Genomic DNA, 72,089 nt, shown 5'->3' with positions numbered 1-72,089 from the left:
GAGAAACAAATTGAGGGTTCTAGAGGGGAGGGGGGTGGGGGGATGGGTTAGCCTGGTGATGGGTATTAAAGAGGGCATGTACTGAATGGAGCACTGGGTGTTCTACACAAACAATGAATCATGGAACACTACATCAAAAACTAATGATGTAATGTATGGTGATTAACATAACATAATAAAATAAAATTTAAAAAAAGATATGAGTCACAATTTTTAAATAAATAAATGAAAGTACTTACACAGCATTTGCTCACATATAGCTCTATGTTCAGCCATGTGCAGAATTCTTCATTCATTCAAAGACAGAGGCTAGTGACAAAGAAGAATGGCAGGGGACTGACTCACAGACATCTAACAGAAATAGAGTTAGATGAAGATCAACATTTCTCACTGCATAATATTGTCACGAAGTATATCTCACTGTCTAAGAACAGCATTAAGTGTATCTGTAAGAACCAAGGACTCACTGGAGGAGTAAGTTCAGTAATAAATAAGCACATGCTTATCAAAGAAATACCTATTTAAATATGCGTATTTTTGAAAATTATGACATCAAAATCTGGAGGTTGTGGTAAAACTGACATACACTGCTGGCATCCTATTAGTTGATTTTTACAACTCTTTGGCTATATATAAGAAGGAAGCATAAGAACGTTCCAACATTATGCCCTTGTAATCACAACCCTAGGAATTTATCCTAAAGAAGTAATTTTTAAAAAGGGAAAAAAATGGAAGGGCAGGAAAAAGATCCCAACTTTTACTGAATGTCCACTATGTACTGATCGCTCTGCCAGCACTTTACTACATCATCTCATTTAATCTTCATGGTAATAGTGCAAGACAAGCATGGCTTTTCTTCTTTTAAGGGGGGAGCAAAATACTTGCGTGATCACCACAGGGTTAAACAAAGCCATCAAAATTCTTCCAGAGAATTTTCATGGAGGTGATCAGAAACAGCTAGGATGTTGGCCTAGTGTGCTTGGAAGAGAAATAAATTCCAGAATAGGAAGTTCGTGGTATGTCCTGGGGAAAAAATGGCCATAGGGAGAAATGGAGACTGGAGCAGTGGCTTTCAGCCCTACAAAAGCCAAAGCTCCCTTTTATAATCACTATGTTATATGGTCCCTTTACCATCCCAAAGTGAAATGTATAGATAATATAGCTTACTTGCATTTGTATTTTTTAAACCAATGTAATGGCCCGGTTGCTATATAAGAGAGAAATAAAAGGAAAGCAATTTATGATAAAATACTATGTATTGCTTGACACAAACCACATGAAAAGACAGAAGTTTTTTCTAAAATGCACTGTAGGAACAACACTAGCTCCACGGAGAATGGGTGAACTAGAAATAAAGGTAGGTGGGTTAAAAAAAGGAAGGATACGAACTGGAAGAGAAGAGTTTGATTTGGGAGGTGAAGACTTTGGAGTTCACCTTGACATTGTCAGAGCGGAGTGGGGGTGGGGCAGATGAGGCCCCTAGAGCCCTTGGGCAGACTTGAGACAATGACAGCTGCCACCCAGGGGGGAGATGACAGTCCCAGGCCTCCTGTAGCTCCATACTTGGAACAAATCTGACATATTTGAGCTGGATGAAAACTTCTCAGTCAATCTGGGTCATTCTTCTTGTTTTCCCAGTGAAACAAGAGTAATGATTTTTCTGAGGTCTTAAACATATCCTGAAGGAAAATATTGCAGACCCACCCAACCACTTAGCTTCAAACCAGGTGTGTAGGATAAATGGTCAAGATGGAGTTGAAAGGCAACTCTGAAAGTTAGTTTTCAGAGACAGTCAGGAACTTGAGGTGATTGTTCCCTGAATAGAAGAAAGACATGGAAGGGAAGGTCATAAAGAAATGATCTGTGTGTTTAATCAAGGTTGGTGATTGGCAGCACTATACAGAGTAAAAGATGCCGGCCTTGGAGTCAGGACACCTGCATTCGAGTTGGGGGTCTGTTGTTTATCACCTGTGTGGTTTCAGGCAAGTAATTTAACTTGTCCAATCTTTATTTTTCAGATAACAAGTTAGAAATTCTAGGGGTGCCTAGGTGGCTCAGTCAGTTAGGTGTCCGACTCTTGGTTTCAGCTCAGGTCATGATCTCAGGGTTATGGGATCAAGCCCGTCTTCGGCTCCAGGCTTGGTGTGGAGTCTGCTTGGGGATTCTCTCCCTCTGCCCCTCCGCCCACTCTCTCTCTCTCTCTCAAATAAATACATCTTAAAAAAAAAGAAAAGAAATTCTAATAACGTACCTCAATAGAGCTGTCATGAAACACCAAGAAAATGTGTGTTTGGAGGAGCCTCATAGTACTGGGAAATACTGGAGAAACATCAGCAGTGTTTCCTACTATTACCTATTAAAATAATGTCAATGAATGTGCATTTGTAAAAGAGAATAGCCTCATAACTTCAGAATAATGAATGATAATCAGGTTTCTTTGCCAAGTATTCCAAAGTACCCTTTAAAAGCCAAGATGTCTTATATAGAGTGGAGGTCAAGTGACATCTCCTAGAGTGAGGAAGCTGGCTCAGCTGTCCCTAGAACTCAAGAGTTTTCCCTCGGACACTGAGCAGAAACCTTTCAATATTTTCCTTCCAAGCCAAAGGTTCAGGGTATTGACAAGACACGAAGTCAAGGATACATCTCAAATGCACTAACTCCCACTTCTAGTCACAGGTGCTCCTGTGATTAATGTCTTTTCAACAACATCCTCCAATGAGCAACTCTGGGAGAGGCTTTATGTAGGAAGCTCATCACATGAGCTTTCGGTCTTAATACAGTTGAAACCCAAACAGTTTACAGCTGGAGAAAAACTCTGCTGATTTGCCAAGAATCACTAGGACAGTGTGCTCCAAACAGTATAATTTAAGTAATAAACTCACAGCAGTGAGATTAGCCTTTGCTAGTTTCTTCCCTGAGGAACAGATATCGATTGTGATTTTAAAATTTCAGGAATAAAAGCCTTTGGCTGGGCAGCAAGTCCTCCCTCTGGGGAAACCAAAGGCAATGGCCAATGGCCAATTTGGCTCTGAGATTGGATTTGAACCACCTCTGAGATGCATAAATACTGAACAAAATATGCAGAAGCCTATGATCACCTTGGCCTCAGGCAGACATCACATTAACACTTGAGTCTGCTTTCAGGTGAAGAAGACAGAATGGGAAGGAGAGGCAACTTGACTGAAAGGCTGAGCTATTTTCCTGGGTTTTTGGAGACATGGAGGGTGTTGTGAGCTGCAGACCAACAGAATAATCATTCTCAAATTCATGCCATCTCAAAAATGGGGACACTAAGCTTGGAATACCACCCTAACTCCACAGAGAAATCCTCCAAAGAATATTAAGTAAGAGACATCTATGAAGTGGACCAATTTTCCTGCAGTCAGAATTAAAAGCCTTAGAAGCATAGTCTGAGTGTCCTCAGCCTACTTGACATGGGAAATTCACTGGGGCTCCTCCGGCGTGACGTTGGACTCCAGCTATATTCCTTCAAGAAAACAGTTGGTATTTCTGTCACTTCAGACCCAATACGTTCATTGTTTCTCATATCTGTGCCCTGTTGTAAAGGACTCATCCAAGCCAACGGCATCCCCCTTCGGCTAATCCTGCAGTGCAAGGCGTCTGCTTCTTTCCTCCTAATGTCCTAATGGTGCTTCTCCATCTTCCAACAGCTATTTCCTTTCCGATCACACACACACAGATAGATAGATGATAGATAGATAGATAGATAGATAGATAGATAGATAGATAGATGATAGATAATAGATAGATAGAAATAAATTCCAGAGGAGAGTCATATTGTCTTGGTGGAGTGGTGGTAGAATTTGTTGTGACTACATTCCCAAATTATAAATCTTTGCAAGAGAACAAAGTTAAATCAGAATGTCTCTGTAATAAATTACCAAGTTGGGAAAAAAAGGTCTGCTTTTAATCTAGTGGGAAAAAAAATAGAAGCAATATGCATAGATCACTAGCCTTCTTTTAAGTGTGGTGTCTTGGGGAATTCTAGAGCCAGACTGCCTGGGTTTAAACCCTGGTTATGTGATGTATCAGTTGTGTAACATTGGGCAGTTATTTAACCTCTCTGTGTCTCAGTTTCCATCTATAAATAATGTTAAGTACAAATATTAATCCATAGAGTTATTTTGAGGGTTAAATAAAATAATATACGTAATGCACTTAGAATAGTGCCTGGGACATACTAAGCACTGTATGTATTAGCTATTATTCAGTTGAACTTGGCTTAGGAGGTTGGTCTGTTTCAACATGGATAATTAAAAGGTACTTGAAGGTAGAATAAGAGATATATGCATGCGAGATATACTAAGGGCTTAGCAGTGTCTGGTACATAGAAATAGAACAAAGAAATCATTACTGTCACAGCATAGCCACAAGCTCAGCTGGCTGCAAGACAATGCTAAAAAGCTCTGTGTCTTATGGATACAGCTGCTGGACTTCAAGGAGGCCAATTGAGAGGGAGGGAGAGGTGCCACATTATGTCACCAACCACAGAAAAACCACCTTCACCAATGGTAAGACAACCACAGTGTCCTAGTTTGTGAAGGTCAGCATATTCTCTGGACATAAGGCTCTTAAAATGACAATGGCATAATGCCTCTCTCTCCAACACACATTCAACCCTTCCCTCCAAAACTCCCTCCAATGTATTCAAGTTCTTTCATTGGAAAGAATGTGATGAAAATGCCAGGGAATCATCAAATTGTGAGTCATATAATCTCCAAAGGTACTTAAAGGCGACCTCATTCAACCCCACTTATTTGAATAAAGGTGAGGAGGAGGACAAGGACCCGTGGGGTGGTATTGTTGACAGAAGAGCTGCCCCAGGTCCACGGCCAGCCAGTGGCAGAGCCAGACTTAGATGCAGACTTCCTGAGTCTAAGCCCTCCCTACGCTACATTGCCTCCCATTCCCACACTCTTCATCACCCAACTCAGAATCTTAAACCCTATAGCAAATCCAGTGTCTCTTTGTGTCTCTGGAAGGTACCCTTCCCCAAGATGCCACACCCTCTCAGACTTCTAAATCTCTGTTGGCTGCTGCCACCTAGGGAATTACAGCGGGTTCTCTTCCTTGGGCTGTTGCCTTGGGACAGCCACCATTGCACAGGCAGCCTGTTCAGTGTCCATCTCCTTAACGAATCATCTTTCATGCTTGGCTCACCAACTAGCAGAACTAGTCATATCCTACATATTCAGATAAATACCCATCTGACTCTTTTTGGTGAACACATCCTTTTGTTTGTTCTTTGAAATATTGTTAGGGAGACATTTAAACTCTGGGGTTTAAAAATATTACTCCAGCAGTGTTGACTGGTTGCTGAGATCCAGCTTGATGTCTGATCTTTTTCAAGGTGCTGGGAAGAAGGGACTCCTCTACTTCATCCCCAACACTGCAGATAGGAGAATACCAGACCAATTGACTCAGATTCAATGTGTCAAGACAGATTAACTCAAGTTCAATGTCAGTCATACTTCCATGTTCCCTTGATTATTCCTCACATCACTGTTTTATAGCCAAATGCTAGTAGTTGACAACAAAATAGCCATTCACTCCCTCAATCTCAATTACTTGAAAGCATTCATTGACCCAGAAACACCCATGAACTGGATCCCTAGGGATGAGCCCACTGACTGGTTATAGAAATGATGAAAGGGGCTTTGGACAATAGTAACAGTACAGGTTGGCTTCCCATGCAGTTAAAACCAGACTCCAGGAATTTCCAATACAGGACCAGGATAAATGAAAATAATGATAGTTGATTATTTTTCTAAGCAGGGAGAGTTAGAAAGCCTCCTGTTTTAGCATGTAAGCATTTTTGCCAGCTGAATCATTATACCATGCCACATAAAGATGTAATTGTTCCCCTTTTTGCAGTTATTTTAGGTTTTTAAAAGATCTTTTGAATAATCCTATAGCCCTGAGTTTTTCTCCATACACTTAATACTCTCGTGATGCAAAGGATAGCCTGGTGGTTTAAATACTTGGGCCTGTAGACAGTTACCCTTCAGTTCAAATCCCAGCTCAATCACTTGCATGTTGTATGGCCTTGTGTAAGTTTCCTAACACCCCTCCGCATCAGGTACCTCAGCTCTGCAATGGGGACAGTGGTACCAATATCCGTGAGAGCTGCTCTGAGGATTGAGGGTAAGGTAGGCTTGGAGCTCAGCACATTGTTTGATCTGCAGTAAGTGATCAGTAAAAGTCAACTGTTATCACCATTTGCATAGTCATTGCCAATACGTATAAGTTAGAGAATAAGGAAGGTATTGGAGACTAGCAAATGGAGAAGCTAGAGAGTAAGGAAGAAGATTTTAGGTAGTTCTGGAAAAGTAGATGAAAGCATTGAAGCCAGGGCATCTGAGTGGCTCAGTCAGTTAAGCGTCTGCCTTTGGTTCAGGTCATGATCCCAGGGTCCTGGGACCGAGCCCCGCATTGGGCTCCTTGCTCAGCGGGGAGCCTACTTCTCCCTCTGCCTGCCGCTCCCCCTGCTTTTGTGTGCTCTCTCTCTCAGTCAAATAAATAAATACAATCTTAAAAAAAAAGCAAGAATTGAAGCCAGGACTGAAAAAATATGCTAGTTTTTAACTCAGAATATCTAAGTTCAAATGCCAGATCTGTATGACCGTTAGAAGGTAGGTTGCTTCTCTGGTCTTTGGTTTCCTCCTATATAAAATGGAAATAGAACTAGAAAGCTGCAAATCGGGGTGAAGATTAAGTGATGTAATGACACTGACAGGATCAAGCCTGATACTTGGCCCACAGGAGAGCAAGGTTTCCTTCCCTTGCCCTACAACTCTCAGGGCCATTGCCCTTCGACCTACCCCTTCGTGTAACTATCACCTCCTGCAGATGAGGTGAAGGGGGCAAGCCCTCATCGAGAATGCTTCAGGGAAATCTGGCTTCATGCTTTCAATCTTTTTATCCCATAATCCCAGATATAAAGAAGGAGGCCCTCAGAGGTTTTCTCTTAAGTATTTGAGAGAAGAAAGCAGGCTACCGTGTCTGGGAGACTCGAGGAGGTAAGCCCAAGGACATGAGGAGTACCAGCAAATTCTGGTACTGATCATGAGCCACAGATTTGTGTAGGGGGCCAGGAAAGGATAGGGGATGGTGGGGGGGTGAGTAGGACGTGGGGTTACCTGTGATCAGTGTCTCTGGCTTGGTGACTCATCTCCTCCTAGCATTTGGCAGCCTAAGCTGATATACCACTATTTATTTAAAGGCTCTCTGAAATATAGGCAGTATTTTCACTGCAGATGTATTTTGAAAAGATGACTTGACTTGAATACAATATTTTTTTCAAACAGAGGCAATATTTAGACAGTGTGTTGTGTTAATGTATTTAAGTTAGTGAGCATGGCTAATAATGTTTGTGCGTGTGTGTGTGTGTGTATGCATAGGTGCATAGTGTTCTCCTGCATGATGCACAACATGCTCACACAAATAAGTTAGTTATCTTAAAATGAACAGTTATTTCGGACGTCACACCCCAGAACTCTTCAGGAGCTAGTGTATAGGGACTTCTAAGTTTATAAAGGTCAAGGCCAGGTCAATATACATTATATTATTCCTTAAGTAATTTGGTATTTGACATCCCTCCCCAAAAACCACAACAGCTTCTAACCCCTACCCCCAATACCACCCTGAATGCTCCACCCTAAAGCCATATCCCCGGTACTGTGGGTCCTTCCCTTACTCTTCAGAGGAGAGGGAGGCCGTGCTCGCCCCCTAGTGGCTGAAGGCTAGTCATTGCACTCCCAGGCCTTTCCTTCTTTGTTGATTGACAGTTTTACCAGACAGGCTGTGGCCAAACTCAAGTGTCGAATTCAAGGACATTTTTGGGCTGCAGGGTGGGGAGCTAGTCATATCTAGTGAAGAAATTAAAAGTCTTTGGGTCTATGTAGCATCCATTTTTCTCTGTTTGATGTATCTTTAGAATTTCCCTTTTATACACAGCTGGTTATGTGAGAAGGGCTAGTAGCCTCCCTATCTTGTGACAATCCCCATCCCAGATTTTCCCACTCCGAAGACCTGTCCCCTCTGCCAAGGTCCCTCTCCACTCTAACCTGTAGCTACAATCAAGGGAATGGTGCAGCACAAATGAGAGAATTTGAACTCCAGGAAAATCCCGTGTTTAAGTTTTATTTATTTTTTAATTTTTTTTTTTTTTTAGATTTTATTTATTTATTTGAGAGAGAGAGAGAGAGACAGAGATAGTGAGAGAGAGCACAAGTGGGGAGGAGAGGGAGATGCAGGCTCCCCGCAGAGCAGGGAGCCCGATGTGGGACTCGATCCCAGGACCCCAGGATCATGACCTGAGCCGAAGGCAGACGCTTAACTGACTGAGCCACCCAGGCGCCCATGTGTTTAAGTTTTAGTCCAGTTGCCAAAGTTCATTCCCATCTTTTAATTCAGATTTCCCAGAAATTCACCTTATCGATACTTTTATGGGTCTTAATGTACAACTTCACCACCCCAAGAAAAGAGCTCCACCACCACTCAACCAGAATATTTGTGGAATTGGCTTGCTCAAGATCTAGCCATGAGAAAGGCCACACAGGAATTACCATGGGATGCAGACATCAGTTTCCAGTGGCCTCACAGTTCGTTGTACCTTGTATGACTCTAATGGCTATGGAGTCAATCCCTAGAGTAGGAGCTCCTGAGCCCAGAGACTAAAATGTCTTCATAAATCACTATTCTCACCTCCTAGCACAGGCCCAGTAAAAGTTATGGACTGAATTGTGTCCCCTCACCAAATCCTATGTTGAAGCCCTAACACCCAATGTGACTGTATTTGAGATAGAGCCTTTGAGCAGATCATTAAGATCAAATGAGGCAATGAGGATGGGACCCTAATCCCATAGGACTAGTGTCCTTATAAGAAGAGATACCAGAAATCGTTCTCTCACTTCATGAATGTAGAGGAAGGGTCATGTGAGGACACAGAGTGAAGGCAGCTTCCTACAAGTCAGGCAGGGAGGCCTCACTAGAACACAACCCTGCTGGCACCTTGATCTTGGACTTCTAACCTCCAGAACAATGAGAAAATAAATTTCTGTTGTTTAAGCTGCCCAGTCTGTGGTATTTTGTTATGGCAGCCTGTGCAGAAAGGAGTACAGAAAGGAAAGCTCTTGGGAGTGCCTGGGTGGCTCAGTTGGTTAAGCGTCTGACTCCTGGTTTCGGCTCCAGTCTTGATCTCATGGTCTTGAGATCGAACCCTGTGTCAGGCTCTGCACTGAGTGTGGAGCTTGCCTAAGACTCTCTCTCTCCCTCTTCCTCTGCCCTCCCCCAATAAATTAATTAATTAAAACAGAAAGCTCTTTAACAAAACTCCTACAACTAGACTACAGTGCAGTTCTAATTTCCAAAGAAGGAGCTAGGACGGAAAGCAATCTGTGTTGAGAATGGATGTAAGTGGTGGGTCTGTACCAGCTGCTTCTCAAAGAAATTCACCAATTGTCTTCCTGTCCCATAAGCCCTCCAGGGAAACTTGTGCATCCATCCAAACACCCATGGGTGAAGCATTTCCCCTGCATTGTTTTGCCCCCACTAGAACTCTCCCAGCTGTTGGCCGTCAGTGATCACATGGGTAGGTGAGCTTGAAATCAACTTTTCACTAGGTGAAATGAAATGAGGTAGCACAAAGCTCCCCCTACCCCCTCCAAACCATGTTGCTTCTTGACATCCCCATGAATGTCTGCAAGCACCCAGGAGGGAAGGCCACATTTCTCACACTGCATTGGGTTTTATGGCCTTTGTTCCATTTTGATCAACAAAATTGAGTGAGAAGACCAGGCTTCCCATGAGGAATGAGCCAAAACCAGTGTCAGGTTCTCACCATGAACCTTATCTTTCCTTTAATAACAGACATCAGGCCACCTGCAAAAACATATCCACAGTTACTGAGGACTTTTTAGAAAATAAATATTCACTATGGCTTTGTGAGGGAGCAAAGGCTGTTGCCTCTGAACTTCAGGTGGCCTTCAAGAACCTTCTCACCTTTGATCATGGAAACCATACACATGGGTAAGAGCAGAGAGCCTTGCAGCCTCGCGTCTCAGGCAGGGCTCTTCCGGAGCTGCTGGCCTTGGATCCTGAGTGTTGGTCCCCAGTTGCGAGATGTGAGGCCTGGAGCAAGTTCCGTCACCCCTGCATGTCTCAGTTCTCTCCTCTCAAACTTGGTGATGATAATATTATATCATAAAGAGGATTCAATGAGCTGACACATACAGAGCACTCTCGAGAGTGCCCAGCAAAGAGTAAGTGTTCAGTAGTAGCTGTCCTTCCATCAGGAAAAGAATACAAGAGAATTGTGTAAACTTCTCTATAAAATAGTTCTTTTTTTTAAAGATTTTATTTATTTATTTGACAGAGAGACACAGTGAGAGAAGGAACACAAGCAGGGGGAGTGGGAGAGGGAGAAGCAGGCTTCCCGTGGAGCAGGGAGCCCAATGCGGGGCTCGATCCCAGGACCCCGGGATCGTGACCTGAGCCAAAGGCAGATGCTTAACGACTGAGCCACCCAGGTGCCCCTCTATAAAATAATTCTTGCAAGATTTTTCCTGCAGCTCATTTTGTTGGCTTCTTGTTGAGACCTACATACATATATATGGAAAGTACATGTAAAGGATAGTACTTTAAGATGTTAACATTTTTCCCCCATGTTTCCTTAGAAGAATCCCTCCCTCCCCCATTCAGTTGGAGGCTTTTATCAAGCCAGGTAAGAGTGAAACTGGAGAAAAGGGGAAGGTATGCTTTTGGTGACTAAAGTCAAAGTTTGGTTTGTAAATCCTAGACCAGGAAGGAAGCCCGTGAATAAACAATAGATTTGGAACACTGCAGGTGATGCAAGAGGCAGTCTGCTTACTTCAGGGGAGCAAAAGCTTCTCTGGGTAGAAACACAAAGAATTGCACTGAGAAGGGGCTCTGTGTTCTGCCCACTCCTGCTCCAGCCCCCAGCCAGTCCTGGGGGAGGGGAGACAAAACCCACAGGCGGGTTTGGGATGTGCGAGTGGAGCTGAGGAGGGCAGCAGGTGTGACAAAGCAACCCCAAATGCAACACGGGGGATGGCCTCAGGGGTCTCAGGCAGCTGGGGCTGACATGGCCTCGCAGACTTCCCTGTTTCCCATGAGACTCGTGGAGCAGCCAGATAGTTCCAGAAGCTTTGGACCAGGAAGGAGCCCCCAGCATCTGTCTGGTCAACCAACTCTCTTCAAGGCCAGACGGGAATCAGGACACTTGAACAAGGACAATGTTAGTGAATGAGCCTTCGTGCCTTCCCTGCCTCCCTCCTAATCCAGCACCACCACCAAACTTCCTGGAATCCACCTAAAATATTAGATAAAGAAGTAGGGTCCTAAATGAGCTGAGCCCAGGACCATCATACACAGGAATACAGGTTGTTCATCACACTGAGACACCATCCCCCCGGGGAGTAGGAAGAGGCCAAAATCAAGTTGGTGCTTTGCCGTCGCGCACGTGCTAGGATGGGGCTTCATTGGCCTGAAGGGGGCAGCTTTTCCCATTGGCACAGTGTTGCCATTGGCTAGTGGTGGCTGGACTGAGCAAAACTTGATTTGACAGAGATCCCTCGGAATTGACTGAAAAGTTTTCATCACAAGCAGATTGGGGCTCAAAGTAGAAATTAATCTGTAGTATATAAAAATAAAGTTACATCTCTTGCACACCTGAATTTGTGGCCTGAGGTTTGTTACCTTCATATAGAGAAATATATAAAGAAACCCACTCCCCCCGCTCAAAAAAACCCAAACAAACCCTACCTCTAATTGCACCACAGTTAATTGGGGGGTATATTTTCTTCCAGTCTTTTCTTGATGTGTTTTTCCATAATTAATATCATACAGAATATGCTCTTTGGTATCATGCATTTTCCGGCTTACCGTTCCATCACAGGGGAAATCATGTAGACAGTGGACCTCTCGACCTTGTCCGACTTTTTAAAACACCTAAGGTGCTTATACAAGTGCCAGTCCCCAAGGCCATAGCTCAAGGCCAGTGGGATCAAAAACTTTCTATGCCACCAGGTGCCGGATCACTAGCTCAAGGCACAAATGTATTTAGAGTAGAGAAGATGTCTGAGGACTGAATCTTTGAGAACTCCTTACCCAGGTAGGTGCTTTTGAAAAGTTAATGTGGTGTGACTCGCCTGGAGGTGTTAAAATGTAGATTCTGAGGGCGCCTGGGTGGCTCAGTTGGTTAAGCCACTGCCTTCGGCTCAGGTCATGATCCTGGAGTCCCGGGATCGAGTCCCGCATCGGACTCCCTGCTCGGCGGGGAGTCTGCTTCTCCCTCTGACCCTCCCCCTTCTCATGCTCTCTCTCTATCTCATTCTCTCTCTCAAATAAATAAATAAAATCTTTAAAAAAAAAAAAATGTAGATTCTGATTCAGCAGGCCTGGGGTGGGGCTTGAGATTCTGTATATGCACAGATGATTCCACTGGTCAATGACCCTCATTCTGAGTACCACAGGCTTAGAGGTCAGGAAGATGAAGAAGAGCCAGAAAAATCATTTCTATTCGAAGCATTTTCCCAAGTTATTTAAAATCTGTTTCTTAACTATTATTGTTAATATTTATGTATTTCAGACAATGAGTAAGCCATATTTTTTTCTTAACCATTCCCCTCTTGTTTGTCATTTAAATTGTTTCCAACTTTGTTATTATAACCAATGCAGCAATAAACTCCTTTGGCCATACTTCTTGGTCACCAACTTTTAAATGAGCAACTAATGGAGGAAAATGATGAAGGTGGCGAAGCGCCCAGAGGAGCACAACCATCTGAGGCATGAGTTACCTTCCAGCACGGCCGGCGTGACTGCCCTCAGGCGGCTTGAGCAATGGTTCTTCAGCTCAGTTTTCTCTGCTATAAAATAGGCTGTTTCTTTTCTCATATCCTTAGGCTAAAGGAAGTGAAGAAAGTGACCTGTAGCTCAGTACTTCCTTCTGTGGGGCCACTGTGTTAGGAAGTATTTGTCACAGCTCAGGGACGATGGCCGAATGTGCCTATTGCAATCCCTGGCGTCACCCTGCCCCGAAGCCTACCAGAGACAGAATTGCGGGTGCCACAGTAGTGAATAAACATTGGGATGTGGCCCACTCTTAACTGTTTGGATTTCAGTGCCAGGGGTAGGAGGTCTGAAAGACATGAAAAGAAACAGCTGAATTCCAAGGCACTCCTTCAGATAGAGTTTCCTTTAAAACATTTGTACCGCTCTTCATCAATATTTATAAAGTGATGACTAGATACAGCTACATTCCTCTTTGGCTATGTCTAGAACACACCCATAGTACCTGATCAAAATACAGTTGCTGTTTGTTGGGGGAGGGGGCACTTTTATAGGGAAGCTTCTTTGGAAATGAGGAACCAAGTTGGCCGCACACAGCAAAAAATTAAAATCAAAATTGGTTACATGAGCACAAAGAGATGACATTAATTTTTTTAAGGGTAGAAAAATCATGGGATTCAGGGTCCTGGGTTTGATTCTCAATTGGCCTCTTGTTAGCAGAGATTAACAAGCAAGTTAATTAACCACTTTGAGTTTCACTTTCTTCCTCATGAGGTACTATGGAAGTTATGAATGCAGAGAAAAACACAACTTTTCTAGAAGGAGTTAGTTGATCTCTCTGGCCTTTTAAGCAAGCAGAATGTTACTAAATACTTGCTAACATGTTCAAGATTGAGGCCTCTTAGGAATTCATCCCATATTCTTGGTCTAATTTTTGAGAGACACCAGGAAAGGCAGCTAGCTTCCAAATAAGTCTGTCAGTAGATGCCACGTGGTGCCTGGAATGTCCAAACCACTCATCTTTGGGGTTATGATTCTCATCCCTTGCTTCTGTTAGAATTATCTGAGATGGATTTTTTAAAATGCCAATGTCCAGGCCCCAACCTCAACCAACTAAGGCCATGCTCTGGTGTTGTTTACAGAGTTCCCAAAAGACTCTGTCGTATAGCCTGAGCTCAGAACCACATAGTTACAGTTTTTGTTTTTTTTTTAAAGATTTTATTTATTTATTTGACAGAGAGAGACACAGCGAGAGAGGGAACACAAGCAGGGGGAGTGGGAGAGGGAGAAGCAGGATTCCCGTGGAGCAGGGAGCCCGATGTGGGGCTCGATCCCAGGACCCTGAGATCACGACCTGAGCCGAAGGCAGACGCTTAACGGCTGAGCCACCCAGGCGCCCCCATAGTTACAGTTTTAAGACACCTATTGAAAATCCAGGGCAGGTAAAACTGTAAATAATTTTCTTTCCAACAACCCCAGTTTCAAGAAATTTATCACCTTAGCTTGTCAGTCTCTCGCAGTGCACTGCAGGAAGGGACATAAACAGATGATTCTGGACATTCTGATGAGGTACAACAGAGAAAAGCCTAGAGCACCATAGGAACTCTGGACCTCTACGAAGAGTCAGAAAGAGGAGGGGAGAAGCAAGGGTGATAATAAACTTGTACGTCCTCAACATCATCACCAACTACCATTGATTGAGTCACTACCAGGTACTAAGTACTGTATACCAAGCATTTCACATTTTGCTCTTACACTACTCATGTGGAGGCTGGAGACAGGGGCAGAGGCAGTGGATATGGAGTAGTAAATAGCACAGATTTTCTGGAAAACAATTTTGAGGGCATCAAGAGCCCTCAAAATCTTCATATTCTTTGGCCAAAGAATTCCATTTCAAGGTGGCAATCCCATGAAAAGTGTCCCAAATGCAGATGGTGCTTTTCTTCACCAAGATGTTCATTGCAGCATGGTTTATTTTAGTAACAAATTGGGAATTACCTAACTACCCAACAAAATGGACGGTGATTACATAAATGTTGCTACATTGTACACTGGAGTATAAAGCAACCATTAAGGATATTTTCCTCTACAAACAAATTTTATGACAAGATAATTTATATTATAAAATATTGAGTAAAACAAAGTAAGACATAAAATAGTATCTACCCTGTGATTCAAAATTCTGAATACTTCAAATGACTGTAAAGTGTGTTACATTACAAAGTTGGTTGTCACTGGTAGAACTCCATTTGTACTCATATCTCCTTCAGGGAGCAAGCTTCAAAAGGTTACAGATAGGGGCGCCTGGGTGGCTCCGTCGGTTAAGTGTCTGCCTTCAGCTCAGGTCATGATCTCAGGGTCCTGGGATTGAGCCCCGAGTTGGGCTCCCTGCTCAGCGGGGAGCCCGCTTCTCCCTCTGCCCCTGCCCCTCCCTCCCCCCAACCCCCGCCTCTGCTCTCTCTCACTCTGCTCTCTCTCAAATAAATAAATAAAATCTTAAAAACAAAACAAAACAAAAGGTTACAAATATATTGCCAAAATGAAAATCTTTTACTAGTAAACACTTTGAGCATGCTGTGGTGCTGTGGAGACATCCCGTTTTGGTTGGTACACTAAGGCTTGAGTGTGCATTCTCCTCTTCAAATAAACCCAGGCAGGGAGGCAGATGTAAATAGAGGAAGTGGAAAACAAATGACAACTGATTTGTAATACAACCCAAATATTTGTTTCACAAGTTTTTCTCACTACTGGAATCAGGTTCTCTGTGGGTGTGAAAAGAAGAGCTGAGAAGGAAGGGCAGATGTGCAGAGGAGAAGACAAAAGAAAGTGGAGAATGTGGGGGGTGGGAAGCAAACAGAATCACATTTTGGCTTGCGTAGGCATCCTGGACTATGGATCCAGGCTATTTTTATGACATAGAGTTGATACATAATAATGATAGATATGACAATGATAGAATAAAGAATATAATTACAACACATCATAAAATAGGATACTTCTTTCAGTTTTTCAGTCTGGAAAGTAAGGTTTCAATGAGGGCAGCAAAACTGAAATTAGGGGAAGATGAGCCTCAAAAAATACAAGAATCTGATATCGTGTCAGTGTCCTTGAAAGTAAAATTGCTCTCCAAGTCTTTCAGAGCCAGGCAGATGAGTTTTAGTCTAAAAACTAACTGGTTACATTAAACCGGGCTCTGGGGTCCTTTGAGAATACCAATGTTCTTTAAATATTTCTTTTAATCCAGATGTCCAAATCTCTTTGATCTGGGAACATATCAAAATGCAGCTTTCCTGTGAGATTTTTCTCTTTCTTCATCACATCCCGGCTCCTATGAAGTCAGAGCCCTCCCAGCGACTTGTCTCTTAGCATAATGGCCCCTTGTTTCAAGGCAGGTCAGATGTACATTTAAATTAGTCATAGGAGTTGATAAAAATTGCATAAAGCATACAACCACTTTCTCCACCATTAGGCGGCACCGCTATTCTCCAGCCTTTGGGATTATCTTTGCATTTAATAGCCGAACAAAATAACTGTAACTTTAAGAAACCCAGCGCTTTCTACAAATTTTCTGGGAGCACTCTCATTATCCTGGTACTCCCCTGTCACCTCTCGCTCCAAACCTCCTCTTCTCATTCCCATCCCCTCTGCGTTCCTCATCACTGCTCTCATCAGGGTGTCCTTTCCACAATCACTCTGTGCCCAAGGTGGATATACTACCCTTTTCCTCATTCTCCAAGGCAACGCTGTTTTGTGTAATAGACTTGTACTGAATATTTGGAGGTGACAGAGAAGAATCCTAGCACAGATTAATGAATAACTCAAACTGAGATACACAACATCAGCGTTCTTGAATTTCCTTGGGCATCCTTTCCCAGCTTGGTACTGTAAGAACTAGAGGATGCGATGTGGATGAGTCAGAAGAGAACCATCCTCACTACTGCAAGACCAAGTCTGTGTCCCAAATCAACCCCAGGACCCACATGGCCCAGATTCATGTGGTATTACATTCAAATAAACAGTTTAGGAGCAAAAAAGACACTTCGATCTGTAATTGCGTCTGCTGGAGGACATGAAAGGCATTTGGCCCATGGCCCGCTGAGCCTTTCTGCCCTCCTCCACTCCTGCTTTCAGCTCCTATGGTTATTCTGGAGCCCCTCATTCTCTAAAGCCCCTTGCTCTCTGTTCTCCTCTGTGACTCTTCCCAGTGCCCAGCCAAAGTGGATTCTTATTCCATCTCCCTTTCTTTAACACTTTACCGTGTACATGAGTTCAGCCTCTCAGGCTTCCTTTAGTCTCAGTTTTGTCTAGTTCCAGGACTCAGCATGATAGAAAAGAACCCAGGAGTTGCCCATCAAGCAAGAAGCTTCACCCACTGAGAAGCTGGGAAGGGGAAGAGGTGCAGGGACGTTAAAAGGGAGGAGAAATCTGAAAGTGTAGACACTGATCATTCTTGTCCCCACTGTGCATTAGTATTTTTCTCTGCTATAGTTTAGCAGGCAAACCCACCTTAGGAGGTTAGGAACATAATAAGGGCCTGTTAGGAAGGCAATGTCAGGACTGTCCTTCTAGCAGAGGGAACTAATAGAACAGTGGTTCTCCGAGTCTGGCCCCTGGACCAGGAGCATCCACGCTGCCTGGGAATCTATTAGAAATGCAGTCCTTTGGGCCCCACTGCAAACCCACTGAGTCAGACATGCTGGGGTGGAGCCCAGCACTGTTTCAACAAGCCCTCCACATGATTCTGAGGCAGCTAAAGTTTGAGAAGTAAACTTTTTTCCCTAGCCTGGACTTCTCCAGGCCAGGGAACCCACTGGATTTGATTCCAGTCCCGGCTCTGCCTCTTTCTAGCACCGTGACCTCCACCAAACCATGTAAGCTCCCCAAGCCTGACAAACCACATTGGGGTTTCTGCTGCAGAGTGCCAGGGGTCCTCATCCTGTCAAAGGCTGGCCCCCAAAGGGTCCTCTTTCTTGGCTCTCACCCACAAAGCCTACATCTGCTTTCTCTCTTCCTCTCCCTTTAGGGAGCTGCCATCTTCTGCTCTCTCCCTTGGGGTCCCCAAGTTTGGGGACCATTTCAATAACAATAACAATAAAATATAATAATAATAATAATAATAATAATAATAATAATAAATTCCTAACTCCTTTGTGATACTGACATTGAAATGACAGGTCCAGAATCCACTTGGTCAGCTTATTCTTGGCCAATAGCAGGATCAGATTTGCTTCCCCGATGCAAACACGCTCCCTGAAAATCAGCACCCTTGAAAATGGGGTAAAGCGCTTTGACCAAACACAGAAGTTCTGTTAGGTAAATGGCTCACCTACAGCTAGAGCAGGACCCCAGCAAGGGGTTAAAACCAAGAGTTGAAACAATAGTTCAATTTTAAATATATCTCTCTCCACTCATCACTTCCTAACCTCTCCTTCTCTTCAGTAAGCTCCTAATTATCATGGGTTAGAGTCCTCAGTAGCAAGTTCTTTCATTTTAAGTCATTTAAAACTTGCTCTAGCAGCTCTGTCACTGGGGAGTGCAGCCTGAACACTGTGCCCGACCAGAAGCGTTTTGGTCAACTGGAGGATTGCTTCTGCCTAGTTTCTGATCCTCTGGGCTCTGGGCTTTTCGGGAAAAGGTGGCAAATAAGACTGGTTGAAGTGGGGTGCATCCTCATATGCAGCATAAGCCGGAAGCCACCAAGGGAGAACAAGAGAGCAGTTCCAGAGAGCCAAGAGCTACACGTGGTACCGACTCGCACACATGCTGGAAAGAAGAAAGGCAGGAAATAGAAACCATCTCCACACCCTGGAAATGCGCTCACACTCTCCAGAAGAAACGTTTTGGCTACCTAAACAAAAGCTTCTCAAATATTCATGTGCATATGAATCACCTGAGGATCTTATTAAGATGTACATTTGATTAGGCAGGTCTGGGTGGGCCTGAGATTTTGACATTTCTAACTGGCTCCCTGGGGATGCTGATCCTACTGGGGTGTAGACCACATTTTGAGTAGCAAGAACCTAACTCCTCCATTTGTGAGGTCCTTTGCTAAGAGAAGGAACTGTAAAAACACAAGAGATTCATTATCTGGGAGTAATAGCAAGCGTTTCTGCTGAGTGTTATCAGCAGCAGAGTCTAAGTTAAGTGAAAATTTTATCTTGTTGGAGCGCCTGGGTGGTTCAGTTGGTTGAGCGTCTGACTCTTGGTTTTGGCTCAGGTCATGATCTAAGGGTCCTGGGATCAGGCCCCGTGTTGGGCTCCGAGCTTAGCTTGATTTCTCTTCCTCCCTTACCCTCTGCCCTCCCCTCACTGTTGCACTCTCTCTCTCTAAAATAAATAAATAAATAAATAAATAAATAAATAAATAAATAAATCTTTTAAAAATATTATCTTGCTTGAAGTCCGTTATCACCTTTTTCAGAAAATAAGTATTTTAAGTAGCATGAGTGTGCTGTTGTTGTGTGTCGATCTATATTATATTTCCATTTTTTTTTTAGCTAAGTTTTTGCTTAAATACAAAACTCATTCCAAGGAGAATGATACAGGGGACAAGCGTTGCTCCTAGCCAGGGGAGTGGTGCAGTAGGTAGATCATGGGTTCAGAACCAGATGATTGAGGTTCCCAGCCTCTCACAGGCTATTTTCCAAAATGCCACTTTGGCCAGTGCTTCTCATACTTGTTTGACAGGTTGAGTGCTTGGAAATCACAGTGCTCCGCACAAAGCACAGTGAATTGAAATATTTATATATTTTACAGAATGATATGATACAATTTTACTGGCAGAAACTATGGCTCTAATACATGGATACAGCATAAAATAACAACCTGCCCTAAGTCCTTTTGGAAGTGAGCCTCGGTTTCATTATTGGTAAGATGAAGGTAATAACACTACCTCACAGAAGGAGACCTTTGATCCTTCAGTTGGACCCAAAGACGTGCTGGAGTTCTTTGCTTCCGGTGCTAATGTAATGATCACCGTAAGGCACACTAGGACTTTTACTGCTACTAGCTACCATTTATTCAGCATCCACCATGTACCAGATACTACGCTGATCGCCTTGCAAATATCTCATTGAACTTGACAACAACTCTGCTAGGTAAGTATTTTATTACCTCTGTGTTACAGATGAGGGAAATAAAAATGGTTCCTTGCTACAGTTCATTGGTAGAGTTCACTCCTCTTTCATCTTGCAATGGGCCACTCACCAGCCCATGCTACCAGCTCCTTCTCCCTTGCTAGAAGTTTGCTTTCTTCACCAAGAAATTAACATGTAGCTTTTGACCAAGCAAGTCTCCACGGCAGCATTAACCCTTTCTGAGTCAAAATCCCTTTGACTATCCATTATAGTTTTCCATTTCCCTTATCCATTATATATATTCCACTATCCATTATATATTTCTTCCCAGAAAAAGGAACCTAAGCAAATACTCCATCTTGCATTCAACGTCAGGGTCCCAAGCAAAGAACTTCTATCCTACAGAGTTTAGGAAGACAAAGAGGGCTTTTACAGGCTCCAAACTGAACATGACCTACTATTCCAAGCACTGACCTGAAATGTTTTCCTTAGCCATTTCCTGATCATTTTATTTTTCAAATATTTATATTGATCAAAGATTAAACAAGTCCTAAATGTCAAAAATGTTTCTTGGCACCAGGGTGCCTATAGAGTTTCCAATTTTTTTTTTAGGCACTAGTCATCAAAGAGACTATCTTTTATTAGTAGACAGTATCAGTTGAGATTAGTGAATGTCCAGAGAATGCTTGTTTCTCTTTCTCTTGGTATCTAAATGAAACAAGATACTTAAAGCATAACAACATTATTGCTCCCTCCTGGTTTTTTGACATAAGAAGAGACTTGAGCTGTTGACAAAAAATACAGAGGTGGGAAACCCAGAGTTTGGTGGTTTCTATAACCTCCAAATACGAAAAAAATGAAACAGGAGTGGGGAGGGAGGGAAGACAGAGATCAGATATTTATACTCAGGATAATTTGAAATTAACCTTTGCTGGGCATCCTGTAAAGCCACAGTTCTCAAAGTGGGCCCTCTGGACCACCAGCAGGAGCATCACCGGGAACTGGTTAAAAATGCAAAGTCTCAGCCCTCACCTCAGGTCTGTTGAGTCAGGAACTTTAGAGATGACACCCAGCAGTCTGTTTTGAACAAGCCCTCACGGTGATTCTGACTCATGCTAAAATCTGAGAGCCACTGGGGTGGACAGATCTTCTCTGACAGAAGTGACCCTGCCTGCTGGTCCTAAATCAAACCACTGATTCTGTAATGAACAGGGGACGTGAAGAGCACGATGGCGAGGAGACTAGTGTTCCCTGAGCAATGACTCCAAGTCAGGCACTGTATGCTTGTGGTCTCATTTCACCTCAAGCCCTAAGCATGTTTACTCTCATCTCCCTTTTAAAGATTCTTTTTAAAAGAGAGAGATTCAGAGAGATAATATCACTCCTCTAGCTTACAGACCTACTAAGGTAGGAAATTTGACAAGTATAAAAATTTATTAAGAAGAATAAAGGAATACCCACAACTCCACTCAATTCAGTGTACTTCCGCATAGTATTTCCCCCTATGTAAGACCCGATTTAAAGGCTACTTTGTGGTCTCTAATGGAGTTCAAGCTCCAGGGAAGGTTCCTTTTTCTGAGATTTGAAAACCCAGGAACCAAAGCCTTAGCCCCCAGTTTTGTTCTGTTCCCCCTCTAAAAGCAGATGTCCGGATCCTTTAATTCTCCCTCCATCCTTATGTATGATAATACCCAGAAATAAGAGCTTAGTGAATTAAACAATAAATGCTAAAAGCTGACCTAAAATGAAGTGGGAGCTAAGACCCTCCTCTAAGATGGAGCAGAAGTGACTCTAAGCCAGATGTAAAACAAGCTATTTATGCTCAGTTCCCTAGAAAAGGGATGGAGGCTTGTTCTAAGATGTGTGCATCTTGTGCTGGGGGGCTAGAGAGAACTGCTGTTTCTGGCACCCACTGCAATTATCTGTCTGGGGCAGGACATCATGGTCTCTGCACCACGAGCCAGGCATTGTGCACCAGAGTCAGGGAATGGAAGTCATCAAAATTCTGGACGGCACTTTATGATGTTTGGATGGTTCTCTGTTTAACCCCCTGTGGAGGCTGGTGTGTGTTTCATGCCAGACTCAGAGAAAATAGTAAAGATAAAAGATAGGAGGCTTAGGCTTATAGATGTTGTTTTCATAAAGTGTTTGTTTTCCTTGCTGTTAAGACCACTTGTCCTAAGTGAATCATTTTGAGTTGTGTTTGATTAAAGTACCTCCAAAAAAAAAAAAAAAAAGCCGAATGTTTTTAGAATATATAGCTGTGGAAGCCAAACATAATGAGCTTCCTCTTTTGAGAAAGAAAGAGAGAGAGAAGGAGGGGGAGGAGGGAGGGAGGGAAATAGAGAGAGAGAGAGGGAAAGAAAAGAAAGAAAAGAAAGAAAGAAAGAAAGAAAGAAAGAAAGAAAGAAAGAAAGAAAGAAGAAAGAAGGAAGAAAGAAGGAAGGAAGGAAGGAAAAGGAAGAAAGAAAGGAAGGAAAAGGAAGAAAGAAAGGAGAAAGGAAAGCTTAGTTCTTTTGCCTGCCACTAATACTATGAAACCTGGAAATAATTGCTATCCCCCAGACCCAGATCTCCTTAGTTTTCTCCTAACATAAAATGAAAATGAAGATGACCTGCAAAGATCTTATATGGCAGAAGGGCACCTGGGTGGCCAGTCTGTTAAGCATCTGACTCTTGATCTCAGCTCAGGTCTTGATCTCAGGGTCATGAGTTCAAGCCCTGTGTTGGGCTCCATGCTGGGTGTGGAGCCTACTTAAAAAAAGAAAAAGAAAATATTTTCTATGACAGAGATTTGTCATATTTAGTCTGTGGTAATTGAAATTTACAATTAATAATTTTGTCAGAAGAATGTCTTTTAGTTTCAGGGGATCTTTATTATGTGTGCTAATGTGACAGTTTTGGCTAAAGGAAGGAAGTAGCTTCTAAAAAGAATACCACCATGATGGAAGTTAGGAGTAACACAACATACTTATGAGAGAAAAGTTTCCACATGTTTTACTTTCCTACTTTCAAATAGGCAATGCATTCATGTAGTTCAAAATTCAAATGTACAAAAGGACAGAGAGTGAAAGACTCTCTACATACCCCTGTTCAGCACGCCCCAGTTTTCTTCTCTAGGGTTTCTGTAGAGCCACCAGGGTCTTTTGTGTTCTGTCAGAGGGACATTATGCATACACAAGCAACACACATAATTCTTCGGCCCTATTTTCTAATGCCAATAGGAACACAGTATTCGACACACACCATTCTATGCCTTGTTTTTACGCTAAAAAATGTCTCTTGAATATGTTTTCATTTCAGTATATAAAGGACTTTTCCATATGTGATCCCTACCTTAAAATCACACCCCATAATAGAGGTTCCTTCTGTTTCTCCCTGTTTTGTCCCTTATTTTATGGTTTTTCTGTGCTTTTTTGGTTCTAAGCCTTCTTTCTATTCCTCTTACATTTCATCTGGCTTAAAGGACCATCAGATCGTTGTGCCACAGTGACCCTAAGGTTCTAAGGACTTTGGTGATGGCATGTCTGAAGAACGTTCCCAAGGTTGGAACTTGAATCTTTCTGCAGAGACATATATAAACAGAAGGTAAGGAACAAGGAGTAGAGACAGGAGAAATGGACCCAAGATTAAAGACAAAGGCATTGTGAAAGAACTAACAACATTTGGGATACATATATCCCCAATATATTCATCATTGATCATGATTTGAATGATCGAACCAGTAAAAGCTATTTTCTTTTCCAGTAATGTGCAGAGGTGGTTAATATGCTAAAGTAGTAGAGGAGGGATTATGCTGGATAGGCAGATGGAAGTGTGCTCAGCCGGCTATAGAGATCCATATCATCTCTACAGATGTTGAATATAAGTTGACATATTTCTGCGGCCAATTTGGAAAAAAATATCAAAAGGATTAAAAATGTACACACCCTATGAAATTGTTCAGAAACCCTTATTAAGAAAACAAGGATAAACAAATTTATCACATTATTTAAAACAGCAAAAAAATAGAAACCATCTAAATATCAAACACAAGGGATTAATGAGTAAATCATGGTGTATCCGTAAGCTAAAATACTATGAGCTATGACACATGTTTACAGGCATGAGAAAATGTTCTCCATAAATTTCTAAATTTAAAAGAAATTATAATAGCAAAAAGCCTCACTCTGTATATCTATTCTAATGTAACAATAATGGCAAATATTCATGGAGACTCACCATGTACCAGACATGTTAAGTATGTTAATTCATTTAAACCTTACAACAACCCCATGAATTAGGAGCTATGAGTTTTCCCAATTTGCCCATGAGAAGATTGAGATTGAGAGCAATTAAACAACTTGGATGAGATCACACCGTTGGCAGGTGGAAGGCTGGGACTTGGACCCGGGTATTCTATCTATACCTACATGCTTAACCACAAGTGACGGTGCCTACCTATGTATCAAGAAACCCAGAAGACGAAACAGAATTAGGCATTTTCTTCCTATGGCAACCACAGAAGGGAAATGCCTCTCTGCATGGAAAGAAGTCATCTTTTGAAAGCAGCTCAGAGGGCCACTGAGGGAGGTGGGTCCCAGATCAGTTGTCTGCCTGTGTTGCAAGGCTTCAGTTCTGATAAGGCTGATACGGGAAACTGCAATCAAGGGTAAACAAATAACTTTAAGGAGAACTTCAAGGGACCAAAATGAATCAACTCAGTACTTTAAAGATAATTTAATAACAAAATATGCCATGAAAATGTCTGGATTTAAAAAGAGAAACAACAATAACATAAATATTTATACATCTAAGCTTGCAAAGTGATCAACTACTTACTTATTTATTCACATAATAAATAATTTCTTTAATCTGTAATGATTACTTTAGGATGCTCTTTATTTTTTTAACTTAAATTCAGTTAATTAACATACAGTGTATTATTAGTTTCAGAGGTAGAGTTCAGTGATTCATCAGTCTTATATAACACCCAGTGCTCATTACATCCCGTGCCCTCCTTAATGTAGGATGCTCTTTAAAAGTGAGCTCTCATCATGAACTTAAAATCAAATTAAATTAAAATATTAAAAATAAAAGAGTAAAATAAGGTTCTTCATTAAAAGATGAAACAGAATCCAAAAGTCTCAATACTCAGTGTGTATAATAAATAATTGTGTAAGGAGACATTGGTCATCTTTTGTAACTTTTTCTCGGAAATGCTTTCAAAACCACTTTTACTATTAATTTATTATTCTACATTGTTTTTAGCAAAAAAAAAATCATTTCACCTACATCATTTATCATACTTGTCACCAAAGGACTATGTTTCTAAAAGTTCGAACCCACTGACAAACGATGATTTGCCACTACAGAGGCTGTGTTAAAAATAGACTAAAGCTTTTCAAGACTCAAAGAGCGATTCCTATAACATATTTGGTAATGTCAACATTGTTAGAGGAAGTATATCTTCCTAAAATGGCTCCTGAGAAATTCTGACATTTTGTTTATAAACAAAATTAGTCACATTACTTTTTTTTTAATCACATATGTAACTTCAAGTTTAAAAAATCTATTGTATAAATTGAGTTATATTTATATACACATATCTAGAATTTATTTCAAGGCATGTGGGCACAGGACTCCTTAAAGTACACTAAACACTATTTTCCTCTTGACTGCATAATGGCCTGGGGCCTTGAGCAAACTAAAATAAACTACACTAATTTTTCGGTTGTATGTTAAAGCCTTAAATCCGCCACATAAATATTCCAAAACCAACTCAGAGCAGTGAGCTGATGGCTGGATGGAAAACACAATCAGAGGGATTATTCTAAGGCTTTGAGGGAGCAGGGGAAAAGCGTTCCTTGACCTTCTGTACTGAAAGGCTCCTTTTCATCTGGTTTCAATTCTCTTGTTTGTGCACCTTGCCATATTTATTATTGAATTCCTGATTTCTTCTTTGTGTTTCATGTTCCATGTTCCAATGATTTATGAGGAATTGCTGATCTAGATGTTATCTTTGGCACCCAGCGAATGCACAGAGCCCCCTAAGAATGCTAAGAGAATAAATGTGTTTTGAGCTGCACAAAGCCCAAGTTGAACAGATGTCCATCAATTCATGACAAATGCCAGCTGAAGATGCTTTAATAAGATGCAATTTTCTTCTTAAACACAGCAGTAGCAAGGATCACAGATATTTTTTCCATCTTTGGTGGATGATTGTTATTAGAAATGATAAGATTTTGTCCTAAAATGGTGATTTGAGGAGAAATCTGGCCAAAGATAAGGATTTTTTGTTGTTGTTTTCTAAAGAGGAAGTAGTTGTGTTTTCTCTTTCAGGAATCTGTCCTGTTTGGTTTGACTCAGAAATGAAATATGCTAATGACATTTCAGTTAATTTTTAAATATCTCTGTAAAGATGATTTAGTTTCTAAGTGTGTAGAGAATGAGAGTTTTTTTTTTATTGATGGCCAGCTTTCTCTTGCTTAACTAAGTGAAGACTAATTAGCAAGTCTAATGTGCTCAGAGAAAATAATCTAATTAGATAAATTTTACAGGCTAATCAAAATATTTGGAGAATTTTCCCTACACTTCTTCTCTCCACTAGAGGGGGTTAAACACATCCCCAGAAAGCCTTGCTCTCACCGAACTTCATCTTCCTAGGCGAGTCCTCCTGTATTACCAAAATATTATACCAAACATCCTAAAGTAGACATGTATACAGATGCTTTCGAAGGCTTAGTGTTTTTGAACTTGACTGTAGAATTTAATAATTTTTAAATTACTACAGAGTGAGATAGGTAGTAATAATAATTAGGATATCAAGTCCTGATTATTTAAAATTACATTCTTCATTTATTTCCATCTCATTTCTTTGAGTAAAATCAGAAAAGCAGCACAGACAACATGTAAAGAGGTTAAGACATGATAATACACGGTGCACTTGCAATAAAAGGTATGTCATAGTAAAAGGAGAAAAGAAGTCCCCTTTTTCTATGATAATAAGGGAAAGAATGGATGCTTTTCTTTGTTGCTCCTTCTCACACATGCATCGGCTATGCTAGAACACCTTGAGCAATTAATATATTTCTAGTTTGGTAGTTAAGCAAATTAAGCAAAAAAGTGATTGGTTAAAGATGATTTTAATACATCAAATGTTCATTTCTGCAGTTCCAAATACCTAAGTCCTAGGATATTTAAGGAACAATTGAAAAAAAAACTAAAGATTTCTCCTGTGATTTTCAAGAATTTTTAAAGGACATACATACTTCAAGCTTGACTGAGATCAAATCTGTGATTTCCAGAGTTGTTCTTTTTTTTTTTTTTTCAGAGTTGTTCTTTATGGAGCTCATCAACCTAATTTCCAAAACTCCAAGTTAAACATGGTAGGCCACAGAGTTTTTATTTCTAAGTGGTGAGATTCAGTATGATTTTCATTTTTTTCTTTATGCTTTCCTATATTGTGTTGTTTTTAGAATGCTTATTACTTTTGTAATTGGGGAAAGGATATTGAAAAAAAAATCCTGAGTTGCCAAATCCAACACACACCAAGTGCAATTCACAAGTGCATGGCACAACGATGAAGAAATGAGTTTTATTGAGACAGATTTTCTTAAGGATAACTACTTACCTACTCTACCTTCTAGGATTCAGAAACATAGCCATAAATGTAATCTTGTATCTCTCTAGGGTAGGCACCTAAGTGTCTTTTCTAAGAATTTTATAAAAAATTTAATTAAGAAGAACCAATCTTACACTAAGAAATGATTTGTGATAAAGTTAATAAACACTTAAATGAAGGCCAAAACAAAAACAGTATTATATAAATAGTGTACAAATAAAACTGTATTATGCCCAAACTGTTCTCGATTCAGAAGAAACTGCGAATCAGAAGCAATTGGAGAAATTACTAGGGAAGCCTTTGTCCCATCTAGATTCTTGTATTCTCATAGCCTTGTTCCATGTCATCCACTGCTACCCCTCTGTGCCCCTCGTGGAACCAGATCACATGCTAGACTGAGTCCTCACTCAAGCATTTCATTTCGTTATGTTATGTGTGAAGTCATAGTCTTTCCGTGTCCAATTGTTCAAGTCTCAGACTTTAAGAAACAATGTCTTCTTTAATTATTATACTGCTAATGGCCAGCTACTTCATCTCTAATTGCTGTAGCACAGACCTTTGCAGATACAACTCTGTTCGAATGTCATAAATGTCCACTGTTGTTCCCTGTTAGAAAACACCTTCTTCTCTCTCAGACAATGGGTGCAGAAGGGTTTTTAGACCCCTGGACCGGCCAGGCAGTGCCCTAAGTGTTTTCCTTTATCATGAAGATATAGGCAGTCACTCATCCTTACAGGCTGACTCTGTCTTCTCCCCACACCAGTTCGGACTTAGGCCCCTGCCCTGTCTTACACAAGAAACACAGTCATTCCCAGCATTTGGAGATTTTTTTTTTCAAATACACTTTACTACAGATCTCAAAGGAGAAACATTTGAATTACATTCCACATTTTCAGCAAACTGCTGCAAACATCCAAATCAGAGCTAACTCTCCCTGGCCCCTCCAGGGGTTTTCACCCTTCATCCCTCAGAGAGCCCCTGGCCCCACTAGTGCCTTTCCTTCCTCCAGTCTCTCACCTGCAACCTGACCTGCCTACTTGTATACCAGTCCCAGCAAATTAGAAGGCTTCTTTATAAAGTGAAGGGGAATTATGAATAACGATTTTATTTTCTCCTGTTACATTCACACTAAGTGGGCACAACAAGCCCTCGTAATGGGTTTCCCCACCCCAGTTTACACTGAGGGAGGCCCCTGGGACAAAGCCAGGTTTTCTCCAGAGCTTCATTCTAAACTACTATACAATGTCTATTTCCTTGTGCAATCAAAAGATGTCTGTATAACCCTCGCATAAATGAGTGTGAAATACCCAAATCAAAATCCAGACAGCTACAGATCAGGGATGGCTTTTATAATGCAAGACAGGGAAAAAAAACCCCACAGAATTATGTTTTTGTTTTAATAATGAAGGAAATGATCTCAAGTTCAAATCCAACTTTGAAGTTTTCTCCCTACCTGAGTCACATAAAAAGAAAAAAATCATTTTTAGGCATCAAGCATTTATGCAGAGAACAATAAGCCACACATTCTTTTTTTTTTTTCCACAGGCAGGTGAAACAATTTTATTTCACAGTTGTCTTTAAAACCACAAAGACACTATGTTCTTCATATAAAAACATTAGTACAGATAACTATACTTTCTAGAAAATGATTATATAGACCCTCTCAAAGAGAAATGCATACCATTATATGGTTTCAGATGAGTTGCTTGGGAAAAACACATCTGGACTGATTCCTAAAACATACCTTAAGACCTCCTTGCATCTTTTGGTTCAAAGTATAGATTATTGTCATCAGTACGTGCTCCGCGTTCTTACATATTTGATAATGCACATACAGACTGGTTGGTTTGTGACTTAATGTTCCATTGGTTCATCAAGCTTTTCTGCAGGCTCGTCAGCAGGTTGAGCAGACTGTGCCCTTCTCTGTGATCTTTCTTCAAGATCTTCCAGGAATGGAGATACATCATCATCATCATAAATCGTAATCTCCAAGTCTTTATCAACAATTCCAATGGAAACATTCTTTGTTTCCAGGACAGAACCTTTGTTAGGAAGGTTTTTGTAGGAAGTGTCTCTCGTAAGGCACGCAGATCACATTTAGCCAGTTCATTCAAATTGCACTCCATAAACCCAGACATATGTCTCTCCAAGTAAGTACCAGCTGATTGAGAATGGGCTCCAATGGACGTGGCTCTACAGTCAAACTAGTTGGCAGATGGACAGGTTTGGAAAATGTGAGGGCCCATATCATAACGAGCAATAAGTAGGCCAACACCATACGGTCTCTGGCCATATCGTCGCGTTGGTATCTGGGTCTTGCTTCCAATTAGAGATACAAGATGAGACACAGGAAGAGGTCTATCAAATACAAATCTGGAATCCAAACACTCCTGGCGCATAACATTCCATAACAGTCTAGCATCAGCAGTAAGTCCTGTAATTGAGATACCAATATGGTTGTCAACATGGAGAATTTTTTTCTGATGAGCTGCAAGCTCTGACTGTGCTCTCTTCAATGCAACCAGCACTGCATGGGGTTTTGATTTCAGACCAACTGTGGCTGAACCTTGTCTGACAGCTTCTGTTGCATACTCAATTTGATGAATCCTGCCCTGAGGGCTCCAAACAGTGACCTCATTGTCAACAGGGTTCCAGTGAGGTCTGGCTGTGGCTTCCTGCAGAAGTGTGGATTCAGGAATGCTAAACCACACATTCTTAACCTCCAGCATTTATGAAGATGCATGCAGTATATACAGATACGTAAAAGAAAAAGGGAACACTAGGTAATTCATTGAGCAAAAACCTATTTTCAAAGTTAGTAGAAGAAATTGATGTGATAAAAAAGACCTAGCAGGAAATGACCTAGTAAATACATCATAAACACTGACTCTGCTCTGGAGCATAATTCTTGTGTGTGTGTGTGTGTGTGTGTGTGTGTGTGTGTGTGTGTGTGTGTGTGTATAATCTTGTATCTATACAAGATTAAGGTTAATTGTTTAGTAATAATAATAGAGTTTGGTAAATGGTTATAATGGAAGAATTTTGAAGGGAACTGAGATTATTTAAGCTGGAAATAGAAATCTGAGAAGAAAATCAACAGGTATTCTATTAAATATCTACAGAAAGCAGACAAATTTAAGACAAATTAGAAAGCATTTCCTAAGTAGCAAAAATCAGAGCATTCTGGAACATAATGCCAAGGAAGTTAGGCAGTCTCCTTCCATAGGGTTTGTTTTGTTTGAAGGAAAGGAAAGATGACCACCTCTCTTTCAGAGGCTAAGGTGATTTTGTTTTGTCCGGAGAGGACCACATGATTTCTCCACCTTCTCTGCAGTTTGAATTGTAGGTACACTGTCCTCTACGTTATTTTTCTGACTTTCTTAAAGACAGCAGAAGACCAAGACGTACTTTTCAAAAGGAAATTAGAAGGTCTAGTTATATTACCTATAATGAACTAATTTTGGATTTTTAAAATTTCTCATAGTACCTTCAAAAATAACCTTTTGCATAATTATTTTTCTTATTCCAAAAAAAAAAAAATTTACCATAGATTCATAATCTCTTCTCTAAAAACCTTGGAGATAGCTGTATTTTGGAATTCAGTAGTTTTCTAAATTTGAAAAGATAACATGGCACAAATACCATATATTATGCGATACCTCCAATGGAGCCAGGGCAGTACCCGTAATCAAACATGTTACTATTTCTGGAGTGATTAATACAAACATTCACACTAAGTGAGGAAAAGACCATAAATAGCCTCACATCAGTATAGGCTATATTTTCCCATCAAATAAGTTACAAAACTCTTTGGTTTTCAGAATGAGTTATACGGCAAAATACAGAATGCCCAGTTAAATTTGAATTTCAGATAAACAACACATAACTTTTTGTATATGTCCCAAATAGTGCATTGAACATACTTACACTAGAAATGTTATTCAGTGTTTTATACTGAATTCAAATTTAGCTGAATTTCTTGGGTTTTTTATTTGCAAAATCTGGTTTTTGGATTTCAGAATCACAAACAACTGATTGTGGACCTGTATGTAGAAATATGCTAATTGAAATACTATTAACAGCCATCGTTCTAGGAGAAAAATTTGGTTTGGGCCTTTTTGAAGGGGGTCACATAAAGCAAAGTTTTTAAAATATGCTTTATATCAATAGCGTGTAAAAAACACAAGACCTGTGCAAATGTACCCATATTAACAACTCAAGATATTTCAAAAGTTAGAAATAACATGGCCACTCCAAAAATAATTTTAATTTGCATCTCTTTCTTGCTCCACCTTAAAATTCTTCATCTATAAAACATTCCTTTTATAAAATTCATGAAATTCTCCTGTAACAAAGATATAGCTCCATCTAATGGAAAAAATATCCAATTACAGCCCTTCATGAAGCTAGGAATATTTCCATGAGTGTTAGTAAAACTATAAAGCATGTGTAGACTATACACAGTCACACACATGCACACACACACACACACACACACACAGCGGATTCTTCTCTGTGTCTCTCTCTCTCTCTCTTTTTTTTTAAGCCAGAAAGGAACCAAAAGTAACGTAGTCATAGCTTTTGCAAGATCTGCTCTTTTCCTTAGATTTGGACTCTGAAACATAAAAACATAAGTGTATTTATATTTCATAGTCTATTTCATCATATATATACATGTATACACATATACATATATATATACATATAAATATATATATTGCACTTAATTGTGTAAGCCTTCTAGGCCAAGGGCTTGAGGGGCCTATAAAGCCTTATGAATTTGAAGGGGAGAATATGCCACCCCAAAATATGCCACTTTGGCATATAGATTATCCTGAATTAAAATTACTTGGGAAATAGTGCAAGGATAATGAGAACGTCCTCTGTCCCCCTGAAAGTAGGAAATAAATTCCCCATGTGAAAGTCACCTTCATTGTACCAGGAGGGTAAGAGGGATCCTTATCACCAGAGACAGAATTTAGGGCTCAGAAGGCTGCATAAACAAATCTTGTTACTTCTTTATTAATTTGCTACCCCAAGCCCAAACCCCTTTGCTTTGTCAATTCTTCACAAATTCATTGTTTCCCTGTCTAAGAGGCATAAAAGCTTCCTGCTTTGGTCCCTTCTTGACTTCCATATTTTTATGAAAAATTGGGCTCTTGTGCATGCAAAATTAAATTTGTTTTTCTCCTGTTAACCTGTCCTACGTCAATTTAAGTATTAGATTAGCTAAAGAACCTAGAAGGGAAGAAAGAAAATTTTTTCCTCCCCTAAAGATTGCATGCAAAATATTGTGTAACTTGAATGTGTGCATTTTTCTGGAGAGAGATTTAGATCCTTATTAAAGGAGTCCATGAAACACTACAGGTTACAAAGCTTTCCCTGTACTGCCACTTACTTCTCCCCAAGGACTAGTCACCTTTGCTCCACTGTTTTTCCCAGATGACCACAAACTAACCCTATTCAAGAAGTACCTTCTCAGCTGCTGGCTGGGCTCAGCACTTAAATACTGAGCCTGAACCAAACACAGGATTCACTGTCTACAAGAAAGAGCCTGCCCCATGAGGTTTACACGCATTTTTCTTTTCAAGATTTTATTTTTTTTTAAGTAATTTCCACACCCAATGTGGGGCTCAAACTCACATGCATTTTTAAAACAAACAACAGCATGATCTAGCAGAGGCGGAACCAGGGACTAAAAGGTAGGGTCAGAGATAAAGGGCATCAAAGTAAAAAACCCATCCTTTCAAAATTTTCAGTTTATCTCATTAGCTTTCTTGTTAAATAAGGATAATTCAGTTTTCTTACTGATTTTATTTTTCTGAAATTTATATTTATTTATTACACCATTAAGAAGGGAAAACCTTTTATTTGGGAAGTACTTCAGTTGACATTTCTCAGCATTAATTTTATATATAAATAAGCCACGTCTTCCTTGTTTAAGGTATTTGATAAGAACTGTTCTAATCAAAGGTCAATTTATTTTGGAAATAGCTCCCTCTTGAGGGCATTATTATTTATGCATCAGTAGATTGTAAACAAGCACTCAGCTAGATACCGGTGGGTGGAAACGGAGGTTAAATAGTGCAAACATCTTGGAGAACAATTTGGCCACATCTATTAACATTAAAAAACCCATAAGTACTAAGATCTGTAGGCAAGGAGAGTCGTACAACCAGTATGTGAAGTCACAAAACCTGTAAGCCACCTAATGCCCAGGACTGGGTGACTCGTCAAATAAAGGGTGCTGATGCTCACAAGGAAATAACGTGTAACTACTAAAAGCTAGAAAATCTATGCATACTGACATGGATTTCTCTGTCCTAGACATGCTTGCACATATATTTATACAAATATAAAATTGCCTCCAGATGAATACTGGTAATAGTTGTTGCCTCAGAGAGAAGAAACCGGTCAGCAGGGGTCAGGAAGAAGACATACTTTTCACTGTATACCCTTTTATGTATGAACTAAATTTTTAATCATCTACTTGTATTATTTGTAAATTAAAAAAATCCAACAAATTAAATGTTTCGTAATATTTTTTGAAGTAGAACTTACACACAAAAAGTGCACAAGTCATATGTGTAAAGGACAACAAATATTTACAAAGTTAAGACATCCAGGTAACAAAAACTCATACGGAAGAACAAAGCACTACCAGTTTTTATTTAAAAGAAAATCCCAGACATTTTATCATTTTAGCTGTAAATATTTCAGTATGTATCTTTTGTGAAAGAATTGCAATCTAAAATGGAACCAGAGGAAATGATCTCACACGTGCACGTTCAGGAAAACAACACTCAACTGAGAGATTGATTTCCTATAAATGCCTGATTTACAGAAGACTGACACTTATCTCCTGACCAATGAACGTCCACCAAGAAACTCGCACCCTCCTCAAGCCAATAAACTTACTGTGTGGACTCTGGCTAGACTCCCCCTCTTTGCACTCTGTGCCCATAAATACAGTCCACCCCAAACAGACTCATCTGTACCTTCTAGAGCATACATTTTCCAAACTGCAGTTCCTCTGCTATCCCCCAATAAACTCTATTACTAGTAATTTAAGCTTGCCTCAGTTTACCTTTTTATTTTGGTTGACTCTTAACAGATAAAAACATAACCATAATACCACTATCAAACCCAATAAAGTTAGAAACAATTAAGTTTTTAAATGCGTAATGTTTACATTTTTTAATACCCAGTTCATGTTCAATTTTCTTTGCTGTCTCAAAAATATCCATTTACATTTGATTTGTTTGAATCATAATCCAAACAGGCCGACACATTATATTTGGTTGGTTTTTTTCTTAAGTCTCTTTATTCTGCAACAGCCTCATCCCCTTTGGTTAATGCTACTTCTTTGTTGTGGAAGAAACTGGTCATTTATCTTGTAGAATTTCTCACATTCTAGATATGGCTAATTGATTGAATCCTGGTGTGATTTAACATGTTCTTTATCCACTGCATTTCTTGGAAGCCAGTAGATAGACCTACAGAATATGCTTCTTGAGTTGGTAAGTAAAAATGTTCTATCATGCAGTATGTTGAGGAAATGCTGTACATTTTTGTAAACCAATGCATGGAGGCCCACAAATAAAGACCTGAAAAGTCCCCAAGTGAGGAAATGTTGTTTAATTTTGCTTAACTGAGCATTCCTCCGTGCGTTTTGTTGTTGTTGTACTACCTATTACATTCACTTGGAACTAGAGTCCTGTTTTACACAGTCCGATAAACTCTGGGAGGAGATCTGAAGGGTCTTTTCTGAGTTCTGCGATGTTGTGTGGTGCAAGACGCACTGCAGATGCTCATGGGAGTTTGTTGGTAGATTAATCCAACAGATGTTTATTGTGTGTTTTCTATTTACAGAGTACTATACTTTAAACTACTGTTTCTGTTCTCAAGAAAGATTGAACTGATGAATCAGCATGTGTTCAGGAAGCAAATGCACATGCTCCTTTAAAGCATAAGGCAGTAAAAAACTCAGCTGTGCATGTTGTAGAATGATGGAGTGGAGCGGCTTGGTGGGGTTCATCAGGTAAACTCCAATGGCAAGATCAGCTCTGGAGTTTAGCAACAAGAATCGGCAGCAGATCTGAGCTGAAAAAGACCCCAGAAATCATCTGGTGTAGGCTCTTTGTGACATGAAGTCCAGGAATAGCAAAGGACTCTTGTGGTTGATGAGGACTCTTGTGGTTGATGAAACCCTGGGTAGGTCCCATTCAAGATAATTTCTTCGTAGGTAAACTACTTTGTTTTGTTTTCCTTCTGGAGGCTTTTAGGATTTTCTCTTTATCCTTTGGAGTTCTGAAATTTCTTCAAGATGTATCTAAGTATGAGCTTTTCCACATGAACATCCTGCCTGGCTTACAGTTGGCCCTTGCAGTGTGCAGATTCAAGTTTCCTTTAGGCTGAGGAAAACTTTCTTCTGTCCCTTGTATTTCCATTTCTGGGTCCGTTGTTTCAATCTGTTCATCTCATTTGTTTTTCTGTGATGTTGTTTGTTTTATTCATTTTGGGCGATCCTTGGTTGATCCTTCCACATTTATGAATAAAAAGTCATGTTAATTAGTTGACTTGGGATCCATTTGCAGTTTTAGGAGTTTACCCAGAAATGCACACAGAGATCAATTTGACCTTGAAGTATTCACAGTCTAGTGAGGAAGGAAAAGAAGTAAACCAAAAATTCTGTCGAAGTGTTAGCACACCTGTGTTGCAGCTTGAGCAAAGAGAAAAAGGTGGTGGGATTAATTTGTGTGCCAGGTTCCAACTGTGCCCCTCCCCCAACCTCAGTAGCTGCCTTTGGCTCCTCCAGGGTTGGGCTGGAAATGTGTGTGGGGGGGGGCACAGAAAAAAGGAAGGAGCAGAAAAGTTCTGACTTAAGAGCTATGGTTTGGTGGTGTGGCTCTCTGGACAAGAAGTTTAAGGCTTTTTCTTTCTCTTGAAGGATACATTTCTGAATTTCTCAAAGATTTATCACTGCGAATCCTTAGCTGCAACAGTTGTGACCTGGGCAATGCATTTTCCTAGACTTTTCACTCACTACCTGTAGCCCCTGAGTATTTGGTGGCCCATTCTACACGGATTCCTTTCATTTGAGGACCCGTCTTTCTTCCAGGTAGTTCTATTAGGTGGACGAAAACTTGACCCAGGCCTGGTCTTCCCTATGGACCACATCTGTTCCAGAAGAAACACTCGTTCATCCCTGCATTTGTGGAAACGCACCTCTCATTACTCTGCCATTGTAGGGTAACTGCTCTGGTCACTGCCTTTGGCCTTAATTTCTCAAGGGCGAGTCAAACATCCAGGAGTCTTCAACTTCTCCTATGTCCTGCATGTAGGTAGTGAACTAAGGCTTACAGAACTGGAACTGGAGCAGCTCTCTTGTAAGCTCGCAGAGACGGTAAACACCTCACTTCGGAAAGTGGGCATATTTGGCACCTTTAGTTTTGTTCTCAGTTTTTGGGGCCTCAGCTGAAAAGGGAGAGAAAAAGTCCCATTGTAAAAGCTTGTTTCATGCCTAAAAGTATAGGGTGATGAAGTAAGGAATCTTCCCTGCTGTTCCTTCCAAGCAGTGGGCCAGCTCCCATGATTGATTTTATTACAACAAACATGTTTGCCAGACAACCTCTATCAGACAGGGGAAAAACAACAACAACAACAACAAAACTCGGTTCTCCCAAGAAGCTGAATGGAGCCAGCTGAATGTGCATCACTGTGAGAAAGGATTACCTGGCAAAGAGAAGTTTACAACCATGTTTACACTGAGCCCTTTATAGAGCGTGAGCATTGAACTCACACAGGCCTGGGTTGAGGTGTTAATTTGGAACCTGTATGACCATGGGTGTTTAGCACTCTCAGCCCTTGCTTTTCTGATTTGTTTGAAAGGGAAGTAATAGCTAACTTGCAGGATGGCTAGAGAGATTAAATGAGGTGTAAGATATAAAGACTCTGAAAGAGAAGGCCCCCAGCGAGTGGTAGCCCCCGGCACCAGCCCTCCACAGCTAGAATCCCTTCGTTCTTCTTTGTTCCATTAATTCCTGTCCTTCCTTAAATACAGCTCAGGGTCAGCCACATCCTCCACAAGGCTATTCTGGATTCCCTTTCCCACTGCTCATGGTATAGGTGTTTCCAAAGCACCTTGCTATGTCTCTATCATGGCACTAACCACAGTTACCTAAGGCTGTTTGTTCCTATGTTTGCTTCCCCCATTAGAACTGCAGACTCCTTGAGTACAGAGAACATATCTTAAGTCACCCATAAGCTCTCAGGACAGGGCCTGGCAGAACAGAAATCAATGACCCCACAATTGTGACATGCCTGGGATCTGTATAATTCACCACCCTGCCTCAGAGAGATACGGAGAGAGTATCTGTATGTTAATAGATCCTGGGATGCCTGAGTGGCTCAGTCGGTGAAGCATCTGCCTTTGGCTCAGGTCATGATCCCAGGGTCCTGGGATTGAGTCCCGCATGGGGCTCCTTGCTCAGTGGGGAGCCTGCTTCTCTCTCTGCTTGTCGTTCCCCTTGCTTGTGCGCTTGCTCTCTCTCTCTCTGACAAATAAATAAATACAATCTTAAAAAAAAATAGATCTCTCCCTTGGGGGAAAACATATCCAATCAATCATAACTGAGCTAGTAGATCCCTGATTCCCAGTCCGTTTTTTTGAATCATAGAAACCTAGGGCAGGGAAAAACTTCACCACATCAAGTTGGGTAGGGGGCATATGCTACTCTCAAGGAGCATGCATGTCTTAAAAAAACTTATTTAACACTGTAAGTTTATATTTGGGAAATTTAAAGAACATTATTTTGCTGTGTTTTGGAATAGAAATCCCAAAAAACCTTGGTTGGTGTGCATATTTATGCATCAGTCATATCATGGGGAGGGCAATCAGAACCAGCAGGGCAACACAAAGTATCCATTTATCAAAAGGAGGCAGGGTTACTAAACTCTGATAAACAATGGCCTATTTGCAACCACTTCTTTACATATAGATGAGGAAGCTGAGGTTGCAAAGAGCTCTGTCCAAGGTTATAGGGCCAGGAGGAAGCACAGGCAGGGTCTCGACCTTGGGTCCTCCACTGCCCCGTGCCTGACCATGGCCTTGAGCAGCAAAGAAGTAGCTCAGCCCCAGGATGGGAGAAGCACTGGGTGAGGACTGAGAGATGGATGGCATGGTGTGATCTTGGGCAAGCCAGTTCATCTGAGACTCATTTCCTCATATGCAAAGTGGGGAAGATAATATCCTGCCACCCAGGGCTGCTGAAAGATCAGAAAAGAAGCCTTTATAAATGGTAACGTATCATTTAAGAGTGGCCCTTCCGGCATTTAAATCATCCAGCTTGTAAAAGAGTGGGCACACTAAAGCTGTAAATGTAGACACTGCAACCACCTCAGCATAACCACAAACAAGGATTTCCAGACGAGTAGGAAAATCAATGCTAATTCGAGCTTCCTCAGTACTTTTTAATCAGGGTTAACAGTGTAAGTGGGCAGCTACATGGGAAAAAGAAATGTAAGTTGGATTTACTTGTCAAACTGTAAACCAGGATAAATTCAAAATAGAAGGTAGACTTAAATTTTAAAAGTGAAACCATATGAGCACTGGAAGAAAATGAATGAAGTCTTCAACCATGGCTCAAAATCCTGAAGTAATGAGGAAAAGATTAATAGATTTAATTACATAAAAATAAAAATAATGCTTCTAAAGCAACAAGAGAAAATAAACACCATCAATATGGGGAAAAGACAGGTGACAAAAGAAAATGTGCAACAAGCATCACAGACAAGGGTTTAATAGCGTTACTATAGAGGGAGCTTCTAAAAATAAAGAATAAAAAGACCAAGAATCCCATGTATGTCCTACAGATATCAGCAGGCAGCCCACAGGAAAAGAAATGCAAATGGTCCTTAATTTATGAAGTGGCACTCCTTCTCACTCCTAAGAGAAATGAAAATTTAAACTATCCTGAAAACTACGTCTCATCTATCAGATAGACCAAAAAACTTAAAATGGACACTATAATCTGTTGGTAAGTCCACAGGAAAAGGGACATTTTCATACATTGCTGGTAGGAAGGATAGTGGGGGGGGGGGTAGGATTTGGCAATACGTATTACACATTCATTTATCTTTTGACCTAGGAATCTCACTTCTACAAATCCACTCCAAAGATTTAATGGCAAAAATAAGAAAAGGCATGTGCAGGAGGCTTTTCACTGCAGCACTAATTATAGCAAAATGTTGGAAACAACTCAAATGCCCATTAGTAGGGAACTGATTGAGTAAACTATGCTATATCCACACAGAAGTGACTGACTCCAGGATATTATTAAGTGAAAAAAGGTAATGTACAGTAAGTTATCATTTAAATAATGGTATATACCTTTTAAAAAAGTGGATGGATAAACCATAAATTTCTTCTTAAATGGTTATGTGCAGGGGGAGGGAGGACCTGGAATGAAGGGGACTACTACAAGGAGCTAGACTTCTGTGAACATAATTTGTTTTGGACTTTGGAACCTTGTAAATATATTACAGAATCATAAAATACAAAAAGATTTTAAGTAAACTTTTAAAAGTCCAAAGTAAAATGAAACAAATGAACCTGTATTATCAAGTTTGTGCCAAAACCAGAGAGAGATGAATCATTTCTAGTGGCTTTCAAACATAGGGCTTTGTTCATTCCTAGTGGGATATACCATAAGGACAAAAAGAACTGCAAAACAATCTTAATTGTAAAGTAATTATATTACAGGAAGTAATATTGGTATTGCTTTTGGGGGACTATTATGTACGTATTGTGAGGTAAAGCAAGTAAGTACTTATGTTAGTGCCATTGAAATTTTCAGCATGGAGAAAGGAAATAGGATGATACAATGGATGAGGTAAAAACTCTGTCGTGCTAAATTTGAATTGGAAGTATCAATATAAATTTCTTACATATTTTGAAAAACAAACATGTATTTATTTCCTTGCTCTGTCCATTGAAAAGGCCGAGAAACAATGACCAACACAATAGCAATGAACATGTCTAGCACCTAGAACGTGATCCAGAGCTCCTTGGAGAAATGGATGATTCCAGATCTGGGGAAGGAAATTTGGAAGAGCTAGAACATCTTATCATACCAGAGACCAAGGAAGCAATAAAACGCTAATGAGGTTATGTCACAGGACTCAGGAGCCAAGTTGAAGAGGCTCCCATTGGTCAAATACGGGACCATTTGAGTATCAATAAAAGTAATTATAATGGGTAAAACATATCAAATATTTTAACTTGAAAAATTAGTACATAACAGAAAAGAAGCAAGTACTTATCCTACCTTCCTTATAGGAAGGAACTGTACCTTGGGGTTGATAAGGCAAAGTACCTCTTTTAGGTGCATTCCAGCCAATAAATGAAAAAAGAATGATAGAATTAAGAGTTTCCCCATTTGACAACTCCTAGGGAAATGATGAATCTAGGCAGTGGTCATCAGCGGAACAAACATGACAAAAGAGGAAAGCAAACATTATATTACTCTTAATAGATGTACACAATGACAGCTATAAATATTCTAGCCAAAAAAGAATCAAACTTGAATCTAATATTTGATCAAGCTTCTAGATCTAACTAGCAATTCACAGGAAACACAGCAGACAGAGGAATATGTTAAATGACACCACTGGGATTGGGGGGGGTGTGTGTCATGGAAATTCAGATTGCAGAAAATTCTACAGAACAAATGACTCAGTTTGATCAACAAATAAATTGGGGAGTAGGGGTAGGGCGAGAGAGAGAGAGAAAGAGAGAGTCAGAATCTCTAGGTTAAAGGCGGCTTTAGAGACATCATTTCATTGTAACACTTGGATCTTATTACAACCTTGATTTGCACAATTTAAAAGTTATGAGGTATATGGGGAAATTTAGCATTGACTGAACATTGAATAACATAAGAAAATATTGTTCATTTGGTATAGGTGTGATAATGGTAGAATAGTTATGCTTTAAGAGTCCTTATTTTTTAAATACTAAAATTTAGAGAAACAAACAAGTTTACGGATGAAATGAACAACAAATGAACAACAAAGTGAAAAAGCAACATAGTGAAAGGGAGACAATATATGCAAATCATATACTTAATGAGAGGTTAATATCCAAAATATATAATGAACTCATACAACTCAATAGCAAAAAAAAAAAAAAAGAATCCAATTAAAAAATGGGCAGAAGATCTGAATAGACATTTTTCCTAAGAAGATATACAAATGGCCAACAAGGACATGAACAGATGCTCTACACCATTAATTATCATGGAAATGCAAATCAAAACCACAGTGAGATATCACCTCATACCTGTTAAATGGCTGTTATCAGAAAGACTAGAAATAACAAGTATTGGTGAAGATCTTCATTATTAGTAGGACTGTAAACCGGTGCAGCCACTATGGACAACAGTAAGGAGATTCCTCAAAAAATTAAAAATAGAACTACTATATGATCTAGCAATTCCACTTCTGGGTATTTACCCAAAGGAAATGAAGACACTAAGTCAAAAAGATAGATGCACCACCATGTTCACTGCAGCATTACTTATAATAGCCAAGATACGGAAACAACCTAAATGTCCATCAATGGATAAAGACATTGTGATACCCACACACAATGGAATATTATTCAGTCATAAAAAAGAATGAAATCTTGACATTTTTGATAAGGATGGACGTCGAGGGCAATATCCTAAATGAAATATAAGTCCCAGAAAGACAAACACTATGTGATCTTTCTTATATGTATATAATATATATATGTTATATATTATATACATATATATATTATATATATATAATATATATTCACCAAGACCATAGATATGAAGAACAGACTGGTGGTTGCCAGAGATTGTATGTGTGGAGGGCCAGCAGGTAGGGGTTGGGAGATAAGGTTAACCATTAAAAAAGAAGAAGAAGAACACATGATACTCCCTTTCCCCCTAAATAAGGGCAGGAAGGGAAAAGCATAAACAGAAAAAACACAAAATAAAAATAGTAAAAATAAATTCAAATAATATTGGTAATCACAGGGAATGTAAATATTCATACAATGGAAAACTACATAGAAATAAAAAAAAAAATCCTGACCAGATCTGTACGTATCAACACAAATCTCATGAACAATTGTACTCAGTGTATAAATTCAAAAGGATATACATAGGTTGGGACCACTTTGCAAATTATAAAATGACACAAAACAATGTTATATATTATTTATGGATACAAATACATATAGCAGAATTGAATGGAAAAATATATACCAATTAAAAAATTAAAAAACAAAAACCAATCAAGTTAAAAAAAAACTTTTCAGTTCATGTAGAGATGCTGCAAGGCAAAGAAAATCTGAGACTCTTTTAGCCCTTCAGAAAGACTTTATTCTTCATAGCTTCCAAACTGTGAAGTCACGTGCCGGAATGCCTAGTCTGAGATTCTCTGAATTCCCGTAGCTTCTTACCATAGACTAACAAAATACTCCACTGTAATCATTCATTTAAAATATGTCAGATTACACTTCTCAGCTCAAGTCTACTAGTAGTTCCTCATTGTACTCAGGAAAATAGCTGAAGCAGATGGCCTGCACAGCTCTCCCTACTTGGTATCTCCTGCAGTAGCCAGCCTCCAAGATGGCCTTGGATAGATCCCCACCTCCTGGTGTTCAAACTCTTGTGCAATCCCTTCTCACTCTTCCCAGTTTGGTCTGTGTGCTCAATAGAATAAAGGAGAAGCAATGGCATAATACTTCTGAGATTAGGTTATAAACACTGGAACCTCCATCTTGGTTGCTTTCCCCTCCTGGCTTGGATCACTCACTCTAGGAAAAACCAGCTGCTATGTCATGAGCAGCTCCATGCAGAATGCACCTGGCAAGAAACATATTCTACCAACAACCTTGGAAGTAGATCATTAGCTCCAGTCAAGCCCAAAAGAAAGATTTTCTTAAAGAGCCAGATAGTAAATAGTTTAGGTCTTGCAGGGCCTATAGTCCCTATTGCAACTATTCACTTCTGCCATTTTATACAATATGAAAAATAATGTTCAGGACTGCAGTTCCAATAAATCTTTATTTGCAAAAACAAGCAGTAGTTTGCTAACTTTTGCATGACTGCAGCCAAGGCTCACAGCCTTTCACTTCATGAAATCCTCAATCAGACCCACCCAGCTAAGCTGCTTCTTAGGTTCTTGACCCTCAGAAACCATAAGTTGACAGTTTTAAGCAGCTACATTTTGGCTTAATGGAACTCATACACCCCATCCTCCACTCCCCACCCACCCTCTGCCAAGCACACACACATACCCCTTTCACCTTTCTAATTTCACCTCCTTCTACTCTCCACCACACATTCAGCTCAGATCACAGAAATCTTATTGTTCCTTGAATATACCAGAGGCACCCCTGCCTCAGGGCCTTTGTTCTGCTAGTCTCTCTGCCTGCCTGGATGCTTCTCCCATAGGTATCTAGTTGGATCCACTAGCTCCTTTAGGTCTTTACGCTGAGCCCTTCTTGGTAAAGCCTTTCCTGACCCTATTTACAAGTGCAACACTCCTTCCTCTTTACATTCCCTATCTCCCTTATTTTTCTCATAATATTTACCATGTACCATACATTTTACTTTACCTTCTGTCTTCCTCCACTGGAGTATAAGCTTCACAAAGACAGGTGTTTCTACTTGTGATACTGCATTCTGCAGATGGCTTTCAATAAATTGTTAAATAAATAAATTCGCTTGTCTCAACTAACCTGCCAACTCCTTAAAGGTTTAGTGTACACAGGCTTGAACACACATTAATGTTAAATTAACTTTGAAGAATAATTTTAAACATCTGAATAACACAATCAGATCATTTGGAAGGATCACTCTAGGGGACGAATAGAGGCATTTGGTGTCTGCAACACTTAATCCTCACTCTACACTCCCCACAGGCAATTTCACCCCTCCCCACTGTTTATTATCACCTATGCACAGACTAGTGGACATCTTCACTTAGACCCTTCCTCAGAAGGACATCTTGTGGACCTCAACTTCAGCCTGGCCTAAAATGAACTTCCCCCCTACTCCTGCCTTCCCCTATTGTGACCAAACTCAGCATATGCAATCTTCTAGTCAATTATGTCACCCTCAACACTTCTCCCTACCACCAAGTCCCAGATTTTATCTTCTGAAATCTCTTAAAATCTGTCCTTTTCCCCATCTCCTCCAACACCCCAATGCTACCTACCATAACCACAGGATACTGCCATATACCTTCCTGTCTCCTTGCATCTACTATGACCCCTCTGAAAACAATTTTCCACAATGCAGCCGTACATCTTTTTCAAAATGCGCATCTCATTGGATCACATTACTGTTCACTTAAAATTCAGTAGCTTCCCATTGCTCTCAAGATTAAAACGTTTTTCTGTCCTGCATGGGCTGGGTTCCACCTTACCTTTCCAAATTTTCCTCATAACCACTCTATTCCAGATGTACTCTATACCAACCAGATTCTCAAAGTGCTGAGAACTTTACCTATGTTGTTCTGCCCAAAACACCCTTTTCCCTTTTCCCAGTTACTACCATGTCTGTTTTAAGTCAGCTCAAATACTTCATTACCTTGACTAGATCAAATTGCTTTTAGAAACTCCTCTCCTTTGTTGTACTTGAAACAGTTTGTATAGCATTATTTGGTGTTTCCCTAACCATACTAGGAGTAGGCTATTTTTACTCCCTTGTATCCACAATGCTCAACAAAAGAATGACAGGAGGATCTTGGTAACTATTGGTAGAAAACGTGAACTATTCAAACAGGGCCGTTAAGGGCTTATTACAGCTAGGAAAGAACGAAGGCGTTGCTGCACTAGAGCAGAACATTAACGTTGGGGAGCACCTCAACAAGTCCTTGATGGTCAAGGGAATTGACACTCTTGATGAAATTATTCTCAACACTCCCCAAACCAATTATGTAAATCTGTACATTAGGTTCTAATAGTCAAGGCATTATTTTATTTCTACTGCCATCAGGGCCCGTGGCCCAAGTATCTGAGGTACTGACACCACTTTCAGGTTAAAAGTAGAAAGACACACATTACTTGGGACTACTGGAAAACCAAGAAAATTGATACAGCTCCAGTACCTCCCTCCCATTATTCTCTATCTCTCGCAATCTGGATTTTGCCAAACCATTCTATTTGCTCAAAGGCTACTTTATTTAGGGGAAAGGGGCCATCCACTGAGAACTAAGCAACAGATGACCACCACTTTTAGAATTACCAGCAGGGAGAAGCTTGAGATAGGAAACGAGATTCCAACTGGCTGAGTTGGACAGACAAGGAACACAGAAGGAGATTTGGTGAGATATGAAGAGTTCTGATTTGAAGGTTTTGAATTTATAGTACCTACAAGGCATCTGGTTGGAGATGTCTAATAGGCAATTAAACATTGGTTTAGAGCAGTACCATGCTCACCCACAGCTTTTATACTAACTAAGTCAGCATCCTCTGAAGCAGAGGGCAGGAGTGACTCAATAAGAGCACATATGTGTAAGAACTGTTCTAGGCACTCAGAATTGCAATTTACACTCTATAAAAATGTTTAAGTCTGTCAAGAGAATTTTAAATATTTCACTATATAAAGTCATACACAACACAGTGTTTCAGTATTTCCTATACAACACTACATACTTTAACTTGAGGACACCCATAAAAGAATGAATTTCAGAAATCCTGAAAAATTTCTACCAGCTATTGGCTATTTAAATACTGCTTATAAAAACTATCAAAGGAAAGCCCAGAATCATGTAAATGGCATATACTTAAATAAAAGAGGCAGAAACTTAACATACAGAGTACAATGCTTTTTATTTACGAATAAACTAAAAGTCCATTTCTAGATGTTTCTTTCTTTCCCATGCTTCATTTGTTTTATTAACAAGCAAAACCCTGTAAGGGGCAGCTTCATCTAGTCTTCAGACTCAGATCCATCTTCATCTTGACTAATCTGGAAATAACGAAGTTCGTAAGTCTCCTTGTCAGATGCAACCACACGAAGCCAATCACGAAGATTGTTCTTCTTAAGGTATTTCTTGGTAAGATATTTCAAATACCTTTAAAATAAAGACATGAATTTCATTAAGAAATACAATTATCTACTATGCAAAGGCTTATATAAAAGATATGCAGTTGTATTCATTTTTCTTTAATGTTCCCTCCAAAATATTTCATTTGTATCCAACATTGTTCAAGGTTGTTGGGGATCTAAGAATAAGGTGGCCATTCAACCCCAATTACAATAGGTTGATGCCCTACAAACCCTATTCTCCCATATCCCTAAAATAAACATCCTTTATGCTGAAGCTAAAAAGAGCAATAGTAGTTTCCCCTTCAGTTTTACTGCCATAACCAGATTACCTTTTAATGTACAATTTTATTCCTTAAATGTATTATGTACTAAATTGTTAACATTCCTTTCACCACTATTAACCTCCCTAACCTCAATTCCATGATCAACAAAAGGAAACCTATCAACAGGGCTGAATCCATGTACAAGTTTATCGACACATTTTCAACTAACATACGGCTCAGTCCTTATATAAAGCTTTGAACATGGTCTAATTTCATCACTCCAGCCACTCTCTTTCATTTACACTTTACATCAATTCTGAACTATCAAGCAGTACTTGAGCTTCCCTGTCCTTTCTTAACGTTGTTCCCTCTGCTAGGAATACTTCACTCCATCTCAGGTTCTCTGCAAATTCTTATGTCCTATCTCTTACCTTCAACACAGCAATTACAGGATTGCATTTATAATAATTATGTGCATGTCTGTAAGATCCTTGAGAACATTATCTTTCATCCCCAAATCCCTAGTGATGAATTCATAACCACAGCTAACATGCACTGTTCCTTAAGTCCAAAACACCACCGGCTCACCTATTCTCACAATAGGTTCATAGTCTTCAGCTTCCACCACCAGTCTTTTTCAGCCACAACTGGGAATTCCCTAATTTTCATGTCTCACTCCAGCACTCCATTTAGATGAGATTTTCTTGACCACCTTATCTAAAAATATCAACCCTGAAATCCTTTTTATGCATTTACACAGCACTTATCAACTACTTAATATTTCATCGTCTCTTTCCACTAGAATTTAAGCTCCTTAGTGGTAGGTACTTGCCTACTTGGCTATCCAGTCCTACAAGAGTGCCGTCATATAAATACTTAGTATTTAAGTAAATTAAACGAACTAAAACTGGCAAAATGTTAGACTTTACCTTTGACTGGCTGCCTCTACTAAATAAACCACCAAAACTTTAAAACCACACGTATAAGAAAACATTTATATTACTTCAGGACATTACTTTCATGTTACACATTAGACCTGTTTCTTGCAACATGTTCTAATATTAAAACATTTAACATTGTTAAAGTTCATATATAATTTGGGTTTCAGGGACTACCATGCACTGGACAGGAGCCCTGTATATAACTTGCCTGTATTCCAGCAATAAATTACGCTTACTGACAACCAGCCTAAGTAACTGGCCCAGTTACTGAACATATTTTCCATTCACATAGGCCATTAATAAGTTCAAAACACTTCTGTTTGTATCTCCCTGACCTTATCATCAACACATCTACTCCTGCCTATGAAAACACAAGGATTATGTATTCTATAAAATATTCACAATTACCATAATTTCCCTAAAGTATTATGGGAAACAAATACCAACCTTTTAGAGAACTGTTTCTCAGAAACAACTGTGATTTTATTCTTGAAGCGTTCAATGTGAACAACATTCCCCAGATTTCCAGTTTTTCCATTGACTTTAACCTTCTCCCGTAGAAACTGTTCCTATTTTAAAACAGAAAACATGCAAAACTAGGGAAGAAAACCCTAGATATTCACTAGGGAAGGTACCCTAGGAATAGAGCTTAGGTTAAAATCAAATATTACATACTTTAATCATTAAGAACTCTGTTACAATGATAAAAACAAGCTGAGGAGAGTGATACTTACAAAATTTCCCGAATCAAAAATTCCATCTTCTACTGGATGGGTAAGGTCCAAATTAAATTTCCAGGTTGACTTCTTAGGCTTCTTGTCTTTCTGCTACAGATAGTTCACATAATTACAACTATTCAATTTGCTTACTTTATATACAAACTTTAAATAATCTGTAGCAGCCCAAAGATGTACAATGTACTGTGATGTTATATACGTATATATATGAAATGGTCCAAAATTCTAAAAAATTGCTTCATAGCTATTGGATATACCCTTTTTCTCAGCCAGGCTGTGTGAAAAGGGGTACACTCCTTGGTTTAAACGAAGTTTTTGTAAAATCCAAAGGAAATTTTCCCTGCCCACCATGCAAGTGTCTCAAAAGTGAAACTCAAGAAAGCTCGAAGCATACGGCAAGCCACTATTATTAGTTCCCTTCATCAGTAAATTCCAAAGAATCCTGTATTTACAACCAGAAAAGATTAATACAAGGATCAATCTTACTTTCTATTGTAAATTAAAACTGAAACCCACGGAATGTCTAATGAAGCCCATTCTTTTCCAATCACCAAGTTAAGTTTTATGGGCTTTTAATATTTTCCAGACCACTGACATTCAATTTTAAATTATCAGATACGATTTACTACAGGCCAGGCCCTATGGGACACAGGTAGTACACAATACCTTGCCCAACCTCAATTATGTGCCAGAATAGGATATTCTATCCACTCAAGTCTAGAGAATTAAATCCTTATGTTGTTAAAGGTGAGAGGGGAGGGGGACCTTAGGTCCTGTAAAGACTTTCAATTTTAAAAAATTACGTAACTTTAGTTTTTCATACCCAACACTCAGACCAATACACATAATCGGGCTATCCAAGTAAAATGCTGCTGTGGCTACTATCAATTACATTCAGACAATATACTGAAAACAGACAAATCAGTATTTATCAGAAGATGCCATCTCCAAATTAGAGCCACCCAAAAGGACACCAAGTACTAATGCCAGTTTGGTTTTACGTAGCCGAGTAACTTGTACCCCCCACCCCCAAATATCCAAAACTTAGAACTGGTAAATTGTCGCATATACCTACCTTTTCAAATGCTCTTTGGATTGGTTTAAATATCTTACTGATTCCCTTGTTAATTAATTAACATAAAATCTTTGGTGCACGCTCCTTTTACATCTGCGAGTCTTGACTTTTATCTTTTAAAAAGTTTCTTCATGAGATATTAAAGAAACTTGTTCCCCAATTTAGTTCTAAAGTTCTCTGAAACTTTTGTAGCCTCGGAGCTCCCTCCGCTCTGGCAAGGCCATCAGACCGGTCCGATTACCCAATCTCCTTCCTAGCGCAAACGAATAGGCTAGCATTGGCATTATTAGAAGCGAGATTGAAAAGAAATGGCTCAATGCTGTCCCATTAGTCCGGTTCGTCGTTGTACCTCCTTCCTTGAGCTGCCAGCGCCACTCATCCAAACTCCGGGCCCACCTAGAACTCCACTAGACCGCATGGCAGTCGCCAGGTGTCTCGAAAAACAACTGAGAACCTTAACATCGTGCTTGTGTTCCTGACCCAGTCTCCATTTCTACCCTCCCTTTATCTCAAATGAGAGATCCCCAACTCGCTAGATGGCAAAAATCATCTACACTGGGGTAACATGGTCCCACCAAAATCCCACCCTCACTCACCGGCGCCATCTTGAAAGGCGGTCGGGCGATCAAAGAGAAAGCGACCGCCGCGCGTCACGTAGTTATACCAAAACGTACTGCGTCACGCGCCGAGAGCGTATGCTCGCCGCCTCCCGGAAGAGAGCGTGGGGAGGCCCGTAACCCAGGAAACCCGGGCGTGATCGGCGGAGGATAGGCTTCGGACGCGGTCAGGTTTCCTGAGCGCGCCAGCTAGCGGCCGTAGTAAAATGATTCAGGGTTTTCCGCCAATGACGACGTTCGTCCGTTGACTACAAAGGTCTCCGCAGTTACGGGAGGTGGTTCCCAGATAAACACGACCGAGGGATGGAGGAATCATCTTTCACTAATCGCCTAGATCTTCTTTCCAATCAGGGCAAGGCTCTCAGGTTGCTTTGGGATCTCCTGTCTTACACTGTAATTACGACCCCACAGCGAGGTTACTTCTATATTTGTGTTTTGTCTATGAGTCTTGTTTTCTAAATGACCGTTGAGGGAAATAACTGTTTGAGGGAGCCAAAATAAACTAGATTCTCGAGGAAAAAACTCTTAAGGAAAAAAAAGTATTGCTTACTTGTTCACTTGTTGAGTTCACTGTTGCTTCACTTTTATCATGGGTTTTAGTTAACCCTGTGTAGAAATTAAGATGGAGTTACTCCTGTGAAGCAGAACTTAGGCAGTGATGTAAGCAGCCAAGGGCATTGCAGCTAAGACCAGATGTCTTGGAAGCCAGCACAGGCTGACCATACCAAAAACTGATAACCAGCAGAACCAGACGAGGTCTACAAAGGTCCAAGACTGATTGAATTCCTTTAAAAAGGGAGGGTTTTTGCAGCAAACTGTCAAGACTTTCCAGATGCTGACCCTTTGTTTCTGACCACATCAAAAAGGCAACTGCCCTGAAGACCCTGCCCAAATGGTTTTGGGACAGAACAGAGATCCTTCACTGCTTGAACATATTTAAATAGCAAGTGCTGAGAGCTTAGACCGAAGGGAGGCCTTATTTCAACTGCACACTCACAAAATGACTGCGTTTGGTTCATTAACTTCCTACCCCTTGTTTTATCTTATGTGATTCTCTTGTGCTTTAATATGTGTGATGTGTAAGAAAACAAGTTAAACACTAATGAAATGTCATTGAGTTTGGAATCCTGAACCTGCTTTATAATTATGTTAACTTTGCTTTATGATTGAATAAAGCTGCCATTATGGAAAGACACAACTCATGTGTGCACCTTTATAGTGTGCTCATGACACCCCAGGACTCTTGACTTCCATCCAAAATGCTTCCCAATTAAAATTCAATGAATGTTTGCTGAGACCTAACTACTAAAATGGACAAAGCACACGAGGGTGGATGTGGGGTGGTGACAGTTTAGATGACAAAAGGAAAAAATAGCTTTTGAACTTTGAAGAATTGCAAGTTGACATCAGATCAGAAAAGTGATATGCTTCTCAATGTTTTGCAATTTTTTATATGGAGGTGAAACTATCATACTGGGGGCCAGGGGTAGGGATGGGGTGGACTTTTGTTGTTAATTTGGAGACTGACCCTAGAAAGTGACAACTGCATATATCTTTTATGACAGCGATTAGTAATAGTGGAAACTATGCTTTAATGAAGCATATAATGTGTAGGGTCTGAATAAAGGTATTGAATTCCTGGGAGAAATCCATTTCAAGAAGATTTTTTTTTTGGTTGTTTACTTCAAGAACCATAATAATTCCACTTATTTTCCGAACATTAAGGGGAAAAAAGGCAGTTGGCATTTTCTCCTCAAGGGCTGCTCAGGCTGCAGAGCAGAAATGATCCATGCACTATTGGGTATTTTGAAAATAAGCCATTAATTGAGGCACTATTTTATTTCCATTGTTTTTGGCAGACTTCCATGTTATGACCAAAACCAAACAAAACCAAAAAAAACCCCTAAAGAACTGTTAAGTCATTTGTACAAAGGAGATATTAAAAACATGTGTTTCAAAATAGCTAGTAATCTCAAAATAACTAGATGGAAACTATAGTGGAAAAAAAAAGATTTCTCCCAATTAGGGAGAAAACCCTAAAAAGAATATTAACTAGAAATGTGCAGATGGTAAGATTAAATATTGTACATAGTGCTTCCCAAATTTTATACATACAGTATGAACACAATGCCTGTCAACACCCCTCTCCCAGATATTTTAATTTTGACAATGGATTCTAAAACATATGAATTAAATGTCTGAAAAGAGTCAATACAATTTAGAATAAGGGGAAGTTGCCTTTCCAGTTATTCAAATATAAGATACTGTAACATATGAGATATATTTCTAATACAAACTTCAGTCATTTGATCTACATGATTCTGGAGCTTGAATAAGTCAATAAAATAAAATATAGAAGGACAATATGGCAGATTAGGTTCACAGAGAAACCCCTCCATATGTAGCCACCTTGAAAAATGGGCTAAAACACAGGTTTATAATTTCTAATGTATGATTAAGTTGGTGGAAAGTAAAAATTTTTTGGAGGCAGAAATGACAAGGCATGCTCATATAAGTTTGGAACTAGGATGAGCTCAGCTCAAATGGCATGGAAAAGCTTCAATCTAAAAATGTTGTTTAAAGTGTGCTTGGACTGGTAGTGCTAGGCAGAAGCAAATGCAGGTGCTATTTGTAGAAATGCACTTTTGATCCAGGCACAAAGGATTCCCTGTGATAAACTTACAGAAGTATGAACTGACAATTTTTTTAAATCACTAAATACACAGGAAAACAAGCCACTATGAATGAAAATCAACCCTGCCAAAACCTATGAAATCAGACCAATATACATTGGAATTAGACAAAATATAAAATAAGTGTCTTGAACATATTTAAAAGCTAAAAGTATTTAAAATATATTAAGGGAAACAGGAACAATCAAATTGGCCAGGACTAAAAGAAAATAAGTTATAGAAATTAAAAATAGAAAACCTCAGAAACAGTGGATGAGTTAAACTCTCATGAGAGTAGCCACAGCTGCAGAAAAAATTAGTGAATGGGAAATTACTTAGAATGCAACATAGAAAAGCACTACCCATCTCCAGAAAAATAATACTCAAATGACATTATAGCACAAACAGTCCTATGGAAGCAAACTGCACAGCTTTGACAAAGTATGTGTTCAGCCCAACTGTGCAAACAATGAGGCACTGAGAGAAACTCATTACTATTGAAGAATATTGCTTTTAACTCCTCCAACCTTGAATGTTCTTTGTCAAATACTCATAAATGAAAGTTAAGAGCACCAGGTAGGGGAAATAGGAACTGAAATCACTGCTGCTTGTCCTTCCTTTACTAATTTGATTAGAAAGCATTTAAAACTATGATTAAAAATTTATGCTTGCTTCAATGCATCTTTTCTCTCAGTGTGTATTTAGGAAAAGTTTTAGTGATAATTTGTTCTTATTATTTCTAACAATAGCAATTTCAGAAGTAAGATTTTCCTGTTAGTGCCACAGGAATTCTGAATAATTGATCAAACTTTAAAATGAGAATAACTATCTTTTTTAATTGCTTAATTTTTGTCATTTTTTTCTTGTTTTTAGCTTGTCATTCATCTATTGGTGGCCATTTAAATTATTTCTACTTTTACACTATTATAAACAATGTTTTAAGGAACTTCTTAATTAACAAAATTAGTATCTTAAGTCAAAAGAAATGCTCATGGAAAGAAATACAGAGAAACAAAAAATGCATAAAAATATCTAAAATCCCACTTGTTTGGAAATAGCTAATGCTTTGTGGGCATGTTTGTGAATGTGTATGTATAAATATAAATCATTCAGATTACACAAGTAATTACATTCATTTATAAAACTTAGATGGTACTATACATGTTTTCTGAATTAAACTTTAGAAATAATTACTGTACCTAAAATTATAAAAATTATGAAAATAGTTCAAAGAACACACACATACACATAAATACATGAAATCTGGACAAAAGGTATATAGATACATACATGTATCTATATATCCTTTATTCATATTTTTACCTATTATTAACACTTTACCCCATTAATTTATCATTTGTTTTTCCTCTCTTTCCTTCCATCTATATCTACATCTATAAATCTTTGTGGTATGGTTTCTTGATAACCTTTTCATTTCTTTATTTTATTAAAATTATTCTGTTTAGGCTATTTCTACTGAGGTTGATTCTAATAACCACATTTTCCTAAGAAATTATATCATTTAGGTTTTCAAGTTTATTTGAATGTTTTATTTTTATTTCCTCTGCATTATTAGTCATTCCTCCTAGTATTTCTCATTTTTTCTATTTGTGTTTTCTTCCTCCACCTTAAATAAATTGACCAGGGATTTGTTGTTTTGTTAATTTTTCAAAGGACCAGAATTTTATTTTTTAATGTGCTATTTTTCTATTCACCTCACTAATTTCTGCTTTTATCTTTATCATTTCTTCCCTTGTGCTCTCTTTTGGTTTATTTTGCTGTTATTTTTCTAGTTTGATTTAGGACTTTAAGTTCACTTATGTTCATTCTTTCATTTTTATTGATATAGATGTTAAGGCTACATATTTTTTTCTACTGCTTTATATAGATTCTGATATATAGTGTTTTCACTATCATTGTCTTTCAGGAATTGCTTCTGTTTGTAGTTCCCTTTCAACACAGAATTATGTAACAGGTCCTTAAATTTCCAGGTAGAAGAGTTTTCTTATTTTTCAATTTTGTTTTTAATTTCACTTGGAATTGGTATCAGAGTGTTATTTTAAATATTTCTACCTTATAGAAACTACTGTTTTCTTTGTGCCCTAAATATTCTTTATTATGAAATTTCCATTTGCCTTTGAAAGGAAGGTATATTCCCTAATATCAGGGTGTTAGTGATACATATGTAATATCTCCAAAAGATTTATCTCATTGATTGCACAGCAATTAAAATGAACTAGAGGACAGCAATTTTTTAAGTGAGACTCATACACATAATTGTGAACAAAGAAGGGCAGACATACTATCAGTGTTAAGTAGGTGAGCTTTCATTCTGCTAATTAGAATCTGTGCTAGGGATCTGATGGCAACCGAGGTTGCCAAGCTTTTTTGGCCCTCCAAAACACTAGGACACAAGTCATTGGGATGCTGGGACCTGCCCAGGGGTGTGGCCCCAAAATTATTTTGACTGGATCCAGAAATAAATCTCAAATCAGACAATTAATTGATGTAACCTTGTAGGTGGTCCTTTTTACCCAAAACACACTCAGTGGTTGCAACTGATCCTGCTGAATGTATCACGGGAATACTAGCATACCTCATCTTGTGCTTTGCTTTATTGCACGTCACAGGTATTGGTTTTGGGTGTTTTTTTTTTTAACAAACTGAAGGTTATAGCAGCTGAGTCCAGCAAACCTATCATTTTTTCCAACACCATTTGCTTACTTCATATCTCTGTGTCACATTTTGGTAATTCTGACAATATTTCACTTTTTCATTATTATATTTGAATTGCTGAAATCACATAAAACTTTAATGGATTAGGGATTGCTTTTTATGGATGAGCAAGGAGAGTGGGTTTCTTGAGATGAAATCTACTCCTTGTGAAGATGCTGTAAAGATTACTGAAATGACAATCAGGGATTTAGAATATAAAATAAATTTAGTTGATACTGTAGCAGCAGTGTTTGAGGTTTCAGAGGACTGACTCCAATTTTGAAAGAAGTTCTACTAGGTAAAATGCTATCAAGAGAAGAGAAATAGTTTATTAAAGGAATAATTAATCAATACAGCAAATTTCATTGTTGCCTTATTTTAAGAAATTGCCACACTCAACCTGACCAGTCAGTAGCCATCAACATCGAGGCAAAACTACACCAACAAAAAGATTATGACTTGCTGAAAGCTCAGATGATGGTTAGCATTTTTTAGCAATAAAGTATTTTTTAATTCACATATGTACATTGCCTTTTTAAACACAATGGGATTGCACACTATAATGTAAACGTAACTTTTATATATACGGGAAACAAAAAAATTAACATTTGACTCACTTTGTTTTGATATTTGCTTTATTGCAGTGGTCTGGAACCAAACCTGCAATATCTCTGTGGTATGCCTATAGATGTTTTAAATTCCCAGGGGAGCACACACTTTAGACAGACAGTAGGAGTTCTAAATGTGGCAATTCCACAGGACACCTCCTATTTGGATAGAATGCTTAATTATAAGGTTGCGGATGGAGGAGAGGAGATTAAGACAGGCTGACACATAACAAATAATTAGCCTTTTCACTCTTTTTCCTCCCATGCCTCCCTCTGGGAGACCAGGCTACTGGTATTTGCAAATGGCAAAAAGAGTAGGACTAAGAGCTGGAAGACTCTAATCTGGTACTTTGTGTATTGCACAATTATCTCACTGGATTTGGAAGGGTATGGATATCAATAAACTGGCCACGGATATGAGGTCACAACTGCCATGGTAGTCTTTTGGCATGGCTCACATGTTGGAATGGGAGATGTTCTAGAATGGTACAGTGTGTAAAAGGAAGAAATGGTTGAGCCATCTAGGGATGAAAATGTCCAGATGGTGTTGATTACACATAGGATTGGAAAAAGGATGAAGGGTTTGCTCAGGGACTCATCACACCATTCATATCACTGTGGAAAGAGAACAGCAATGCTGGTAGAGAACACCTGAGTCTGGCAGGTCAGGGGTAGAGGAGGGACCATTAACTGCTCTTACATTAAATGTCTCTGGAAGTATGCAAGGAAAAGGATGAAGATAGGAATATGTTTTTACTCTTGTAATTACAGGATTTTGAACCATGGGACTATTTTACATATTTTAAAACTATTAAAAACTTAAAAATTTAAAAATTAACATTCTCAGCCATAAAGCTAGGGTGCTTTCTAGTAAGGATCTAGACTATGAAAACATGGTAAAAACAAGTTAGATTTTCTTTTAATAGTGCTAAACACATTAATCCATACTGTTTTCTAGTATGAAAATGGTTTTAGGAATGTATATGTACAAGAATAGGGCAAGCTATTAAGTTAACTTTATTTTTATTTAATATAACTGATGTAGTTACCAGACAAATATATCTTAATGTAACAAAAAGTTATAATTGATGTTCATTATCTATAATATAAAGAATTTCAACATTTTAGTATAGCCAAAGACAATATTTGAATTTTACCCATTTCTGAAATGTAAAATGCACAATTATAATATCCATACTACAGGTCTTACGATTTTAAAGTTTTAGCTAAAACATGAGTCTCTGTAGATAAAAGCAAGAATTCTCCTATACCTAAAACAAATAAAATGTGTTACTAATAAAGTGCCACTGGATTAGACAATGCCATTTCAACTATTTCCTTTTTGGAGAGAACACAGGTACATAATAGTATGGAACTAGTCATTTTCATTACACTAGCATAGAACTAGTAATTTGCATTATATTTTATAACAAGCACAAGAGTGCTTATTTATTAGGTATTAACCATAATAATTCCTCTCAAGAAAGATCATAACTATGACTTAAGACAAGCTGTACAGTCATCACTGAATATAGTTTAATGTCTAGAGTTTTTAAAAAATACAATCTCAAACTAAGATAAATCTAAGTCTACAAATGCCAAGAAATAGTTTTAGGGACTTCATATAAATAAAAGAACCTTTCTCTCAATTGTAAAATAGGGGTTTCACCCAATTCTAAGGCGAGAGGAAGAGTGGTGGTTGGTAAAGTTTGGCAACAAGTATGTTTCTAGCAGGTGAAAGCCTGATATGCATTGTTATAAGATGCATCTTTCACATAAGGAAAACATGCTAATTAGATGTAGGCAGCACTTTTCAGGCACTTGACCTCACTTGGTACTTAAGTTGATGTCCAGATGTATACTTAATGGAGAAACATTACACAGTGACTTCAAGTCATGTTCTCACAGAACATCTGTGTTCCATAAGCTAAATCCAAATGTTCCCTGCTAAAATCAAATAATGATGCCATATATCCAATTCAGGGAAAAAAATTTAATAGATTAAAGTTAATAGATTGAATTTTCTCAATTTTAAGATTTTTCCACAATAAATTTTTCATAGCCTTTGTTGTCTATTACTTGTCTGAATGCTAGGAGAAAAAAAGGCTTAAAAACTATAAAATATTATGCCTAAGTCAGAAAATTTTAAACTGTTTATCAGTTCAGTACAACATACTGTTTATGGAAATATGCTTATAGTTTGCTCTTATACTGCTTAAGAGCCACATTTTCTCATAGTAAATTTGTTTCCAGTTCATATTATAGAATTCAGTATGTAAACATTTTCATGTACACAAAAGAGCATTATGAATTTGTGATCTGTTGTCCCTAAATATGTTTGAGAACAACTACATCTTTGTCTGGCTCTAAAAACTATCTTTGGGGTCCACGCCAAAGGAATGCTTTCAGATACATCATTAAGGTTTGAGTTCTAAGATAAGACTACCAAATTCTATTCTAAAATGAAAAAAATATGGCAAGATTCCAGTATAGATGTTACCAATGTTCCCATTTTTTTCTTTAATGCTTAGCATATAGGTTAAGTATGTTGATATTAAGGATTTTTTTATTTGCATGTATCATTGTATTACAATTTGGGAAAATTTTGCAATATACTTTCAGGCAGTTAGCTTTAAAATAATGCAACTTCAGCTCTTAGCACAAACAGCCCTGAGAACAATGCATTCAAATTACAGCTCAACTAGAAATAATCTAATTGAGAAACTTTAAAGTTACAAAAACAAATTCTGGAAAAGTTGTAAATTAAAAAAAAAAAGTTACCAACATTTGAGGCACTACCAGACTACAGTACTTTTAAGAGTTGGAAGGACTTTGTAAAAAGAATAAACATACAAAGCTATGTGTGCATATGCACACACTCACATTGTGCTATAATGAAAAATTGTGTCCCCAAATTTTATAGCCTAAACATTTTATTATAGCATCTCCTATTAAAGATATCATGCTCTGGCTGCAGGAGAGTTTTGGTAATCATTATAAAGCATTGGTACAGAATTTTGTACCATAAACGGTTAACGGATTCAAGAGCTTGGTTAGCAACAATTTCAAGTGACAGACAGCCCTTGGTCGGGAGAATGAAAGAAACATCATAATTATGTTTATGATGCAAATGCTAAGTCAAAGTAGCAATGGTGTGATCTATTTCAGAGGGTATACAACTTTGTAGTAGCAAATAAGATATAACAAAGTCTTCACAGTAGAAATAAAATACTTTGCTCTAGAAACAAATATTCCATTTGTTAATATTGTATATAAATTGGTGAAATGCCTGCAGACAAAAATGGTGTATCATTGTATAATCTATCAACAGGACAGTCTACACTCTATACATGGTAACCTGTGATATTTAACATTTGCTACAAAAAAGTACAACAAATACTAGGAGTGAACTTTTAATATTTCTGATGTCAAAAAAGAATGAAGTCACTTCTGTTCTATGTTAAAAAATATGTTTACCTGCTTCCTTTTAATATAATTTATAAAGCTTTACTAAAGGAAATATTTTATTCTAGAGAAACATGTATTGACTTATGTGAAAATAAACAGTCCCATATCTTTAAAATCTATACTTATAATTATATATCAGAAGAGTATTTACACTTCATTATCGTACTTAAAATATTTATGCATAAAAGCTTTTGCCATTCGTATGAAGATAGAGATGCATTATTATAATTTACATATGCTTACCTCACAATTGAACATGTATTTATGTGAAGTTTGACAAGTTAGGAACAACAACAAGGGCATGCTAATCCAGAATTCATAGTAAACTAGAACACTAATACGGTTAACCGGGGTCATATGAGTGACCAGCAAGTAGCACAGATTGAGAACTTCCCGGGATTCCTGTGGGTAACAATGCAACCAGCAACAAGTAAAACACACAGTACAGAGTACTAAAAAACTAGAGCAGTATGTAGTAGATATTTAAACGGAATACTGGAAAGAATTTAGCCTAATTCCTAATTGTGCTTTAGATGGGCAAAAGCTAAAATGTTACACTAAAATTATTAACTACAATCTCAGTATTTCTTGTGCTTTAGAATTCTCCTTGCATTTCTTGTTTCTTTTCCAAATGGGTTTGCTGAGGCCAATACAAGATTTAAAAATGTACACAAATTAAGTAACTAAAACCTTTGGGATCTTCTATTCCTAATGCTATATTCAGTCACTGATTAGGTCAGTTACAGCATCGTATGTGTTTTCCTCTAGATAATAGAAACAAAGGCTTTTCAGAGATCAAGGGATGATGGGAAAGGTCCCATACTCAGTCTTAGAGAATGAAGGTATTACTGAAGTAGTGATTTTGTTCTAAGTTTCATTTCAATATGATTGTTATTAAGTCAAAGGTCCTCACAAACCCTGTGACCATGTCCAGAGTCCTGGAAATAAGATATATATGATCCAAAAGACTAAAGAGAAATGTAGCTGTGTCTCCAAAAACAGTTTTTAAAATAATTTGGTTTGTAGAATTCTTTCCTAGTTATGTTTCGTACCAGTAACTGAATTAAGTACATAACAATCAGAAAAAATACATGTACTTCTTAAAATAAGTAAAATAATACTTATCACATAAAGTAACTCTTCTTCCATGATTTACTTTCATTTCACTTTAGAAAAAGTGTACATAAATTTAACAAATGTTCCAAATCAATTTAAAGTAAGAATTTCCAGTTTTTGTCTGACAACTAAATATTTTAATGTCAAAAAAAAAAATCTCCTTAAAAATGGTTGGAAAGGAGGGACTACTATAAATACCAACAATTTATTCAATATAAGTAATAAAAAGCACTGCATAGTACCCTAGAAAGCAGGTCACTCCTTTAAATACAGAGAGAGAACAAAAGGAAAAAGCAAAAACATAACTAGAAAGAAACTTCCCATTTTTATGCCGATTACACAGGCCTCCAGTAAAGACCAATAGCTCTAACCAACCCCTGTGCCACTGTCCCTTGCAGACTCCTTTACAATCTGACTAGCTAAGAATAGTCACCCGACAGTTCAAGGCCTCTCTGTCAACCACAAGCAGGTATCAAAATCACTACATAGAAGGTTATGTTTAGTCCTCCAACAATTTGGCAAAGAAAAGTATGACTGAGGTAATACAGGTGGCTGCACATGCCTACTAAGATAACCGACACTTTTTGATAACATTATTTCTGTTTAAGGATTTGTGCTTGCCACACACAGGCTGAAGCTGTGACAATTCCAATCCATAATCTACTTATTCTATATTAAGTCTGAAATTATTACAGAACAATTCAACTTAAATGTGGTACTTCAATACCACTAGATGCTACATTGTCTGATTTAAAACCCTGGTTTATTATCAACTAAAATTCAGGAATGATTTGCTCAGACAAATCATATCTGCTAACGCCATCTTATCTGTTTCTTGGACTCACTGAAAACCACAAGAAAGTTATAAGGAAGACACCTACAAAATTAAAAAAAACCCAGAATTACACAGCTTGATTATTTTAAATTACCAATTGCCTGCAAAACTAACTCAGTACAATTATTTCAAAACAATTAAAAAAGAAATGAGGTTGCTTATGAAGGCCATAGCTTTGGTGACAACTTAGAACCAAACTTTAGATCTGTGGTTGATCCAGACCTAAACATTTGCTCATGCCTGATGTTCCCATTTATTTGCAGGGCTTTATGGCTACAGCATATTCTTCACTCATTGCACACATAACAGACACCTAGAAGGGAAAAATGCAGACAAAAAGTTATTCAGAAAGCAATACATATATAAGATATATTTAATTTATTATATACTGGATATTTGTGGATATTTTATACACATTGACTTTGGAAAGAGGTATCCTAAGTCCAGATAATCTACTTTCTTTACAGTTTTCTGAAGTAAAATTTCTCAAATTGTGGTTTTTAAGATAACTTCCAGGGAACAGGGAGAAAAGAGCTATAAATGCCTCAATACTTATTATTAGATATTATACTTCTGGGAGTTATAACGGGGTAAATCACCTTCACGCTTTAGTAGTCCCATAACATCCTTTCTCATACTTAATAGCTCATATGCTCATCTTCAAAACAAATTTGGGGCTGGCAGTGTCTATCTAGCAAAAAGTGAACTTTGATATTTTCTTTGGTAATGGGTCTCTAAGGGTATCATGGGAAAACTATCTTATAGAGATCATTCTCAATTTCAGCAGTATTTAAGAACTACATTTCATAGCTGGCATTTTTTGCTAACTAGATTAGGCCAAAGTTTTTATAAAAAGCAATCTTCCCATAGGTCTTTACCTGTACATCTTCACCTGCATTGTATTTTCCTTCTATTTCTTTACCTAGTTCACCTTCTGGCAGCTTAAGATCCTCACGAACTTCACCAGTTTCTGTCAGCAGGGAAAGGTAACCATCCTGAATGCATATTAGCTATTAAAAGAAATTATATCATTTGCACTGATTAGACTATATTCACTCTTTGTAATATTTACATAGTTAAGTTGCAATCCACATTAATTTGTACAGCTACACAGTAATACATTAATATACTCTTAGAGCTTAAAGATGCTAAACATACAAAAGTATAAAAGATGTATAGACGAAAAGTGTAAGTTCACTTCTTCCTGCACACCACCTTCCCCCAAATCTATATACATAGTATGTCCTGAAGAATTCACATTTATGTACACAATACAAATATAGTTGCTTTAAAAAAAATAAATGGGAATCTAAAGTGATTCCCTTTCCAAGGGGCCTGCTCGTGCCCCTCTTTAGGAAAGTATCAACTTGGAATAAATCTGGCATGCCTTAGGTTGTTGGGGGAGAGGGGACGTTTGTTCCCTTTGCCTTCCTTTGGCTACCTACAGATATACTTCAATCCCTTCTGGATAGATTGTGCCCTCTTCTCATTCACACGCTGAAGGTGTCCTCTCCCTTAGGACAGGATTGATGGGTAGCAGGTTTCTTTAATCACCAACTATGACCTTCCCACCAAAGGGTAAAACTATATCTACAGAATTGGTCGTGGTGGATGACTTGGCTGTAAGGGTGTGGCCATTAACATGGTGACAGAAGATGACAAGAAAACTCTTCAAGACATCGACACCTTCTACAACACCTCCATTGAGGAGATGCCCCTCAATGTTGTTGACCTCATCTGAGGGGCTGCCCTGCTATCTAGCCCTACCCAGGGTTCAGTCCATGGGGGCTGAAGAGAAGTAGGAGTGGGGAGGGAAGGGAGCCATGGGATGGACATCTTGTCATTTTTTTTCTTTGAATAAATGTACTTTGAGACAAAAGAACAAAAATAAATGGGACATTACAGGTATTTTTCAGCAAGTTGTTTTCACTTAACAATATGTCTTAGAAATCTTTCCAACTTGGAAACTATGGACCTACTTTAGTCTCTTTAACCACTTCACAACTGCATAGATAGATTGTAACTGATTTAACTGTTTTCCCATTAATGGGCATAAAGTTAATTTTAGTTTTCTATGATTACAATGTGTTTTATAATTTGATTATGAACAAATTTCAGTGGAAAACTTTTGGTCTTCAGTTCACTACTAACAACATTAGATTTTTTAAAAGACAAACACTAGCTTGTTGATGATATTAATGAGACAAACCCAGTCTAACCTTCAAAAAGGCACAGTTTTGATATCACTCAATTTTTTTTAATTATAGGAATGAGGAAATGGCCAGGCCGTACTCATTTATTCTCAAAGCATGTACACCATCAGTATGCCTATAATTCTAACAGATTTTATAAAAGGCAGTTGTTCAGAACATTGACAAACACAAAAGGGGTCAAAGATATCATCCTTACCTCCCTATAATTACTATGACATAACACAAGCATACTATAGAGATAGTTTTCAAAGCTCTCTTCTATGGCACTACCAACCAAATCTGGCTATGGCTTTCCACAGATACCCCAACAAGAGATTTCAGCTTTTGCATATGTCTAAAATCTCAAAAACAAAAAACCACCCTACAAAGCAACCACAAATACTTTTAATTCATCTTTACACCACTCAAACATTTGTAATGTGGTTGGTAGAGGAGTGAGAAACAAGCAGGTTGAGGCAGAAGTGTGGTTTTTTTTGATCATACCAATCTTTGTATACACTACAAAGTGATCACAATAAGTCTAGTTACCATCTGTCACCATACAATTGACCCCCTTTACCCATTTCACTCATCTCCCACCTCCCTCCTTTCTAATAACCAACTACTAATCTGCTCTATAAGTTTTGTTTTGCTTTTGTTCACTTGTTTTTTACATTTCATGTGTAAGTGAAATCATATAATACTATTTATCTTTCTCTCTCTGACTTACTTCACTTAGCATAATACATTCAAGTACCATCCAGGTTGTTGGAAATGTCAGCATTTCCTTTTTGATGGCTGAGTAGTAGTCTACTGTGTATGTATGTATGTATGTATGTATATATGATGTATGATATATATATACATATATATATATATATATATATCTCACATCTTCTTTATCCATTTGTCGATTAATGGACATTTAGATTGTTTCCATATCTTGGCTATTGTAAATAATGCTGCAATGAACTTCTGGGTGCATATATCTTTTGAAATTAGTGTTTACATTTTCTTCATATAAATACCCAGAAGTGATATACCAGGATCATATGGTAGTTCTACTTTTATTTTTTGAGGAACCTCCATATTGTTTTCCATAGTGGCTGCACCAATTTACATTCCCAGAAACAGTGCATGAAGGTTCTTTTTCTCCAGATCTTCTCCAACACTCGTTACTTTTTGTCTTTTTGATAATAGCCATTCTAACAGGTATGAGGTGATATCTCATTGTGATTTTAATTTGAATTTCCCTGGCAATTAGTGATGTTGAATTTCTTCTCCTGTACCTGTTGGCCATCTGTATCTCTTCTTTGGAAAAATGTCTATTTAAATCCTCTGCCCATTTTTAAAACAAATTGCTTGCAGTTTTTTTTTTTTGCTATTGAGTTGAATTCTTTATATATTTTGGATATTATTGGATATGTGTTTTGCAAATATTTTCTCCCATTCAGTAGACAGCCCTTTCATCTTCTTGATGGTTTCCTTTGCTGTACAGAAGCTTCTTAGTTTGAGGCAGTCCCACTTGTTTATTTTTGCTTTTGTTGCCTTTGCTTTTGGTGTCAGATCCAAAAACTTATTGCCAAGACCAATGTCAAGAAGCTTACCACCAATGTTTTCTTCAATGGTTTCAGGTCTTACATTCAAGTCTTTAACCCATTTTGAGTTAATTTTTGTGTATGGTGCAATATAGTCTAGTTTCATTCTTTTGCATGTGGCTGTCCAGTTTTCCCAACACCATTTATTGTATAATTTTAAACAATTAGCTGCAGGCTTACAAGATAGATCTTTTTGATTTTGGCCCTTTTAGCAATTCCCTGAAGTAGAACTTGTCTATTTCAAGAATTAAAAGTTCCATTGTCAGTGACTGAAACATAAAAGCCAAATAATAATACTGATACTTGGTATTTATTTATATAATGGTGGTTTTTATTTCTAAAGAGTTAAGAATTCATGAGTTAAACTGTGGGATGAAAGAAAAAGCATTTCAAATAAAAAATGTATAGACAATATAAAACATCTAGTAAAACAACATATTTTAAAAATTAAACATCTTATTAAAATAAATTGCTATGTGAAATAAAATTAAAATTTTCAAAAATAAAACTATAGAAAAATAGAATTAAATAATGAAAATTATTTTATCTTCTTACATAAATTATTTAAAAATTTTCAGATATACAGAAAAGTTGCAAAAATAATACATCAAAATCCCGTATCTTTTCCCCAGACTCACCCACTGTTAACATTTAACTACATGTGAATTTTTTTCTTTCTGTGTATAGGAATACATAAAATACATACAAGATACATTCTTATTCTTTTCTTCTTTTTACTGAACCATTTGAGAGTATGTTTTAAACATCATGACTCTTTAGCAATAAATACTTCAGTGTATTTTCCTAAGAAAGACAAACTCTTATATAATCAGCTTATTTTTCAAAATTAAAAAATACAGTATTGCTAAAATATTATTTAATATATAGTCCATTCAAATTTGCCAATTGTTCCAATATTGTCTTTGATAGAAACTTTTTCCTCCCAACTCCAGGTTCATACCTTGTATTTATTTGGTGTGGATAGGTGCATGAAGACCACCACAGCACAATAAATATCACTGAAAAGGCTCACAGAGCTAAATTTTTTAAATGAACAGAAATAAGTATTATAGGCTGACTTGATAACAAAGAGGTGTGCTTACTGAGTACTTACTGTGCAAGGCACTGCTCTAAGTAATAACTAATTAAACCTCACAATGATCCCATGAGGAGTTTATTATTCCTATTCTCATTTTATAAATAAAGAAAAAAAGGTGAGAGGTTAAGTAACTTGCCAACTAAGGTCACATAATTAGTAAGTGTTAAAGTAAGGATTGGGACCCAGCCTGTCTGGCTTGAGTCATTCTCTTATCCATGATACAGTGTAGACTGCATACCAAAGGCTGAGTCGGGATAAGGCAAGCAAAGCACTAATTTTGAGTGCATAATTTAAGGTGGCACCAAAAAAATTCATCAGTGATCAAACAAATATTTTAAAATTAGAATCAATGCAAAAATTCCATGATGAACAAAATATCAAAATTTTAAATAAAGGCAGAATTTGAGTTACTGATTTTTCCTTTTTGCCTAAGGCTCCTTATGTGACTTGACACTGTTAGTGGTCCTGTTTTTATTTAAAATCTTGTGCTCACTTACCTCATTCCCCTATACCCTGCTATATCCCTAAATGAAACCCAAACCAAATTTTTCCTTTATGTTAAATCTTGAGCTCCAATCAATGATTAATTTGATCATAGTAATAATTACTGATGAATCACTGATACTATCTTTCTGAAACACTCAAAGACAAAAGCGTTCTATATTGAATGCATATTAATGTATATAATGAATATTGAACATTCAAAGCATTCACATGTCAAGGATGAAAACAGAAATCCATTTTTGGCACAAGAAAAGTGTATGCTTAGCCTTATGCATTTAACAAATGTTTATTGAGCACCCACTATAAGCCATGTCTAAATAAGGTCATCCAGGTAGAAAGTGACAGAACTAGATCCAAACCCAATTGCCTGACTAAAAAATACCCATATGCTATTATTATAATAAGACAACTCAAATTTCTACAAAGACTCCAAAGCAACCTAGAAAACATAAGTGGGAAAGTGAAAATACAAAACTGCTTACTAGATCAAAACTATGTAAAAATATTTTTACACGTGGACAAAGAGTAAAAGGAAATCATATGTTAATTGCAGTTGATGATAACATGCTTGAAAAATTATATAACACAATAAAAGGTAAGAAATAGTAAGAAATCAGTTTAAAATGAATAAAAAAAAATCTAAGTGTCACACTTATATTTTTCATTGTGTAAAACGAACAGAAAAGAATTCTATGTATGGTATGCTTAACAGTGAGATTGAAGACTTACAAGAAAGACTTTAGTTATGATTAATCTGAGCTCCCACATCCTATGAGGTTAATGGTTTGGTTACCACCAATACTCCAAAACAACAAAATGCTATCATTAAACATGACCTATCCAAATGCATAATTGGAACTACAAGTTGGAAGTCTATACCTATAATTCAACTAAAGGTCACAGCATGGTCACTGAATGTAAATAGAACAATTACATAGTTTTGCATTTTCTTAACCACATGTAGTGGCCATATACTTTCTTTATATTAATGGCTTTCAACTTACTTCCCTATTTAAGAATACCAAATTCTGATTCACATTCATTAATACACAAACTTGGTTGGTGGAACATGAATTCCAATGATTTCTTAAAAGTCTTAGGTTTGAGAAGTAAAAAGAAATAAAACATCCAGGAGGGAGTTATCTAAATTGGAAGTATTTTACAACAAACTGAATAGCAGTTTCACTAAACATTGAACTTATTCAGTCACAATATGCAATCATGTGGTCTGAGAAATAATAAGACATATCCAACTTTTTAAAAACGCAAAAATGTTAAAAAAAAAAAAAAACCCCAGCAAATTAGCCATAATTCTAGATGAGGTTCAAGGGTTAAATATCACTATTTTTCCAATTTCTAAGATAGGTGGTGCCTAATATTTGGTTAGAAAAATCTACAAAACTACTACCAGGTTTTGTTAAATTACAGTTGATAGTAGAATGTATTTGCAACTTTAAGAAACAAAGCAGCATTTTAAAGGAAGTTAGTACTCACTTGATAATCATTTCTCTTAATATTTGGAACATCCATGTTGTGAGTAGAAGGGCAAATATCTTCATATTTTTTGCCAGTGAAAATATCAATTCCAACAAGGTGAACCTAACAAAGAAGGGAGAACAGGAAACCTGCTTAATCTTTGCCAAGTATATCACTCATTATATACAAGAGCACAATACCAAAGCTGATCATGATAGATTCTTTCTCTTTCCAAGGTCATCTAATTTTATTTTCTTAAAAAAAAAATGCAGTGGTCATAGAATTGAGAAGCAGTGAACAACTAAACAATTTCATGACATATCAAGACCCAATATCATACACAGCCCAGTAATTCAATTATAAGAGTGCATAAGAGAAATGAAGTTGTGTTAGAACAGGTTTTCTCATCTGTAAACTGGATATTCCAAGTCACTAGGATTCAGGTAATTTTCAATTACCAGCTAATGAAACATTATAAAGGCCCCAAAAGGAAACGCTACCTTTCAGTATTCAAAGCAATAGCTGGTCACCGCGAAATTGTGGTAAGAAAAAAATGTAATTATTACAAACAAAGTTATAAATATGGAAATCTCATGTTCTGTACTGGAATGCAAATGATCAAAATCCCAACGCAAAGCGAGATCTGGAAGGGCACTTACCTTGGCATGACCGTGCTTTCCAGTTTTGGAAGTTGACATCTCCACTATTTTGCATGGTCGTCCTTTGAGAACCACGAAGCCGTTTTTGCGCAGGGCCGAGCACTGCATAGGGTAAGTGCTGGAAGCCCCAGCATCTCCAGTAGTGAAATCAATTTCATCCGCCATGGTGGGCTGGGGAGATGGTAGCTTTTCCGAGGGAACTACGCAAAAAGTTTGTGTTTGCTTTTTAGCAACGGGAACGCAGGCAGGGAAACATCGCATTTCGAACAGGTTACGTACCAAGCATCATGGATCAATAGATTTTTTTCATTTATAAAACACCCACCCAAGAATAGTGGGCACTTTCTAACTCCGGCCTCCTTATAAACTTTTCTAACCATTGGTGGGGAGGTGGGGAGATGGGGAGGGAAGTCGCAGATGAGCTCGCTGGGGGTGGGGGATATACCCGCCCTGGGCACTCACCCGCGCTGGAGGCAGCAAATCCTGACCCCCATTGTCCCACCGCAAGAAGAGCCGGCGACCTTTCCGCATCGCGCCGCGCCACCCGGCCCTCCGCCGCCGCCCTTATCCCACTGCGGGGGACCCAGCCCAGGCCGCACGTCCCCGTGAAGGATGGGGATAACGGGACCTGGCCAACAGCACCTGGCCCTCGGGCAGCGGGCTTGCACTCCGCCCTCCAAGCTGCGGCGCCGTCGCCCCGGCCTCTCAGGCGCCCCCTTGTCCTGCCGGCATCCCCGGCCCGGCCGGGCCCGGCCCCGCATGGGCCTGAGCGCTGGCGGGTCCCGCGCTCGCCTCCGTTCCCCCATCCATCCTTCCTCCTTCCCTCGTTCAGGACTCAGCTCTGGCCGCCTTCTCCCACCGCCTTCTCCGGCCCTGCCTCGCTTTGGTCCCGGCCCCACCAGCTTTTCCCCTGTCTTCACCTTTCAGCAGGGGAAGAGATCCTCTCGCCTGCGCACCGGCGCCGGTCCCCTACAGCTGCAGCGGCGGCAGCGGTGGCGGCCCCGGCAGTTCCAAGAGACGGGGCGGGGCCGCCACACTTTCCACACCCCGGCCTCCCCGCCCTTTCCCGCCCCCACCTCAGCCCCACTTCCGGGATAGGTCCCGGCGCGTCACAGGCACCGCCCTCTCGGGCTACCATTGGTTACAAGGTTCATGAGGCCCCGCCCAGTCACGTGAAGCGCGCCCTGGCAACCCCACGTGCTGCGGATTAGTGCATTTCCGGCGTGAAGAGCACTTTCTGGAGTCCTGTTGCCGAGGGTGAACTCAATGGTAAGGAAACTTGCTACCTCAAACTTTTGGGTTTCGTTGCACTCTGGTCCCAGTCGAAGTTAAAACGAGAACCAAACCACGCCCTTGGTGGCCCTTGCCTTCAGGTGCCTGGTGGTTGTCACGTGACTGTTGTCAGGACACTGGAGGCCAGCGAATTCAATGGGTGTCCTGCGTGGTTACGGAGGGAACTTTGGGGTCGAACTTCTGGCGCAGGTTGGTGGTCGAAACCACACTTGTTCCTCGAGGAAGAGCCCAAGTGCAGTATTTTATTACCGGCTCAGCCCCACCGACTCACGGCACCCCAGACATCCGTGAGATTCTGGCAGTAATTGCCACTGGGTGTCTGGGCAGGGTCAGCAGTGCCCTCAGGGGTGGGAACTGCTTAGACATCCCAGAACCAAACAGCAGCGTGAAATGACCCAGCCCATTCCTCACACTAGGCTGTTGTGGAGTTGGAGGTGAATGGGTGTCCGACTCCTACCGCATAATCCTGTCCAGAAACTCAGACCAGTCCAGTTCTGACAAACTTGGCTCTTCTTTCCTCTTGGCGCTGGCATTCCTTTGAGTTTGAGGTATTTTCATAATCCATTAGAGCAGTTGGTTGTCTTCATAATCGACCAGGAGCCAATAGAGACTTGACTAGGATTAAGGACCAAGGTTCTTAAAAGAAATCCATTCCATAATGCACTACATTCTACTTTGGAGAGGTGACCTACACTCCCCAGTTTATGTGTTCCTGTAATTTTGTATTGCTGTCTCATGAATAGTTAGTCCCCTTTCTCACATTACTATGTGGCTCTACCGTTTGCACAGATATTTCATACATGTGGAATTTAACCTTTATAATAAGCAAGAGAACGCCCATAAACTGAATTCAGCCCGTAGCTAATATTTGAAAGAGTCAAATTAGAACCCTGGTTCATGAGTCCACTTTGCTTTTCCTTATACCACCTAACTTTTCCCTGTCTAATGTTATTAGAATGATTGCTAGCATTTATGTGAGTGGGTAGGGCATTAAATGTTTTATGTGCATTATTCCTTTAATCTTAACTGTTACTCTTTTTTTAACCTCAAGTTTATTAAGTTATAATTTATACAAAGTAAAATTAACCCTTTTTAGTTCTGTGAGTTTTAAAAAACATAGGCAGGTATGTAACTACCACAATAATCAAAGAATATTTGCCTCATTCCAAAAGTTTCCTCCTGCCTCTTTGTGGCCATCCCCTCCCCCCACACCCAGCCCCTGGCAACCATTAACAACTACTGTTTTATCTACATTTTTAATTGTGAGAAAAAAGCAGAGAAGAGTAATTTGCCCCAAATCACACAGCTGGCAAATCAGAGAGCCAAGATTGAACTCTAGGCAGTTTGGCTCCACAATCACTGGTTTTTTTCATTACTGCATTTGCATAAGATTTGGATTTGGAATCAAATGATCTGGCTTTGTTCATTCAACAAATACAGTCAATTCTAGTGAAGTTGCTGGAATACTGAATCAGCAAATACTGACCCATTGCTCCTAAGGGAAATGCAGAGTTAGGTTCCTGTGAGCCTCTGGTCACAACATTTTTGTCAACTGACCAATTTATAATTTTATGTATGTTTTAGTTTAAGAACACCTTATTTAATATATATTGA

At 38.8% G+C, this 72,089-nt stretch overlaps 2 protein-coding genes, 1 non-coding gene and 1 pseudogene across 5 annotated transcripts; 1 reads left to right on the top strand and 3 right to left on the bottom strand.

The window, feature by feature from the left end:
* Window positions 1-29,178: 29,178 nt before the first annotated feature.
* LOC116634125 lies at window positions 29,179-30,239 on the bottom strand (annotated as a pseudogene).
* Window positions 30,240-46,368: 16,129 nt separating this feature from the next.
* RPL22L1 (ribosomal protein L22 like 1) lies at window positions 46,369-50,357 on the bottom strand. Of its 2 annotated transcripts, none has more exons than XM_032406200.1 (4): window positions 50,220-50,357; window positions 48,546-48,635; window positions 48,259-48,380; window positions 46,369-46,632 (listed from the first exon to the last, which is right to left on the bottom strand). In XM_032406200.1, the coding sequence occupies exons 1-4, from the start codon at window positions 50,226-50,228 to the stop codon at window positions 46,488-46,490; spliced, it is 366 nt and encodes a 121-aa protein (XP_032262091.1). In that variant the 5' UTR covers window positions 50,229-50,357; the 3' UTR covers window positions 46,369-46,487. The 2 variants fall into 2 exon arrangements, with proteins under 2 accessions (XP_032262091.1, XP_032262090.1); XM_032406199.1 differs by having other exon boundaries at window positions 48,546-48,638; window positions 50,220-50,348.
* A 5,648-nt stretch (window positions 50,358-56,005) lies between these two features.
* EIF5A2 (eukaryotic translation initiation factor 5A2) lies at window positions 56,006-70,232 on the bottom strand. Of its 2 annotated transcripts, none has more exons than XM_032407222.1 (5): window positions 70,103-70,232; window positions 69,183-69,382; window positions 68,542-68,646; window positions 62,533-62,664; window positions 56,006-61,967 (listed from the first exon to the last, which is right to left on the bottom strand). In XM_032407222.1, exons 2-5 carry the CDS (start codon window positions 69,345-69,347, stop codon window positions 61,908-61,910), a joined length of 462 nt encoding a protein of 153 aa, XP_032263113.1. In that variant the 5' UTR covers window positions 69,348-69,382; window positions 70,103-70,232; the 3' UTR covers window positions 56,006-61,907. The 2 variants fall into 2 exon arrangements, with proteins under 2 accessions (XP_032263113.1, XP_032263114.1); XM_032407223.1 differs by having other exon boundaries at window positions 61,840-61,967; window positions 62,577-62,664.
* Window positions 62,962-63,103, top strand: LOC116634185. The gene has a single exon (XR_004299890.1). It is a non-coding gene; the product is annotated as a small nucleolar RNA SNORA67 (small nucleolar RNA).
* Window positions 70,233-72,089: the final 1,857 nt, after the last annotated feature.

Source organism: Phoca vitulina, unplaced genomic scaffold (genome assembly GCF_004348235.1).
Source record: "Phoca vitulina isolate PV1807 unplaced genomic scaffold, GSC_HSeal_1.0 scaffold8, whole genome shotgun sequence".
Taxonomy (NCBI): Eukaryota; Metazoa; Chordata; class Mammalia; order Carnivora; family Phocidae; genus Phoca; species Phoca vitulina.
Note: the sequence above shows the minus strand (reverse complement) of the source record. Positions and strands in the feature narration are given on the sequence as shown.

Coding starts and splice junctions, on each gene's coding strand:
- RPL22L1 (XM_032406199.1), bottom strand. Junction 48,381..48,545: donor TTTTTGATTCGGGAAATTTT/GTAAGTATCACT, acceptor GTTTTAAAATAG/GAACAGTTTCTACGGGAGAA. Junction 46,633..48,258: donor GAGAAACAGTTCTCTAAAAG/GTTGGTATTTGT, acceptor TTTATTTTAAAG/GTATTTGAAATATCTTACCA.
- EIF5A2 (XM_032407222.1), bottom strand. CDS start 69,347: ATGGCGGATGAAATTGATTTCACTACTGGAGATGCTGGGGCTTCCAGC. Junction 68,647..69,182: donor GAAAGCACGGTCATGCCAAG/GTAAGTGCCCTT, acceptor CTTCTTTGTTAG/GTTCACCTTGTTGGAATTGA. Junction 62,665..68,541: donor TTAAGAGAAATGATTATCAA/GTGAGTACTAAC, acceptor TTCTTTTAATAG/CTAATATGCATTCAGGATGG.